At 42.2% G+C, this 72,089-nt stretch overlaps 2 protein-coding genes, 1 non-coding gene and 1 pseudogene across 4 annotated transcripts; 2 read left to right on the forward strand and 2 right to left on the reverse strand.

Moving 5' to 3' along the window:
- Positions 1 to 9,463: 9,463 nt before the first annotated feature.
- On the reverse strand, positions 9,464 to 9,535 carry TRNAE-UUC (transfer RNA glutamic acid (anticodon UUC)). The gene has a single exon. It is a non-coding gene; the product is annotated as a tRNA-Glu (tRNA).
- A 696-nt stretch (positions 9,536 to 10,231) lies between these two features.
- WBP4 (WW domain binding protein 4) lies at positions 10,232 to 32,727 on the forward strand. Of its 2 annotated transcripts, XM_052650190.1 has the most exons (10): positions 10,232 to 10,375; positions 11,304 to 11,376; positions 13,796 to 13,858; positions 13,941 to 14,064; positions 16,032 to 16,199; positions 17,424 to 17,470; positions 17,935 to 18,010; positions 19,811 to 20,016; positions 24,183 to 24,400; positions 31,622 to 32,727. In XM_052650190.1, coding segments are annotated over exons 1-10 (1,188 nt in total). In that variant the 5' UTR covers positions 10,232 to 10,373; the 3' UTR covers positions 31,833 to 32,727. The 2 variants fall into 2 exon arrangements, with proteins under 2 accessions (XP_052506150.1, XP_052506151.1); XM_052650191.1 differs by lacking the exons at positions 10,232 to 10,375; positions 11,304 to 11,376 and adding an exon at positions 11,602 to 11,635.
- Positions 32,728 to 40,641: 7,914 nt separating this feature from the next.
- Positions 40,642 to 40,916, forward strand: LOC128057476 (centromere protein S-like; annotated as a pseudogene).
- A 25,229-nt stretch (positions 40,917 to 66,145) lies between these two features.
- Positions 66,146 to 68,281, reverse strand: KBTBD6 (kelch repeat and BTB domain containing 6). The gene has a single exon (XM_052650300.1). It carries the CDS (start codon positions 68,279 to 68,281, stop codon positions 66,146 to 66,148), a length of 2,136 nt encoding a protein of 711 aa, XP_052506260.1.
- Between the last annotated feature and the right edge of the window lie 3,808 nt (positions 68,282 to 72,089).

Below are 72,089 nucleotides of genomic sequence, written 5' to 3' on the forward strand. Positions count from 1 at the left end.
TAAGTTCAGGGTCATGATTTTTAAAACGGTATGATAATGACACCAATAAAGAAAGTTACAAAACAGAAATAGGTCTCTAACTTTATTGACCCTTTGTTCCAATACTCAGAAAGGAGACAAAAAAAAAAAAGAAGTATTTTGAAAGTTACTTTCCTTAAACAAAATCTAAATAATACTGTTTTTTATATGGTACCATACCTTAGGGACCTAGATAAAAGATTTGTATTTTCATCATTAATAGTCTATTTCACTTAAAATTACACAGTATACTTCAACTAGGGCATATAAGATATAAACACAGCAAAAAACAGTTCAGAAAAGGCATTCGATTTACTTCGAAAAGGGTAAATGAAACCAAGCACTGAAAGTATATTATCGGACTTCACTGGTGGCGCGGTGGATAGGAATCTGCCTGCCAATGCAGGGGACACGGGTTAGATCCTTAGTCCAGAAGATTCCATATGCCGTGGAGCAACTAAGCCCCTGCACCACAGCCACTGAAGCCCGCTCACTTAGAGCCTGTGCTCCACAAGAGAAGCCACCACGGCAATGAGAAGCCTGTACATCGCAACAAAGAGCAGCCCCCACTCTCTGCAACTAGAGAAAGCCTGCACGCAGCAACCAAGACCTGGCTCAGCCAAAACTAAATGATTTAGAATATTTTTTAAAAAATAAGAAATTTATCTAAAAACAGAAAGTATGTTATCATACTACACTTTTGAGAAAAATAACTGAGAAATATCTGAATATTTAACATCATTAGCATTATATTTGAAAATCTAACCATGACCAACACTTAAGGTCCCTGAAGTGAGGGGGGTCAGCAGGTGCGCCATTCATTCTCTCCCTCAGTCTGGATATCACGTTCAGAAAAGATGTGTGACTGTGACTTCAGAACGAGGTGTCCGCCCACTTCTGCTTTATTGCTAACACAAATTTCCATGCCTCCAGACACCTTAGGGAAAACAAGCGTGTAAGCCCTTTACAACATTAGACTGTAAAGAACTCATCTGCCGGGAAAGTTTTATTTTGCAGAAATCTAGACAGAACCACTTTCTGAGTTGCAAAGAGCAAACAATCTTTTCACAACCACCATTTTATTTTGATTCAAGCTAGCTTACCAGTTTAATTTGTGAACACTGTCCTTCTAGATAAACAACCTAAAATAAAATCCAAGTTATTTACATAAATACAATGAAGGCAATTCATCAAAGCATGGCTAATTTCTAACAATAAAATCCAACTCTACAAAAATGAGAAGGGAAAGCCACTTTCACTTAGGGGGAAAAAAACGATGGAGTATGGGTTCACCTATTTTTCAAGAAATATCACTCTCAAGGAGATACATATAAAATAGAACAAAAAATACAATAAGAAAAAAATACCATTTTATAATAGGCATACATGGCACAACATTTTATAAAAGCACACTCTTTTAACATTAAATTTCTAGAGAAAGAAGTATGTCATCTAAAAGGCATTTTTTACTTTCTTTGCAACATTTTTAAGCTGTTGAATTCATTTCCATTCATTTAAAAGCTCCAGAAAAAGTCAAACTAATTTCAACTTTTTATTTAACAAGCCTAATTACATATACCAATGTGGAAGAATCATAATCAGTTCTATAATAGTAAACTTCAAACGAATGAAGTTTTATTATAATTTTTGAGGATTTTAGTTCTAAGTTATATTATCCACAGGGTGGCAGTCTCACAGTCTTAATTTTATCTCCAAATTTAATGTACAATTTCAGTGTTCAAAAAGACACACACACAGGTGAGCAATAACACTTTACTGTCTGATCAACAATTGCAAAAATTGTCCCTTCAAAAAAAAAAATCTACCCTTCATAATGTCCCTATTCTTTAAGGAGTACTTACTTTCTGACATCTTAAATTTTCCTTTCAATGTACCTCTTCTATCTCATCTTTTCTATTCTGCTGCTACACCCTATTGAGGGAGATACTAGAGTCAAGGCAAGCTGTTGGATTATTACTATATGCAGAAGACCTCCCCAATCCTGGTCAATGTGGACACCACAGACACAATCCTTTCATGCTCCAGTTCATCTTGCTCACTGCTGGCAAATTAATTTCATCAAAACACTCATCATATTATCCGAAATTCCTTCTTCCAGCTAAGTAACTCCCTACTCCAAAATCCAAGGGCCTTCACAATCAGAATCTTTCAAAATCTCCTATCTCAAAAATGCTCTGCAAGTCAAGGTGGAGGGAATTCCCTGGTGGCCCAGCAGCTAAGACCCTGCACTCACAATGCAGGGAGCCCAGGTTAGATCCCCGGTCAGGGAACTAGATTCCGTACGCTGCAACTAAGACCCCAGAGCAGCCAAATATAATAAATGAATAAGCAAAAATAAATATTAAAAAAGTCAAGAGGATTTATGAAATAAACTTCACTTTGAAAATACCTTGCCATTTCCTGCTTTTCCTTCATTTATTCATTTAAGTATTTTCTGAACGCTCACTGAGTGCCAGATACTGTTTCAAGTGTTGATCATACAGAGACAGGAAAAGTGCCAAAGTCCCTGCCCCAATGATACTGAGAGCTGTTAGTGGAAGAGGGAGAAGCCCCCAGCACTTCCAGGTCTCTGCTGGTAAGGGATACAGCTCTTTCCAAGAGTGACCCATGAGAAGCACACTAATGGTTGGGGGGCAGGGGCTGGGGGGTGATATAAAGACATCAGAGGAGATCTGCCACCGGTGACACTGTCTGCTACAGACCTGAGCCTATTTTTGCCGTCTTACACTATGCTATTATACTACTACCACTGCTGCTGCTGCTGCTGCTGCTGCTAAGTCGCTTCAGTTGTGTCCGACTCTGTGCAACCCTATAGATGGCAGCCCACCAGGATCCCCCGTCTCTGGGACTCTCCAGGCAAGAACGCTGGAGTGGGTTGCCATTTCCTTCTCCAATGCATGAAAGTGAAAAGTGAAAGTGAAGTCGCTCAGTCGTGTCCGACTCAGCGACCCCATGGACTGCAGCCCACCAGGCTCCTCCATCCATGGGATTTTCCAGGCAAGAGTACTGGAGTGGGGTGCCATCGCCTTCTCCAACTGCCACGGCTAGTCCATTCTTAACACAACTCATATTCAGTTCAGCCAAACTGTGCTAGCAACTATTAAAGAACCTCTGCTCCTGTTTGCTTCCTCATTGCCTTGAAAAAGGTGGAAGTCTTAGTCACTCAGTCGTGTCCAACTCTTTGTGACCCGTTCTGTCCATGGGGATTCTCCAGGCAAGAACACTGGAGAGGGAAGCCATTCCCATGTCCCGGGCCTCCTGCATTACAGGCAGATTCTTCACCATTTGAGCCACCAGGGAAGCCCCCTTATTGCCCTGCCTCCCACCAAATCACCTTTACTAGCAAAGCCTAACCAGCCTTCCAAGCCAATCTCAAATGCTGCCTCCTAGAGGCCTTTTCCCACTTCCTTCACACAAACCCAGACCTGATGTTTTAGAGACCTTCAAACCCCTGGAACCCTTGGCTTGGTCTCCTCTGGACATTTAACACACTATGCGCTGTATCATAATTATCCGTATACTTTAACCTCCTTCATCTTTTATTTACTGAGCTCTTTGCTACATTCCTGGACTATCTAGAGCTGTAGTGTTAAATCATTCCATTTTTAGATATTCAATATTCAAATGGTAAGCGTAAAATGTAGACAAAATATTCCGTATTTTTTAATTGCCTCAATCCTTTTTAAGTTTTCCTCCGATATCATTTACATAACCATGAGGTTCATCCACGCAGTAGAATTCAATCTTTTTAGTATATTTACAGATGATGCAACCATCATCACAATGTAATTTCAGGATATTTGTATCATCCTAAGAAGAAACCTTGCACCTAGAGTAACAGTCTCCATCCCTCTGTGTTCCCCTCCCTCCTTCCTTCCAGTCCTAGACAATGATAATCGATCCCCCTTCTCTATAGATTTGCCTACTCTAGGCATTTCATAGAAGTGGAACTATATCAAGTGTGGTCTTTTGAACCTGGCTTCTTTCGTTTAGCACAATGTTCCTGAGATTGATCCACGATGTGGTATATATCAGTATATATCCTTTTTTATTGCCAAATAATATGTGATTGTATGGATACATGTATTCATCAGATGATGGACATTTGGGTTGCTTCCACTTTCTGCTTATGAATAATGCTGCTGTAAACATCTGTGTACAAGTTTATGTAGAGACATGTTTTAATTTCTCTTGGGTATATACCTAGGTGTGGAGTTTCTGGGTCATACGGTAAGGTGGCGCTAGTGGTAGAGAATTCACTTGCGCCAATGCAAGAAGATGTAAGATTCAGGTTCAGTCCCTGGGTCAGGACGATCCCCAGGGGGAGAGCATGGCAACCCACTCCAGTAATCTTCCCTGGAGAATCCCATGGACAGAGGAGCCTGGCGGGCCACAGTTCATGGGTTATAGAGTTGGACATGACTGAGCGACTTAGCACAGCACATGGTAACTTTATGTTTGACATTTTGAGGGAACAGCCAGTTTCCCAAAGTCGCTGCACTATTTTACATTTCCACCAAGCAACGTATGAGGGCACCAACTTCTTCATTACTATTTGACTCTTGCAAAACAGAAGTGATCTTACTATACAGTATCCTCACCCTCATGGAATTTAGGCCTTCCATGGCGGCTCAGTGGTACAGAATCCACCTGCAATGCAAGAGACTCTGGTTCATTCCCCGGGTCAGAAAGATCCCCTGGAGAAAGAAATGGCAACCCACTCCAGTATTCTCGCCTGGAGAACCCCATGGACAGAAGAGCCTGGCAGGCTACAGTCCATGGGTTGCAAAGAGCTGGACATGACTTAGTGACTAAGCATATATGTATGGAGCTTATATTCTAAATAGAATAAGACAAGAAATAAACAGGAACAAAAATGTTTATTTTAGATAAGAAGAAAATAAAACAGCATAAGGTAACTAGACAGTAACCAGAAAAGGGAGACTCTCTGGTACCCAGGGTCTCTCTGATAAGGTAACACCGACAAGAGGGAGATGGGCAGAGCTGCCGCAGGCAGTGCAAATAGCAAGGCACAAAACCGGGAAAAGGACAAGTTTGGCACTTTCAAGAGACAAAAAGGAAGAAGCCAGTGTGGCTAAAGTACGATGAAAAGGTCAAGGTAGGAGGTGGCACTGGGGAGGCAAGCAGAGGTCAGACAATGTTGAGCTCAGAGACCACGGTAAAGGTCTTCGGGTTTTAAAATGACATCATAATTTTTTAATCCCTTATATTGCTTTAAGTGCTCATCTATGCAAACACTTACTGATCTGCCACACATTCTAACTGCACCAAACAGTAGCAAATAGTAAAGAGACTATTCGGATAATTTACATCACTTAGTATGACTTTTTAGTGTGGCCCAAGAGAAAACATGTAAAACAAGACTACCAATTGTGTTCTGGAAACAAGGCACAAGCATATGAGTGAATCCTTACAAATGTATTACCTAGTATTACCTGGTCCTGACCAATGTATTACCTAGTCTTGACCAATTTAAGGTGTATACTTCCCAGACAGTAACTAGCAGCTCTGTTTTAGAATATTAAGGTCATTTTCAATAAAGCAACTCAGTAAGAATATAATGCAGATCATTCTCATAATTTAAACCTAGAATCCCTTCTTTTAAATGTAGTTCTAGTTGACTGATTTTTCTCCATTCCATTAGTTAAAACTTAGTATCTTAACTGCTAAACATAAAACATGAGCACAAAACGTTCTACACGTTTCTATATAGTTTGACTTATAAAACAACAAAAGTTTCTCACATATTATGCTATATTTAGTTTTTTCAAAGAGACAAAAAATGTTTTAAAAACTCTACTGACATAAATTTCACTCCCTTAAAACAACTTGGGTTGCTGTTTGGTCGCTCAGTCGTGTCCAACTCTGCAACCCCATGGACTACAACACACCACGTTTCCCTGTCCTTCACTATCTCCTGGAGTTTGCTCAAACTCGAAACAACTTGTTACTCAGTCAAGTTATCCAGTTAAAACTCTCTTTTAATATCTCAACCTGATCCCAATGACGCTCCCTCTGGGTACTGTGTACTCTCACCCAACCAGGCTACTTGCCTGCCTCATACTCCCCCCCACCCACAAGCTCAGCTTTGATACACATTCCCCATCACGAGAAATTCTACCCATTCTTCAAGGTCCAGGACAAACACTCTTCTCTCCTTGTCGGGACTCTAGTCCTCTTCCCTGAGAAGAACTGATTTCTCACCCATATGCTCCTGCAGCAATTCTGTAACTCAGACACTGGCCTATCCAATTCTGCCTGGTACACAACAATATATAAATCTATGTCTTTTTTTTTTAAATTTTTGGCTGCATTAGGTCTTCATTGCTTTGCAAGAACTTTCTCCAGTTGCGGGGAGCATGGTCTACTCTACGTTGCAGCGCGAGGGCTTCTCATCACAGTGTCTTCTCCTGTTGTGGAGCACAGGCTCCAGGGCGACTGGGCTTCTGTATTTGCGTCACACAGTTCAGTTCCGTCGCTCAGTCGTGTCCGACTCTTTGTGACCCCATGAATTGCAGGACGCCAGGCCTCCCTGTCCATCACCAACTCCCAGAGTTTACTCAAACTCGTACATTGAATCGGTGATGCCATCCAGCCATCTCATCCTCTGTCGTCCCCTTCTCCTCCTGCCCCCAATCCCTCCCAGCATCAGGGTCTTTTCCAATGAGTCAACTCTTCGCATGAAGTGGCCAAAGTATTGGAGTTTCAGTTTTAGCATCAGTCCTTCCAATGAACACCCAGGACTGATATCCTTTAGGATGGACTGGTTGGACCTCCTTGCAGTCCAAGGGAACTCAGAGTCTTCTCCGACACCACAGTTCAAAAGTATCAATTCTTCGGCGCTCAGCTTTCTTCACAGTCCAACTCTCACATCCATACATGACCACTGGGAAAAACACAGCCTTGACTAGATGGACCTTTGTTGACAAAGTAATGTCTCTGCTTTTTTATATGCTGTCTAGGTTGGTCATAACTTTCCTTCCAAGGAATAAGTGTCTTTTAATTTCATGGCTGCAATCACCATCTGCAGTGATTTTGGAGCCCCGAAAAATAAAGTCTGACACTGTTTCCCCATCTATTTGCCATGAAGTGATGGGACCAGATGCTATGATCTTAGTTTTCTGAATGTTGAGCTTTAAGCCAACGTTTTCACTCTCCTCTTTCACTTTCATCAAGAGGCTCTTCAGTTCCTCTTCACTTTCTGCCATAAGGGTGGTGTCACCTGCATATCTGAGGTTATTGATATTTCTCCCTGCAATCTTGATTCCAGCTTGTGCTTCTTCCAGCCCACTGTTTCTCATCATGTACTCTGCATATAAGTTAAATAAGCAGGGTGACAATACAGCCTTGATGTACTCCTTTTTCTATTTGGAACCAGTCTGTTGTTCCATGTCCAGTTCTAACTGTTCACACAGTCTTAACTGCTCCGAGGCATGTGGAATCCTCCAAGACCAGGCATCGAACCCATGTCTCCTGTATTCGCAGGTAGATTCTTATCCACTGCGCCACCGAGGAAGCCCTATAAGTCTATGTCTTGGACATAGAGAAACGGTCATCAAACTACTCCTCTCAGCATACTCTCGAGTACATATAAAGCCATTTGCAATTATAGCTGGTACTCAGTTGAAAATCACATCCATTTTAGCACAATTTGGTACAGTATAATAGCAAGTCATTAGGAAATGCAAGATCAGGAATGAAGCACTATGCAAACAATTAAGGCAGAGAGTTCTTTTCTTTCTTCCAAATTCGAGCCTCAGTAAATGGTTTCTGAACAATGACACAATCCTCTATTTAAACAAAACTTTTCCACTCTTATTACTGACACAAGAATTGCTCAACAATTCCTGAAGCTCTAAAGTTTGTGAGTGATATGCTTTATCAAGAATTTATGGCTCTAAACCCAGAGCATAAGGAAGTGAAAGAGCTACACTAAGTTATACTGATCAAAGGAGCCAAAATATACATTTAGTATTCTCTCCACAACCTCCTCACATTAAAAAAACGTGATCATCAGTCAACTTTCAAAATATCTGAGGGTGCTCAGCGTAAACGTCCAAATATTTAAATTAATACAGACGATCTAAAACATATTTAGCTGTGGACGTTTATTTACAATGTGAAAATAATTAATCCTTAATCATGCAGATCACACTAACAGATTATTCCAAAACTCAAGGTACAGCTAAAACTATCAAAACAAGAGTTTGAGAAGGCACGTACAATTCAAGTTTCTGCTGCTCGTCACGGCAGTGTCCAGAAACCCATCCACAAGAGCCACTTCTTCCTGCTTCATTTGTTCCCAGAGGCCCAATAGGCTAAACATTATATAGCTCACCCCATTTTCTCATTTCAGCTTGCATTTAAGATAATGCTTTTGTTTCATTTACAACTCACATGCTGCTGACACAGCTGCCCCTTCTTTGTAATAAACACAGGGCTTCTATATTTAAAAATACAGTGAAACTTTGTTATAACATCCCCTCCCCAGGCTCCGGCCAATTTTCTCTCTTCCGAGCCCCACCACCACGCCAGGATTTGCTAGCCGCGGCGCTCAAAACGTTATAGACCCTTTGGAGAAGTCACATTTCTTCTTGAAAGACATCTCATCCCAGTGGTTATTTTTCTTCTGCAGAACGCGCGCGCGCGTGTGTGTGTTGGGCGCGGAGCGGGGCGCGGAGCACCGGACGGATGCCCTCGCCCTTCCCGAGCCAAAGCACTCAGGTCTGCGGCTCCCGAGTCTGGGGTGCTTTCTGTGAACGGCGGCCGGCGCCCCCCATGTCAAGCCGGGGCGCCCCCGGCGCGGGGCTCGGGCGCCCCGGGGGGACCCGCGCCGGGCGGGCGGCAGCGGCGCGGTCGGGGTCCCAGGCCCGCACCCCGCCCGGGGGCTGCTTTGTGTCGGGGGTCCGGGGGGCGGGCGGGGTGTTTCTAGTGAAGACCCCGGGCGCGATGACTCGGGGCTCCGAGCCGGGCGCGGGCGAACACGCCCCGCGTCGCTCGCGACCGTCCGAGGCGAGGGTGTGTGCCTGCCGGGGGCGCTGGGGGCCGATAAGGCGAGGCCGGGGTTAATCATCGCCTCCCGAGCTTTGAGGAGGGGACGGCCCGGGCCCGCAGCGGCGGGAGGCCGGCCCCGGGAGAAGCGAAACCCCGCGCCCCGCGCCTCTGCCCCGCCGGCCTCCCGCGCGAGCAGCGGCAGCCTGAGCGCACCCGCTCCTCCCGCCCGCCCGGCTCCGCACTCGAGGCAGCCCAGGTCTCACCGCAGGGCTCTAAGGCGCGTTCTCCCCCAAAATCACCTGGATGGGGCGGTGGCGGGGTGGGGGCCAAGAAAAAAAAAAAAGAGCCAGAGCCACTGGAAATTAAACAAGTCGGTTTCGCCTGTCAGTTTCTGAAAAGTGTTACCACGTTCCCATACCGGGAGTCGAACCCGGGCCGCCTGGGTGAAAACCAGGAATCCTAACCGCTAGACCATATGGGAAGTGCTGTGAGGAGCTCCGCGGTGACTCACCTGACAAGAGCGAACGCCGCCGCCGCCGCCCCAGCTCCACCACCCGCTGCTGCCTCGGGGCCGCCGCCGCCTGCTCCCCCTCTCCCCACGCGCTCGCGAGCCCGGGAGCGCGCCTGGCAGGAGCGCGCGGGCGTCCCAGCGGCGGGGCGGGGTCGCTCCGCCGCCTGTGGAAAAGTTCTGAGGCCAAGCCCAGCGACTCTCGGCCCCGACACCGGCTGTTTCACCTTTCTTTCTTTTTTTTTTTTAAACTCCGCCAACGGCCCCCTCCCCAGCCTACGGGTGCGGGCTGCTCCGCCGGTCAAAGTGCGTGCGGACCAGTTGGCAAAGTTGAGGGCGGCGACGTCTCTGGGAACAGCTGTTTGCGTTCGGGGCGGAGGCGGCGCGCGAGCTCCTCGGGCCCCGAGCCAGCGAGCCTAGAAGGACGTGGAGGTTCTGGATCTCGGGAGGGGAAGAGAGTGAGAGAAGGCGAGCTGACGCGGGGACGCGAGACTCGAGCGTGCCCCCAAGTCCGGTCGCGCTCTCGCCCCTCGTCGGCGACCTCAGCGCTCTTATAACGACCCCGCCTCTCGGGGAGCCGGAGGCCCGCCCCTCGAGGAGGAGCGCAGGGGAGGAGAGCGCGAACGCGGATTGGGTCGCCGGGGCACCCGTAGTTGGGAGCGGCGGAACGCGGGCCCCGGGGACGGCGGGAGGCGTCCGCGCTGCGAGGCTGCGGTGGGCCTCGTGGTGAGCCGGGGCCTGGTTCTCCCCGCGCGGAGAACGCGAGCCTCGGCCGGGGCCGGGGGCGGCCCGCGGCGCGCCTGGTCCAGTCATGTGAGTCGGGTTTCTCAGGCTCTCAAACAACGAGGTCTTGTTTCTCCGGGCGGCCCTTCTCCCGCCGGGTCTGTCCCTCCGCCACCGCCCCTCTCCCCCCGCGCGCCCTCGGCCAGGGGCGTGACGGAAGCGCCCTTAACTCGCTCGGGGCCGGCTGCGGACCGGCGCGGCCGGTTCTCCCGTCCCGGGGTGGGGACGCGCGGGCTCTGGCAGGGAGCCTGGCGGCCCCTGCAGGTAGGACGGCCGCCGTGGAGCGACAGAGGGCTACCGCCGCCTCCACCGTCGGGGGCCGCGAGCATCCTCGTTCTGGCGGCGCTTGAACCGTGGGGTGTTGTGAAACCGGAGGGTTGGACTGCGGCCACCGCTGCCGCCTCCGCCTGCTAGAAGCGGCCAGCCCTGGTTAGCTTATGACTTTAATTTTTGGTCTTGCCAGCTGAGAGATCCATTGGCTTTTCCAACTCTCTTGCCTTGAGGCTCAAGAACAAACTATTAACTGATAGTCTCGGAGGAGCCACAGTCTCCCACCAGAAGCGTCTTATGTTTAGTTCTTTGAGTGGAAATAACTTGATTTAACGTGAACTTTGTGAGTTTCTTCAAGTCTCCATTACGGTAACCTCACCTCCAAAAATGCCAGAAAGGAGTGGATGATCTTCTCCAGCATGTTCCTTATTTCTTAACACTGATGACAATAACAAATGATACATTTTTAAAAGCTATTTTGTTGAAGGGAGTTTTAAATACGGTGCAGACTTTTTTTTACTCTAGTGGCAACAATTTCAGTTGACTGCTTTCAATCGGCTAAATAATAAAGCAGGATCCTGTGTGTAACAAGATTGTGAAGCTTGCATGTCGGATTGTAAGTTGAAGATGTAAATCACGCAATAATTACCTTTTTAGGTTCTAAATAAACTTGTTTTTTCTTTTCCAGGGCAGACTACTGGAAGTCACAACCAAAGAAATTCTGTGATTACTGCAAGTGTTGGATTGCGGACAATAGGCCTGTATGATGATTCCTCTGTTAGTCTCCTGATAACTGTGTTCATGCGAGATGTTCTTTGTTGATCTCAACTGAGAGCTTACAAAGTACTTTCATATGCGTTGCTCTTGATTTTTCAAAACATCGAACAATTTCTGTTGTGTTTTCATTCCTTGTAGGAAAGTTGTGAGCCTTCTTCTTTATCATCAGCCCAAATTTGATTATCTACTAAGCCAAATTATTTCTCTCTGGCCCTTCAGTCACATTCAGGAACTGGACATTGAGTGGGTAATCACATTCATGTTTATGAAACACCTAGGTTATGACGGTGCTGTTTGTAATATTGTTGTATACAAAGAAAAGTAAAAGCAGAAAGTCCTTAACGTGTAAAAAGAAACGTTATTGTAGTTTTTCTTGTATATTTCTGCTCTATAGGTAAATATTTAATGTAGAGCTTTATATTTCTAAATGCTTAAATTTGAAAGACATCATTATCTTTGTCATGGAATATGAAAACAACAAACTTTAAGCACATTGTTAGTATATCTTTTAGTCCACATTCACCTTTTAAGACAAAAGGAAAGACACCATTGATTTTTTTTTCACCCCATCTCATGCATGTCTTTGTACTGTGTATGTAGTAGATAAATGATAGGGTATTTTTTAGATGTATGTTTGTATCCGTATTACTTGGTAGAGGTGGATGGGTAAAATAATAGTAACACCATCTGTAACAATGTTATGTTTCTTTGGTAGACGTTTATTTATTATTATCTGAAAAGAGTTTGAGTATATTTTTCAGTTTTGTCTTTTTTTTTTCTTCTTGAATAGTTGGTAAAGTTCTTGACTATCTTGTTTGATTTTGCCCATCCTTACCAAAAAAAAAAAGTCACAAGTTTTAAAAGCTACGCAAATCACCGATAGCCTCTCTTCCTTGGAAGTATGCAAGCAATTCAGTTAAGTTTTTGAGTTATCTAGAGAAAATAATTCTTTCTAGGATTGTCTTTCTTCATTTCCTTGAATGGCTAATACACATTGATTTAACCTTTAACTAGAAACAATTTATTTTTGATTGGGCCTTTAATATTCTCTGTATAGTAAAATCAACTTTAGGAAACCAAGATATGAAAAATAGAGGATGAATATTTGCTTTACGAAGTCACACTTTAAAGAGGAATTCACAGCAGTACTTTAGAGTAACTCAGCAAGTGCATTAGGTGAGAATTGATTGACAGAACTTTGCCAAGTTAACCGGAAATTTCTTATTTCATACAACACATTTGTAATTTAGAGAGCATTCTTGCTGTTAAATAGGTCGTCATATTCATTCCTCAGCTCAGCCCCCATCCATCGAGTCACCATCATTCCTCACGGGTTACCCCTCTTTTCGTATTCTTGTCTGTGCTCCCATATTTGTCTCTAAACGTTGCTGTAGACTCCAGTGTGCATAGAAGGTAGCATGCTGTTTACACTGTCGCGCGCCACAGTTGCTTTATTTTTTTTAATTGGATAGCATATCTTGATGCTCTTTTATCATCAGTGTATAAGGAGCGCCTTTGTTCTCTATTACAGCATCCTAATTTTAGCTTGCCCTGCATAGGACTTTTACATTTTATACCATTACCACATTGTATAATAGTATTTGTTTACAATTTAGAGGGCATTTTTTAATGCCTGCTTTTCTCTCAATTTAGAGAAGTTGAGAATCATTGTTTATTCTTTTTTTTTTTTTTTAGCATGATGTGGCACATAGAGCAGTACAAATTCTAGACTCATCGGTTGTGACATTTTATGTTGACGGGTGTTTTTCTTTGTTTTTTTTTAATTTAGTTTATTTATTTATTTTTGGCTTTGCTGGGTCTTTGTTGCTACACTCCGACTTTCTCTCGTTGTCACGCGTGGACTTCTCATTGCAGTGTCTTCTCTTGTTACGGAGCACAGGCTCAGTAGCTGTGGTGCACTGACTTAGGTGCTCCTCAGCATGTGGGATCTCCCCAAACCCGCATCTCCTGCATTGGCAGGCAGGCTTTTCACCACTGAGCCACCAGGGAAGCCCCAAGAGGTGTTTCTTGAAGTGTGAAGTTTTGTTTTTGTTTTTTCCACTCCTCTTTTGGCTTCGTGTCTTGCTCTAGCCCTCATTACAGTCATATTCAGTAGATTAGTCACCGAGGGTACCTTGTATACTTCTCTATTAATATGGTCATCATAGTTTATTTTAAGCACCAAAGGAAACCTTGTCAGAGGGCATAATAATAAATAATGTGGTTTAGTTCCTTAGCATCATTTGATTAAAAGGGCCAGTTTGCATGAACATGAATTTTATCTTTTCTGCCAGTTGTACTTCAATTTTGTTATGTTCCATTTCCCTATTTACTGTTACTTTGCTATGAACATTATGATGTGTAGTTTTCCTTTGTATTCTGTCTTTTTTTTTAACCTTCAAGAGCATTGAATTTCATGAAAGAGGAAAGAATCATAAAGAAAATGTGGCGAAGAGGATCAGTGAGGTAATCTAGTTTGTTTCTTTCTTTGCCAGTTTTTCTCATCAGCCCTTTATCTAGCATTCACTTTTATATGTGTCTTACACAGATTAAACAGAAAAGCCTGGATAAGGCAAAGGAAGAAGAAAAGGCATCAAAGGAGTTTGCTGCAATGGAGGCAGCTGCCCTGAAAGCATACCAGGAGGATTTGAAAAGGCTTGGCTTAGAGTCAGGTAAAAAAGCAGCCAGCATGTTTTAAAAGTAACATCACAGGTCGTGCTAAGTGAGCTCTTACTGTTTCCATAGAGAAGTTATACACTCGGTATACTCTTAGTGCTTTGCCTGTGTATCACATCCCTATTTAGACTGTGGGACTTCTGCTCATGCACTTTTCATTTTGCTTTTGAAGCTTCATCTTTCAATACCTCCGTTCACGACAGCTGTATTACGCTAGGGGTTACCTAGCCCTTGCTCTTAGGCCAGTAGTTGATTTCAGAGACACTTTTTGAGTTTTCATGGATCCTAATTTTTTGGCTAAATGGATCTATTCATTTAAAAAATAGACCTTGCCTTATAACCCCAGTTCACTTTATCTATTCCATCAAAACTATGAATCATGTTTATTTATGTAGTTGAACTATAGTGAATTAAACTTTTGTGGGCAGATAATTGACTTTACTACTAGAAAGTCGTTTTTGGTTTTTGTTTTTTTTTTACTTTTTAATTTTTTTATTGACTGTTAGACACATTATGTAAATTTAAGGTTCACAGTATGGTAGCGTGATAGATCGGAGAAGGCAGTGGCACCCCACTCCAGTACTCTTGGCTGGAAAATCCATGGACGGAGGAGCCTGGTGGGCTGCAGTCCATGGGGTCGCAGAGAGTCAGACAGCACTGAGCGACTTCACTTTCACTTTTCTCTTTCATGCATTGGAGAAGGCAGTGGCAACCCACTCCAGTGTTCTTGCCTGGAGAATCCCAAGGACGGCGGATCCTGGTGGGCTGCCGTCTGTGGGGTTGCACAGAGTTGGACATGACTGAAGCGACTTAGCAGCAGCAGCAGCATGATAGATTTATTGTAATGTGATTCCATTATAGCAGTATTTATCATGTTACATATCGATGATATTATTGTCTATATTCAAACTGTGCAGTAGATTTCTGGGTTATTTACTACTTACTGCAAATCTGTACTCTGAAACAGCGTCAGTCTTATCCCTCTACCCCCCATCCCCTGGTAACTACCCCTGTTTGCTCTGTTTTTACAAGTTTGACTTTTCTAGGTCCCACATATAAGTGATAACGGTATTTGTCTTTCTGTATCTGGCTTATTTCACTTAGCATAATGTGTTCAGGGTTCGTCCATGTTGTTGCAAATGGCAGAGTCCTTTCTGGTGGCTGAATTGTATATGTGTGTATGTGTATATATATGTGCGTATTAAAATGCCATAGTTTATGTAATTAGTCTCTTCCTGATTAACATTTAGGATTCTTAAAGTTTTTCACAGTTAGAAAGACTATTTCAGTGAGCGCCCTTATGCAGGCATGTTGTCACAATTTATATCTGTAGGCTTAATTTCAAGAAGTGAGATTGCAGATTTGCAGTGCAAATGTTTTATAAATTGATTGGTGAAATCAAGCTGTTGATTTCACAAATGTTGGGCTGATTTACACTTTTTCTAGAAATAAAATTATTTTATTAACTGATGTTAGAAATAACTATTCCTTTGGAAAAAAGCAAAGCCGTAAAAACTACCTATTTTTTACACCCATGTAAATACCTGATGGATAAGACTGACTAACAGTGGGTTTGGTTTCATTGTTGATCTAATGCAAAAACAATTGTATGTATTTGCATTTCCTTGATTATTAGTGAAGATAATGTTAATTCTCTGAGTTACCTTTGACTTTTTGCTCATTTTTGAGTTAGAAAGTTAGATTTGTAAGGGATCTTTGTTAGGAACATTAACTCTCTGTCGTATTTGTTATAAAGATTTATCGTTTTGTCTGTCTTATATATATATTTTGGGATGTTCTGGATAGTCTTGTATTCTTGCATGTTTCATTTTCCAAATAGGCTTTGTAGTAATGTATCAGGTTCCTAAAGGAACCTTGTCAAGCTTTTGATTGAAATAAAATTATTAAACCAGAAAGGAAAATTTGACATCAGCTACTTCACCCTTCCTTCATCTTTCTCTAGAGATCTCAGAGCCAAGCGTGTCACCAGTAACCAGCACCGTCCCACCCACCTCTGCATCAAATCAGCAGAAAGAAAAGAAGAAAAAGAAAAAAGACCCTTCAAAGGGCAGATGGGTAGAAGGCATAACCTCGGAGGGTCACCATTATTATTATGATCTTATCACAGGAGGTGCGTCATTTAGGCGTAACGACAGTAGAAAATGATAACTGACAGTTTATTTTGTGTTAGAACTTCAGTCATTATCAGAGCACTTCAACAGTGAGAGACTAAACTTTGCATTTTTGCCACAATAGTTAAAAAAAAACAACTGTGTGCCCTTTAAAAATGTATCCTTTTCATGGTGATTCAAGGTCATCACTAAAGACTTAATAGTAGGTTCCTTATACACTATAAATATAAATAAGTAATGTAGCTTTATATTTTCTCGCTAAAACTTTGTAAATATTTTAACTTTCAGGGGTATATGAATCACATGGAGAAAGTAGAGAACAAGAAATAGAAAGGGTGGGTACATATATTCAAGGAATGGGTAGAGGAAAAGTTAAGAATGGTTGGGAAGGTAGGAAATGAGACTAGAGAGTTAATGAGGAAAAAAACCTTGGGCTGCCAATATTGTGGGAATTATTAAGATCTCTAGTCACAGTCAATTTTTGACTACACAGAAACAGTAATAATCTCTTGAGAGTTTGCACTGAGCTGTCAGTGAAGTGCATGTTGTAGTTCAGCAGTGAACCATAAATAATTATATGCTAAATATTGTCTTTGGAGAAGGAAATGGCAATCCACTCCAGTATTCTTGCCTGGAGAATCCCATGGACGGAGAAGCCTAGTAGGTTACAGTCCACGGGGTCGCAAAGAGTCAGACAGGACTGAGCGACTTCACCTAAATATTGTCTTAAATTTACATAGTAATTACTTATTAATTACATTTTCCCCTTTCTGCAGCCTGTTCCTTGCTGCCTTTGTTCACCATCGTACTTCATATACTGTTTCTCTTAGCAATGCTTGTTTTTAATTCCTGCGTATTTCATTTCTGTCTTGAGTCATTCATTCCATCTTTCACTCTCCCCTGCCCCAAGATGTCAGAAGGCCTTCTCATGCCTTCAAAATTTATCAAACCTGAATTCTAACAAGTCTTTAAGAGGAGCCCTACCTGGCTCTAATACTTCTTGTGGAAGCACCAGTAACTTCTTATCCTTCATTCTGTCCTCCCTTCTTGGTTACATAGCATTCACATGTATGCTACACAATACTACTCGGGTGTATGTTGTTTCTTTTATTTTTGAATTATGTTTTAAACTACAGACACATAGTATTCATGTTGAATATATTATAAATATTTGCCAAATTATTTTGGAAAGATTTCACAAATACAGTACATTTTGTTTTAAGCATCTCAGTGGGAGAAACCTGAAGGATTTCAAGGAAACTTAAAAAAGGTAACTGAAGCACATTAATAGTATTTTCTTTATTCTTTAAAGTGATTGTCCTTTGGGATTTTTGTTGGGTTTAGTTAATCGGATTTACTTACAGATAAGCCTCCCAATCCCCCCAGGCACTTTGCTCCTTTCTTTCTATAATCCTTTTGTTATAAAGGGTGGATGGAAGTGGAAAAGTGTTGTCTACCCTAAGTCTATGCAGGGTGAATGTTATTAGTTGATTTGCAGTCAGTTGCCATTTACATATCCCAGTCAGTCTGCAGAGAACTGTCCAGGTGTTCAGAAGTGAGAGATTCCATTCATGAAAGGTGGCTCATGACTAACACAAACCCAAACCAGCTTCCTGGCCATGATCAGTACCAATTCCCAGGTTTCCATAGGAAAGGAAAGGTTGGCTGACTGTCTTAGTTATCTAATATATAACCACATCTTCAATTTATGTTGGGTTTTTTTCCTCCCATTAGGCAACAGGGAAGACTGTATGGATAGAAGGGCTAAGTGAAGATGGCTATACCTATTATTATAATACAGAAACGGGGGGTAAGTAGTACTTTGGATGATCTTTTAAACTGTCTAAAATTGTGCCTAATACTGCTCATTAACCTGCTGGTGAATTGTCTGAACTTGAGAATTTTAGTATGCTGCTGCTGCTGCTGCTAAGTCGCTTCAGTGGTGTCCAACTCCGTGTGACCCTATGGACAGCAGCCCACCAGGCTCCTCTGCCCACAGGGTTCTCTAGGCAAGAACACTGGAGTGGGTTGCCATTTCCTTCTCCAATGTATTATTTTTTATAATTTAAAAGCATTAATACAGTGGAAAAGCAAAGAGGTTTCTATAATATACTGAGCTGTACATTGTTATTCTCAAGTGACACTGCATTCACAAATTTCACTTCGAAACTCATTTTTACTTTTTCCACTGTGATTGGTTTTATCATGATTATTTTGGAAATACAGTCATTACTTTGGAAGATCACCTCATTCAACTTGCCCTCTCCTTTTTCAAAAAACAAAACTGAAGCTACTTTAGCAGCGGTGAAGTCTGTCTAATTTTCACTTTTACTTTAATAATTTTCAGTTACATAAATATTTAGAAAATGTGTAATTATTATTACCTAATTATTATCTAAGTTTTTCAAATTAAGATTTTATCTAATTTAATTTCATAAAACTAGTCTTCGCAGTAATTATAGTTTATTTCTTCTGCAGTTAAATTTACCAAAATAGCTATAGTATTGGTGTAACCCTGAGATGGTTTTTGTTGTTTTTTTTTGATTCCTGCTACCCAAAGATTGCTACATAGCGTTAAGTCTTTTAGGAGGAAAAGGCCCTTTTCATCTCCAAGTAGATACCCAGTCTGCCCAGTGATGACAGTGGTTCTATCTCAGTAAACCTGATACACTAAATCTGTATAGACATAAAATAACTTATAACTCAGGGGTTAGATCTGAGTGAGCTCAGCACACACCTTCTTCCCTTACCAGCTCTGTGATTGTGGGCAAGTCACTGAACCTACAGTTGCTTTTAAGTAGAGTCGATGGTATACTCTGTGAGGTCATGATAGTCATGTGTCTGTAAGGTTCCCCAAACAGTGCCTAGTACATATTAGATGCTTAACAAATTTTTCATGAAAGTTCTTTTGTTACTTGTGTGAAATAGAGGCAAGGAAAAGTAATGTTTTTCATTAGTGTTAGAAAGTTCCCTGCAGTTAATAAGAGACTGGACCAATGTGATTATTAATACAGCCCCTTTTACTCTGAAAACTTTCCCAGTTGAACAATAAATTTTGGCATCACTTTTATTAAACTGAAAATAGAGAATAACTGCAAGATAATTAGAGCTGCTGTCGTTTTACTAAAAGCCCAAGAAACCACTGGGTGGCAGTATAGTTCAACTGAGGGGTTTTTCTTTTCTTATGATAAAATGACAAATTTTATTTATTCAGATCCTTGCCGTATTATTTCACTTTGTAAAGATCCCAGGGAAATTTTCTGATAAATAAATTTCAGAAAATCTCCTGTGTGTCCATTACCACGTTTCCTGAAATTGGTGGTGGTTAAATTTTGAGTCCTCAGAATGTATTACCCAGTTTTTGGGTCTCTTTCCATTGGGGCTGTAGTTGATACATCTAGTGAACCCAGATTGCTTGAATTTAATTTCTGAAAGCTAATAGCACGATCTTTGAGAATGCTTGTTCTCTTCTTGATCAGGTGATAGTGTGAAACGGATGCAGTGTTGCCACTTAATAATATCTTGTAAGTGATAGGAAGCATTATATTGGAAATTACTTTTAAATAGAGTTGGTAACTAAATAAGATGACTGTTAAAATGTGTTGAATAGAATCCAGATGGGAAAAACCTGATGATTTCATTCCACACTCCGGTGATCTGCCTTCTAGTAAAGTCAATGAAAAGTCACTTGGCACCCTAGAAGAGTCCAAATCATCAGATTCACATGGTGAGTCTGATGGCGAACAAGAAGCAGAAAAGGAGAAAAAAAAAGAAGAGATCCCAACAGAAACACAGAAGCTAATAATAAAGTTTAAGGTAGGTTCTCGGTTCTTTACAACAGTTTGTTAGTTTATAAAAAGATTTATAGACTCTTTAGCTTTCTGGTAGAAGGTGGAAATAAAACCAAGATATGCATGACTTTTGGCACCTGGATAAATGATAGCGGCAAGATAGTAAATTGATTTTTAGACCTCCTTAGTTTGAGACGCCTCTGTAACATCCAGAGAGCTGTCTGAACATGCACGGATGAATGTCTAAGTCTAGAAATGTTAACTTGAGTATCATCAAAATACTAGTAGTAATTTAAGTCTTAGAACAGATGAAGTAACCTAGAAAAATTACTTTGGGAAACATTAAATATATAAGTGTAAGTGAGAGAGAAGCCCACAAAGCAGAATGAGGAAAGAATGATTAGAAAGGTATGCAGAGAAGCAGAAGAATCCAATATCTCAGAAGCGTGCATGCCAAGTTGCTTTAGTCGTCTCCGACTCTTTGTGACCCTATGGACTGTAGCCCGCCAGGATCCTTTGTCCATGGGATTCTCCAGGGAAGAAAACTAGAGTGGTTCAGTAGTTCAGTTTAGGTAACCCAGGGATTGGACCTGCGGCTCCTGCATTGCAGGCGGATTCCTTAGCGCTGAGCCCCTGGGGAAGCCCTGGAGTAGAGAGCATCAAGGACTAACTTGGTCTAGAAAAGAAAAAAATGGCCTTTGAATTTTGCAGACAGGGAGTCCTTGATATCCTTTTAGTGGTTAGACCAGAGTTTCAGGAGGTGAAACTCAGATTACAAGAGGATGAAAAGTGGTGCACAGTGTGTATGTGGTTGGGATATGAAATGAAAAGTAGAAATTAAATGATAGGATGGTGGCTACACACTGACTTTTAATTGTGAGAGATCTGTAGTGGTGATGTTTTCCTTAAGAGGAACTCCAAAAGAATACCAACAAGGGTAAGTGAATAGGTTACTCATTCTCTGTAGGAAGGTAGGGCTTTCATTTTCTATAAGGTTTGACTGTAGATCAGTTGCTGTCAGGAAAGAAGTCATGCCTTTTAGCCTCAGCTTACGCGTCTGTAAAGAAATCAAGATTGTTTGCTGAGAGGAACTTTGGGGAGCTTGACAACATTAACAGACTCAAATAATCCCTGAGCCAGGGTGGGAGAGGAAATGACCAAGAAAGAGGATTGACAGGTGGTGCTGCTGAGTGTCCAGCCGTGGTGGGAAAGTAAAACCGACATTTTAATAGTGTTAATAGTATTGCTGGACTTCCCCGATAGCACAGCACGTAAAGAATCCACCTGCCAATGCAGTCTCCTGCAGGAGATGCAAGAGACTTGGGTTTGATCCCTGGGTCGGGAAGATCCCTTGGAGCAGGGCATGGCTACCCACTCCAGTACTCTTGCCTGGGAAATCCCATGGACAGAGGAGCCTGGCGGGCTGCAGTCCATGGGGTCTCAGACACCACTGAGCACGCTCGCTCACAGTAGTATTGCTCGTCCTCCTGCTTTTGGGGCCTTTCTAGGAACAATCAGGAGCCTGGATGCCAAAGTGGACAAGATACGTATCATTGATCCACGGTTGAGTACTGGCCTGAGAGGTGAATGAATATCCAGGATGCTGGAGAGAGGGCACTTGCGGCCTTCCCTAGGGTCTTGTCTTTGCCTGCAACTTCTCTACCCACCCCATAAATCTTGGTGGAACTTAGGGTGAAGAATGTATCCAGTTTGTAGAAGAGCAGCAGCAACGCTTTTTGTGTAACATCTATCTCAGTGTTTATCGTTCAGTTTAGGTAACCCAGCATCCAATTTGGGACAGATATTATTAACTCCAAGCAAACAAAATATTTCAAAGTATCTGGCCACTTGCCAGAGAAATCAGTAAACACCTTGGTGTTACTGGTCTATAATATTTCTATATTCAGATTTGATCATTGCTTTAAGCAAAATATGGAGTCATACTGTAATAAGGTTTTATTATCACTTTGCAATTTAATCTGTCACAGAGAATAACATTAAGTCTTCATCCACTGAAATAAGGGGTGAATAGTATTCCATGATGTGAATATACAGTGATTAATTCAGCCCTGTGGAGCTGAAATTTTGAATAATCACTAAAGGGACCAGGAGAAGAAATAACTGGAGGCATGTTACTTAGCAGTGTTAGTCTCTGCTGAAATTGGATACCATAAATCCTGAAGGCTCATCAGTTTGTATGTTGTGTGATTCTTTTTTTGGTAACACTTGACAGACCAATGGTTGGATAGACCTGGGTTGGAGATTTTTAGATCTTTTACAATAGACAGGCATAGGGACAAAGATATTTAAGGGAGCTAGCAAAGGAATGTCTGTGAAGTGATTTTCTGTGGGCTGCGGCCTGATAATGAAGAATATGAAGTCTAGATGAGACCAGCAGACTCAGAGCACAGGAAATTAAGGTAACAGAGATAGCAGCAAGGTTGAACAGGAAGTATCGTAGAAGTAAGGGAGCCAGAAAGCCAACGGAGTGACATTGTGTTGGACTTGGAAGATTTCACAAATTATTGTTGAATTTTAAAATCAAATGTAGGAAAATCATGAATAAAGCATATTTTTGAAGGAAATGTTATTCAGCAAAAAAGCAAAAAAGATTTCACAAGTGGGGCATTTCTGAGTGATGACCTAATTCAAATTAACAGGAACATAAATGTGAGGATTTAATACTTGAATACTACCTATGCCGCAGGTGCTACATGTGAGGAAAAACCTTACTAGGTTACTAAAATATAGTGAAGGCCAAAGTCAATGGTTTTGTGCATCACAAAACTGAGGGTCGGGAATTTTTAAGCTCAAGGATGACCACGAGAGCTTGAGTAGAGAGCACACGGTGCCTTAGTTGCCAGTGTCGCCATGTCCATGGAGGAGTGGCCAGAGGTCGTTAGATCACCAAGCATGGAGGACAACCGCATAGAAGGTGGTACAGGTCTCAGAGGAGGCGTTTAGTAAAACGTTCTCAGTAAAAATGTTTCATTTTAAAAATGACATGGTCTGGAAGCAGTCATGATTGCTAGAGAAAGCTGATGCTGTGTCCTGGTTCTGTGATAGCAGCAGCATAAGAGAATGCATTAGCATCCATTCAAAGAATTGCAAACAGAACAGTCCCAGGACTGCCACCCGTGGTAGTACAGTTTGCAGAGAGGCTAAACCAAGCCACAGGGCTTTGTTATCCCAGTTGAAGGAGGTGCCGTAAAAGCACCAGCTCTCCCCCGGGGCTCTGCAGAAGCTGCTTCTCCTTCAGGGATGTGTCTTTCCCTAATTTCATGTCATTACCAGCTGTATAGGCCAGTAAATTTCTGGCAGTGTCCTCAACATGCAGATGGATTTCAGTTAACTCTGATTGGCTGAGTGTTAGTTGTTCAGTCGTGTCCGACTTTTTGCAACCCCACGGGCTGTAGCCAACCAGCCTCTTCTGACCATGGAATTCTCCAGGCACGAATACTGGAGTGAGTAGCCATTCCCTTCTCCAGGGGAATCTTCCCAACCCAGGGATCAAACCTGAGTCTCCTGCATTGCCAGCACATTCTTTACCATCTGAGCCACCAGAAGTTCTTTACATAGGTAATGGGCATAGAAGGGCCCAGTGACATGGCATTAAATTCAGAAGGGGCGCAGTATAAAGGAAGGTCACTGTTGGACATGTGAGGAAGGAGAGAAAGCAGTAAAGTGGAGAAGAAAGGATAAATAGGGCCTGTGCTTATCTCTTAAGTGTGAAGCAGGTAGAGGGGTCATGGTATATTTTAACAGCCTTGGCTGTGGTATGTTAGCATTTTAGACATAATGAAAAACCGAATCAAACATTAAAGAAGTCCTTTCATGTACATTTGTTGTGTTACGTGCAAATTTGAACTCTTGCGTTGATGTATTATTATTTATAGATCAGTAACAAGACTGTGGGGTCGCTAAGAGTCGGACACGACTGAGCGACGTCACTTTCACTTTTCACTTTCATGCATTGGAGACGGAAATGGCAACCCACTCCAGTGTTCTTGCCTGGAGAATCCCAGGGACGGGGGAGCCTGGTGGGCTGTCGTCTATGGGGTCGCACAGAGTCGGACACAACTGAAGCGACTTAGCAGCAGCAGCAGCAGCAAGACTATATTAAAGAAATTTTTGGCCCTGGCAGTTTTCTTTGAGGTTTGTTACTAATATTTCTTGACTTCGACATTCCAGGAAAAAAATAAAAGTAGTAATAAAAGAACTGAACCAGAAACACAGAAAGAAAAAAATACCCAAGGGAAGAATTCATCAGGTCCAAGTGAAGAAAAACCCAAAGAAAAAAATACCCAAGGGAAGAATTCATCAGGTTCAAATGAAGAAAAACCCAAAGCTCATAAAAAGCCAAACCCATATGGAGAATGGCAGGAAATTAAACCAGAAGTTGAGTCCCAGTAAGTACCTAAAACTTAATCCAACAATTATAAGTTAATCCTTTCCCATATTATTGTAAGTATTTTATGTCTCAGTACTTCCGTAAATTGTAGTACTTAATTTCAGGAATATGGTGCTCACTAAAAAGTGTAGCTCATTTCTTTTATTTCTAGAGTGGTTTTATTTTCTCTAATTAAATATTTTAAAATGTAAACTAATGTTTATTTTTTAAAGTAAAACTAAGCATTGCTTTCATTCTTACAAAGACAAGACGTTTCTATTGACACTAACATGCCATATACATGTGAGTATTTTCACACTCACCATGGTTATTTTATCAGAGAAGCAAATGTCTGCATATCTAGTACATGCCTCATGGAATCTATCTAAAGGCAAGAAAACAGCCCTTGTTTTGTTAATGTATTGAAAATGGCTTATGACACTTCACCCAAGGTTTTAAGTTTTTATTCATAAAGCAGAGCAGTTTTATCAACTAAACAAGGTCATGGTAGAAATGTTACCTGGTTTACATGATTAGCTTATGTGTTCATATCACTTATTGTCTTTGGATCATTTACACAATGAAAGGAAAACGTCACCCACACTTTCACACACTGGTGTTTCTTAAATGCTTAAAAAATACCTGAGTGGGAAAAAAGTATCTATATGAATTAAACAGTTTTTCTCCAAAACACTAGTGCTGTGGAATCTTTTATAGTGAAATTATTCATTGTTAAACTGTACTTTGATGGAAAAGTCATATTTTCACAAGGTGGAGGAATGCACGTTTCAGGCAGCTTTATATACGGTGCTAATGAGAAGTGATTCCTTAGTGGTAGCATACAGGATATACCTGAACTATTAAAGTGTCTTTAGCAAATATTCAAGTTTTATTTATGTTATTTAATGAAACATTAGGAAATATGTATTTAATGCTGCATAGTGCCAGGGACCAAAGTATATTGACTGTGTATATTGAAGTTGCAGAAATAATAGACTGCGTTAGTTACTTGGGCTCGTAAGTGATTTACAATAGGAGAATGGTCTTCTTGTACCAACATCACCTATACTTTAAAGTTGAGATTTCTTAAAATTTGAGTATTTTGTTTTCCCTGTGATAAGTTTACTGAGAAGCCATTCTTCTTAACGTCAACCAGTTTAACAGGTGATGGATTGTGTCTGACTTCCTAAGTAGATTTACTGGTGAGGTTGAAACTTTTTTTCATATGCCTGTATTTATTAGTGTTTTGTATTTACTCTTCTGTGAATTATCTGTTCATATGCTTTGCAAATTTTTCTGTTAAGGTATTAGTCTTTCCTTACTTGCATAAGATTTCTATGTAGTGCAGAAGCTAACCATTTATTAGTAGAAGAACTTGTAGTTTGACTTTTAACTATGCTTATAATGGTTTTAGATGTGTCGGATTTTGTAACGTTTAACTAGTCTGATTTCTTTTCTTTTCCTTTGTGATCGGTTTTATTGCTATTACCCATTTTCATCTAAAAGTCAAGTTTATACTTATATTTCCTCCTGATTTGTATGGCCTTACTTCTTTTTTGTGTAATTATTTAATCCATCTTTAATAATTTTGATACATTGTATGAGATAAGATTCTAAAATAATTTTTCACCTTCCCTGGCAAACCAGTTCTGCCAGTACCATTCTTCCCCCCGCCTTTTTTTTTTTCATTCTTCCCCATTTTTAAGTGGCCTTTTTTTAATCTGCGTTTAACTCTTAAATTTACCAATTTGCCTCTGACTACCTATTGTTCCATTAATCCATCTGTCTTTGTGACAGTACCATAAAGATTTAATTACTGTGATTTAATATATCCTTTTATATGATGCATATTGACATCTCATGGTTTATCCCTGTATTTTTTTTCCAAATTTTATTAAGTAGTCTCTTCCTGTTTTTTCCAAGTTAGTCATTTGCAAGCGTTCAACAAGTATAGAATCTATATAAATATTATGAATAAATTATGGCAACAATATTGTTTTCAGTATTTCATATTTTCATCAAAAAAATATTGTTCCCTTTTACTCTTTTTACTCATGGTGTTTTGTAGGATTTTCTATCCAGCTTTTGTCTGTAAGTCCCATGTTTGCAACCCCAGTGACGGGCACATAATAGGTGTCTGTGAGCTCAGTCACTCAGTCACGTCTGACTCTGGGGCTCCATGGACTGCAGTCCGCCAGGCTCCTCTGTCCATGGGATTTGTCTAGTGGTTCAGGGCACCAAACACAGGGGCACGTGGCAGCCCTGGATCCAGGGGGTGTGTCACCACTTTAGCTCCGGGCACTAGGATCCCACGGCTGTGTGGTCCTCAGCAGACACTGCAGGGCTTCCCCAGGGGCTGTTGGGGTCTTCAGGAGCACTTCCAGGTTCAGCAGCCAGAGGCCGGGACAGGCTGTGGCGGTGTCTGGCTCTGGCCGGGTTCAGAGACTCAGCCGCAGGGCCACCTGGGATGCTTGTGTGTGTAGTGGGCAGGCAGGCAGGCAGCAAGGGCCAGGGTCAGCTACAGGTTCACCGGCAGCTTCAGGGACCCTGGCTATTGGGGTGCTTCCTCATGGCTGCACAGTCTCCCCCTGAGTATACGCACTGTGGTGGAGGATGGCGTCCGGGGTCAGGCTGGGGGAATGCCAGTGTGCTGCCGCAGGGATTGGTTCCTGAGGAGCAGGGCTGTGCAGGCCAGTGACAGAAGACAGGACCTGATTCAGGCCCACAAGCCAGCAACTGCAGAGACCCGGACTGTTGGCATCATCTCCCGTGTGCATTGCTCCCCTCTGGGCAGTGGAGGCTGGTGATGGGTGGCAGGGCAGCAGCATGCAAGCACACCACTGGAGGAGCTCGCCTCAAGCGTGCCAGCGGCTGTGGCGTCAGCCGTGGGAGGGCAGTCCAGGCTGCCATCTTGCACAGCACCCTGAGCTGACTGCAGTGAGGAGGGCGAAGGGACGGAGGCAGCTGGCATCAGCAAGCACGAATAGCTGTGCACCAAGGTACCTGCTGAAATCTGGGGCGTCCGCAGCAGCTGTGAGGTCTCTTGGCTCTCTCTGCAGCAGCAGAAGCGGCTTGTTTGTCCATAGCACAGGCCACTGCCACTCCTTGTCTGCTCTCTGTAGTCCCGGGGTTTTTTTCCCTTTTCCTATCCATCTCTGTAGGTCCCAGCTTCGCCACTGTGGGTGGGGTGAAACCTAAGCAGGACGTGGCCCAAAAGACTGCATCAGCTGGGCTGACCCCTCTCGTCTTTTCTTGGTGAGGGGAGCTCTTTCCAGCTGGAAGGTTTCCTCTTGTCTCTGAGCATTGTCGGCCTGGGGAATGGGATGATACAAACAAAGGGAGGTTGTCTTTCTTCTCTTCTTTTGCAATTATTCTCATGGTGTTTCATCCCATTATGTTGCTTAAGTTTCCTAAGTGGACTCAAGCAGTTTTTCTTCATGGATAGCTGTCTAATAGTTGATCATTTTGTGGGGATGGAGACTAGGTTTTTTAAATGTTTTTCCTTATTGAATCAGCTCTTATTTTTAATTGTCGATTGAATTACATATCCATTTATTAATGGATTTTTCTGCTGCTTCATTTCTACCTCTAATTTTCTTCCTCTGACTCCTTTTAAGTTTCTTTGTGTTCTTTATTCAGGTGAACACTTAAGACTGTTGACACGGGGTGAGGAAGGGGTCTGTTCTTAGTTCTTACTGAAACTGATTAAAGCTATATTGTGTCTTAGTATAATTCTGTCCATATATCACATAAACTTTGAAAGATGCTTTCTTGATTTCATTGTATTTGTAATAGTTTAATATCATGTGTTTGCTTACTTTTTTGACTTGGTGGTTTTCCAAAAGGACTTATTTTTCAAACTCTTATGTAGGTTGGTTTGTTTTTTCACCTTTATTACATTGTGTTCAGATACTATAACCTTTACAATGTTTGCATTTTTAATTTGGAAATGACTGTGGTTTTGAGGAAGTGCTTATGTAATTATTTTTGAAGTTATTTGAAAGGAAGGTATATTCTCTGTAATATACTTTATTTATAGTCTCTTACCTTTCTTTCAAACATCTTTTCCTCTGATTATGTCACAAGGGTTTATTCCCTACTTCATTGACACTTCTGTTAGCTTCCACTTAGGAATTTCCTAGGACCATGATTTTAGAAACAGACTCATTCTTTCTCTCTCTCATAATCCTAGTTAGGAAGTAATACTATGATTTGATCACTTTATCAAAATACAACACAAAACACCAAGATTGTGAAATAAGTGAGTCTGTCATAGACTTTCTTGGATAGAGATTCATTTGTCCAGCCATCAAAGCCTTCATTTCTCAAATCTTTCTCTGCTTAGCTAATGGAATATTTTGGTTTCACCTGGAAGCAGAGGGGTCTAGGGGAAGGAATATAGGTTTTAGATAACACAGGCCTAGGTTTTTTGTTTGTTTGTTTTTATTTATTTATTTGGCTGTGCCAGGTCTTCATTGTGGCTTGCAAGATCTTTAGTTGTGGCATGCAAATTAATGAAGCATGTGAATTCTTAGTTGCAGCACTTGGGGTCCAGTTCCCCAACCAAGGATTGAGCCGGGGCCCCCTGCATTGGGAACACAGAGTCTTAGCCACTGGACTGCCAGGGAAGTCCCTGGCCTGGGTTTTAATCCAGGTAATATTACTGCCGTAATGGTTTGGTTGACCAAGTTATTTAACTTCTCTCTAAGGCTCAGCCTCCGCCTCTGTAAAAATACTGAAAAGCCAAGAATGAATACCCCATCAACTTCAGGGGCTGCTAACCTTGGAAAGCACCGTTGTTGGCCATCTAAGGGAAAGTAGCGAAGCAGGAAAAGCCAATAAAAGTTGCATTTGTCGTATATGTTTAATACAGTAAAGAAAAGTTTGGAAACCATCTGTGTTCAGAACAAATCAGATTGAAGACCTATTCCAGTAAAAGCACGCCTGTTTCCTGCATCCCCTCATCAGATTTTGAGGAAATGTTATATAACATCAGGATCTATTGAGATAGCTTCTTCCTCACGTTTGTATTTTTAGTTTTGCTTTTTCTAGTTTCGAACTCTGCATTACAGATTTGAAATTTTCTTTGTTCTTATATTCTTTGTATTTACATATTTTCTTTTATGTTGTTTTTTGCAGTCCTAGCAAGCTTCCTAACTATTTCCGTTTTTAAAATCATTACAGTGCTTAGAGATCTCTTTTAAGGCTGTGAGTTTATCTGTGTGTATATAGAATGGACCATGAAAAGATCTCTCAATACTGTCACCATGGACCTCTCTGCACAGTCTATGTGAAAGGGAAACAAACTTGTTAACATGTACCTTTAAGATAATTGAATGGAAGAGCATATATTAAATTTAAATTCTAAGCAAACACATAAAAATCATGTGTCTGCAGTTATCAAGAGCCACAGTTGATGAGAAATCACTGTGAAGGTCTCTGACTTTTGTCTCCGCTTTCCTCTGACTTGCCTGCCTTTCCCAGGCAGCATCTCCCCACTTGGTAGCAAAGCTTTCATCTTATCTCATACTGACAAAGATTCCAGTGATAAAGAAGTGCTGCTTTGCCAGTTACCAAAGTGGCCCTGTTCAGCCCTCATCAGATACCCAGTTCCCTTTCCTGAGCTAACCACTGTGAATTCTGACTGGACATGAGCTGAATTAAGCTCAAAACTCAGAGAAGAAGAAAGAGGTCGTTTCCAAAAGGGGGAAAAAAAGAAAATTTAAGGCGTTCTAGTACTAAAAAAGACACTAGAAAAGCCAAAACAGAGTATTTTTACTTCAGGTGCCTTGTGCATAGTCTGGTTTACAGTATACATTCAGTATGGATGCTCCTGTTAGAGTAACTACTACTCGAGGAACTTGCCTAACAGTCCAGCGGTAAGCCTCCGTGCTTCCAAGGTTGGGGATGCCAGTTCAGTTCCTGGTCAAGGAACAAAGGACCCCGCATGCCATGTGGTGTGTCCAAAAGGAAAAAGGATAACTACTACTCTAGATCTGCCGTTACCTTTCAGACTGCTCCTGGCCCCTGGGAAAGGTTTGCCTCTGTTTCCAAGGATCAAGATGAATGACTACATTACACGGGTTCTTCTGAGATTGGAGGGGTGTGATCTTTACTACTCCTCACTGTTCTTAGATGGGGAGTTCTCAATTCTTGATATCTGAGAGTTCCAACATTTAAATCATCCCTTTGCCTTTTTATTCCTTTTTCTCTCCTGTCATCACTCTTCCTTTCATGCTGACCAGGTAATCTTTTGGTTTCAAGTGAAAAATTTGAGTTACTTTAAATTTTAAGAAGAGGTTAATGGAACTTCCTGGCAGTCCAGTGGTTAAAGACTCTGAAATTCCACTGCAGGGAGCCTGAGTTCAACCCCTGGTTGGGGAACTAACATCCTCACAAGGAAAAAAGAAAGGAAGAAGGTTATTAGTTCAAAAATTCCCAGAAAGGTTCTCCCTACAAGCCACAGGAGAGGTAGGAATTGGGCTGGGCCTCACAGATAGCTGGAGCCAGGCCTGAGACATTGGCAGGATTCTCCGTCTCCCATCCTGCTTTTCTTAGCCGGCCTTATTCTCGTATCGCTACAGAACTCCTTTCTCTGAGTAGGAGAATGTATGGTCCCCAACAAGTTTTATATGCTTAGCCACTAGAGACATAAATATAATGGTCTTCCTGGTCCATGTTCAAAAAGCTCATGGCTGGAACGAATGGCTGTGGTGTGACTTAATGCTTTCGCAGACCAGTTGACTATGTCAAGGGTAGAGACTATGATAGGCTCATACTAATCGGGTACTGATCTCTGGACTAGTCATCTGATTATTTATAACAGCCAAGTAGGTAGTCCTACTACACCAGGACATTGAGAGTCCATGGTTTTCATCGTGTGCTGTGAAAGCCTTCAGAATCCTTCTCAGTCCATGGCAAAATCCCTTTTCATAGACGCTGCTCACTTATATATATTCTCATATATAAGTACAAGTGTTTCCTTCAATGATATACCCAATAGGAACAAAAGAATAGAAGGGATTTTTCCTTGTATGTCCACCTATATGGGTGCTCAGTATCTTAAGTAATATTATAAAATCAGTATTTTAAAATAATCACCTTCTCCAAAATGACCAGCTTCTAATTTCCAGTACTATCATTAGAAAGATGACCTTGAGGTTTTGGTGAACTCATATATTATGTAAAAGTTTGTTTTACACTGTCAAATAGTGGTTTTATTTTTTTCTTTCTGTTCCAGTGAGGAGGTAGATTTGGAGCTTCCAAGCACTGAAAATGAATATGTATCAACTTCGGAGGCTGATGCTGGTGGGGAACCCCAACTGGTTTTTAAAGAAAAAACAGTCACTTCTCTTGGAGTCGTGGCAGATGGAGTGGCCCCAGTCTTCAAAAAGAGAAGAATTGAAAATGGAAAGTCAAGAAATTTAAGGCAACGAGGTGATGATCAGTAATTATAAGAAAGCTTTTAATGTGTGCTTTTTGGACATAATGGAGACTGTACATCTTTAAAAGCTCCTTTGTGTTTGTTTTACATTATTTAAGTGATAAAAATTTAGACTTACTCTGAATGTATTTTATGTGAATTTAAAATAAATCTTTTTCATGTGAAATTGATTTTTGTTCCTAAAATGGAAGCCTACCACATTGCATTGTAATACAGTGTATTATCTTCAGTGTCCAAAAACTGGTAATTATGTCATAATGTAAGATGCTATGTATCTGTTATTTAAAACGTTTATCCCATTCTTCCTCTTATGAACATACTTGTACTGCACTGAAAATGAATTATCTTTGCACACTGATATTATCCAAGAAATAAGAATTATACCACAAAAGAGAAGATTCATAGTCCATGATGATTCAGTTTTGAGGATCCTGTCAGAAAGGCTGATGTAGAAAGTGTATGCATATCTTGCTTACTTTTTTCAACTTAAGGTCAAGGACCAAGAACCAGGACTGTAGCTCAGGTAGTGGTTAATAGGGAATGAAAATCGGACCAAAGGAAGATAAGTGTATCTGCCTGGTTCAGTGCAAAGCAATAGCCATTGCATCGGCATTTTCACCTTCAGCCAGGCACTGTGCTAGGAACTGGGGGTGTAACGGTTCTTCACAAATTCTCATTCAAACAGAATCTTTTTCCCCAGTCATGCACTCTGTGCACCGGCCTTATATGTACTGGAAAATATTTTTTAGGGTTTATTTAAAACTCCGTAGATGAAGTCGTGAACAAAAATAGTAAGGTCTCTGACTTCGGTGAAAAGTTTTGGTGTTTCTTCAGACAGATTGGAAATTTCCCATTTCCTGGTTAAATTTCTTGAAAAGTGGAACTTTCTTATTTAATCCATTTGAAATAGGTACCTTCCCTTTATTATTCCAAATTCTTAAGATTATATTTTTTATAAGTTGTACAGTAGTTAACATTTGGCAGTAAATATTTGTCTTTTTAAGGTTACTAGTGTACATGTAAGAAAATTATAGCTTATTAAAAACTTTTATGAAAGTCAATTAAATAGTTTTTATTTTTTCTTCTAATACTGATTAGCATTGGTGAGAGAGTATTTGGAGACTTGTATTTGTTCAGTGTACTTATTTGAGTATTTCACGAATGTATAGCATTATGGAGAAGTACATTCTGGAAGCCCATTTGTCATCTAGCTAATAAGCAGTGTGTTTTGGTCCTAGGCTTTCCTCAGTTGGAAAAGATAGTAAGACCATAAATGGAATACTGCTATGTTTTACACACATATTTGGCTTATATAAAATATGCAAATTTAAAGACATTTTCAAAACCACACCTTATTCTGTGAAGTGTTTCTCTTTGATGCATTCTTTATCTCCTTTACCTTTGCAAGACGACAATATTCCCAAGTTTAAAGGTCAGTTTGCCTTAAACAGAGACTAGTTTTAAGGATTGCTCAGGAAAGACTTGACAAACACAACAATTTTAGTAAATCAAATCATGAAAAATAATACTTTTCTATTTGCTTTGAAAGAATAAGTAGAAAATATACCAGCTTTAACTTCCTGGATTTTTGCAGAAGTTAAATATTTGATACCTTTTCTTCCATTACCTTTCTATTACCTTATTTTGCATATACTTTTCTCTATATATGCATATGCAGAAGCTCAGTCATGTCCAACCCTGTGACCCCATGGACAGTAGCCCACCAGGCTACTCTGCCCATGGGATTCTCCAGGCAAGGATACCGGACTGGGTTGGCATGCCCTTCTCCAGGAGACTGTCCTGACCCACATCTCCTGTGTCTTCTGTGCTGGCGGGTGGATTCTCTATCACTGCACCACCTGGGAAGCGCGCGCGCGCGTGTGTGTGTGTGTGTGTGTGTGTAGATTACAAAATCAATGTATTTTTATTATATATATATAGAGAGAGAGAAGTAAGTGTTTTTTTTAAAAAGCCCCAATTATATATATATATAGAGAGAGAAGTAAGTGTTTTTTTTAAAAAGCCCCAATAATCTATGACCTCTTCCCCTATTGCCACTGTGGGTGTTTTCCCCCTAAGCTTTTTAACACTGTGGGTACATGTGGATAATCCTTAGGACACCTGGATCCATCTCAGCACGCAGGCTTCTCTAGTGGTGGTGCTCGAGCTCTAGAGTGTGAGCTGAGGAGTTGCAGTATACAGGCTCTGTAGTTGTGGCACGTGGGATCTTAGTTCCCCGACGAGGGATCGAACCCAGGTCCCCTGAACTGGCAGCAGAATCTTAACCACTGCATGACCAGGGAAGGTGAAGGTGAAAGTCGCTCAGTTGTGTCCAACTCTTTGCGACCCCATGGACTTAGTCCATGAAATTTTCCAGGCCAGAAGGTCTTTCCCTTCTCCAGGGGATCTTCCCAACCCAGGGATCGAACCCAGGTCTCCCACATTGCAGGCGGATTCTTTACCAACTGAGCCACAAGGGAAGCCTGGAGGACCAGGAAAGTCCCCCAAATTTTTAAGGAGTAAAAAACTAATCAAGGTTCAGTTCAGTTGCTCAGTCATGTTCAACTCTTTGCCACCTCATGGACTGCAGCATACCAGGCCTCCCTGTCCATCAGCAACTCCCAGAGTTTACCCAAACTCATGTCCACTGAGTCGGTGATGCCATCCAACCATCTCATCCTCTTTCGTCCCCTTCTCCTTCAATCTTTCCCAGCATCAGGATCTTTTCAAATTAGTCAGCTGTTCGCATCAGGTGGCCAAAGTGTTAGAGTTTCAGCTTCAACATCAATCCTTCCAATGAATACTCAGGACTGATCTCCTTTAGGATGGACTGGTTGGATCTCCTTGCAGTCCAAGGGACTCTCAAGTCTTCTCCAACACCTCAGTTCAAAAGCATCAATTCTTCAGTGCTCAGCTTTCTTTATAGTCCAACTCTCACATCCATGCATGACCACTGGAAAAAACATAGCCTTGACTAGATGGACCTTTGTCAACAAAGTATTGTCTCTGGTTTTTGATATGCTATCTAGGTTGGTCATAACTTTCCTTCCAAGGAGTAAGCGTCTTTTAATTTCATGGCTGCAGTCACCATCTGCAGTGATTTTGGAGCCCCCCAAAATAAAATCTGCCACTGTTTCCACTGTTTCCCATGAACTGATGGGACCAGATGCCATGATCTTAGTTTTCTGAATGTTGAGCTTTAGGCCAACTTCTTCACTCTCCTCTTTCACTTTCATCAGGCTCTTTAGTTCTTCACTTCCTGCCATAAGGGTGGTGTCACCTGCATATCTAAGGTTACTGATATTTCTCCCAGCAATCTTGATTCCAGCTTGTGCTTCATTCAGCCCTGCATTTCAAAGTAGTGGTACTTACTTTCACACAGGTACATCATATTTAAACTAGAGTTCGTTTCTGGTTCTCCGTTGTTGTACCAGTACCACACAGGTGGCATTATTACGTCTTCATAGTATGTTTTAACATCTGGTAAAGCAGGTACCCCTCATACTACTTTTCTGTTTCAAAATGCTCCTATGTATTATTTCAAGTTGCCACCTCTGCATGTCCCCCAAAATACTCTTTTCCCATACCACAACCTATTGAATTGGTAATAATTGCCATCATTGTTTTTGACATTAATTCTTCTCATCTATCAACACTGTCTTTTCAGTTAGTGAGTTGTTTTTTTTTTATGTCTCTCTAAAGTCGTGTCGTTTTCACCCTAATGGGCCCTATATATACAGTTGTTGATATGTAAGCTTCCTGAGGGCAAGGGCCTTGTCTATTTTGTTCACACATCATAAGTACCTGGCCTATTGTAAGCACTTAATATTTTAGGGAATGAATGAGAAAAACAGTAGAAGAAAAGGAAGGAAAAAAGAAATATAGATGACTCAAAATTACAACTGGCTGTCATTTTTCACCAGATTACCAAACATCAGTTTGTTAGTGTTGGTGAAGTTGTGGGAAAACAGGTGATCCTGTATGCTGTTAATTAAAGCCTATGCAATAAATTTTTTTTCTGTATTTTATGATGTTCCTACATCTTAAAAAGTTTGCAACCTGGAGAGACTGCTTCTCCCAGGATTACTGCTACTGCTACTGCTAAGTCACTTCAGTCGTGTCCGACTCTGCAACCCCATAGACGGCAGCCCACCAGGCTCCCCCGTCCCTGGGATTCTCCAGGCAAGAACACTGGAGTGGGTTGCCATTTCCTTCTCCAATGCAGGAAAGTGAAAAGTCAAAGTGAAGTCGCGCAGTCGTGTCCGACCCTCAGCAACCCCCCTTAGAACAAAGGGCTTGCCCAGGAGCACATCTTTCTCACACAGCAGCTAATCCCAGGTCTCTTGCTGCAATCACCTCTTAATCGAATTCTCACTCACCAGTCCAATATTTCCTCTGCCCTAAGGCATCCCAGGGCAGGATCCCAGGCAACTAGAGACCACGTCGATAGCTCGAAGTCCACTGGAATTGTTCAGACTGAGTGAGTGACTGACTGAGTGAGTGAAAGGCGCTCAGTCGTGTCTGACTCCACAACCCCATGGACTATACAGTCCAGGGAATTCTCCAGGCCAGAATACTGGAGTGGGCTCCCTTCTCCAGGGAATCCTCCCAGCCCAGTGATCAAACGTAGATCTCCCGCATTGCAGGTGGATTCTTTACCAGCTGAACCACAAGCGAAATCCAAGAATACTGGAGTGGGTAGCCTGTCCCTTCTCCAGGGGATCTTCCTGACCCAGGAATCAAACCAGGGTCTCCTGCATTGCAGGCGGATTCTTTACCAACTGAGCTATCAGGGAAGACCTATTGTTCAGACTAGCCAATCCTAAATTGTGTATTCTCCCCTACCTTGCCTTTCCCGCACAAACCCCAATAAAGACCTTGACCTAGACCTTTCCCTTGCTCCTGTGCTCTGCCAGAATCTGGCGCTTACCCTGTAGCCCCAAGTGGCATGTGGTCACCTCCACTCTTGAGATCTGTCAGAATAATAAACTTTGTCCTCCCAAGCCTCGGTCTCATGTGACCACACCCACTTTTACTATGTCATATCCAACACGTACATTTGTAGAACAGTACAGATGGATACAACCTCCAATAGAGCAAGTTTTCAAAATACCAAGGTTTAAAAGCACATATCTGTTAATGTAATTGGAGAAGGAAATGGCAACCCACTCCAGTACTCTTGCCTGGAAAATCCTACAGACGGAGGAGCCTGGTAGGCTACAGTCCATGGGGTCGCAAAGAGTCAGACACGACGGAGCGATTTCACTTCACTTCTTCATTAATGTAATAGCGGGTCATTCCACTTCAAAAAATTTATTATCCTATAGGTGCTCTCACACATGCTAGGAATGACAGGTATAAGGTTAATCTAACATTATTCCTAAATCAGATTGGAAGCATCCTTAGTGTCTCTCAATATAAAACTGGTTAAATCAGTTGTACTTCTTTAACAATGAAACTCAGAAAGGAAAAGCAAAAAAAAAAAAAAAAAAATCCCTTTTAAAATTGCATCCAAAATATAAAAATAAATAGTAAAAATACTTAGGAGTAAGCCTGACCAAGGAGGTGAAAGGCTTATAAGCTGAGAACTATAAAGTGTTAAGAAAATTGAAGGTTTTAAAGAAATGGAAAAATATCCCATGCTCTTGGATTAGAAAAGTTAATATTGTTAAAAGGGACATACTACCCAAAGAAATCTATAGATTTAGTGTGATTCATGGTCAAATTACCCATGATGTTTTTCACAGAACTAGAACAAATAATCCTAAAATTAACTTGGAACCATAAAAGACACAGAATTGCCAAAGCAATCCTGAGGAAAAAGAACAAGGCAGGAGGCATAACCCTCCCAGACTTCAGACAATACTACAAACTTAAAGCAATCAAAATGGTGTGGGATTGGCACAAAAACAGACATATGGATCAATAGAACAGAGTCCAGAAATAAACTCATACACCTACAGTCAATTAATCTTTGACAAAGGAAGCAAGAATATACAATAGGGAAACGAGTCTCTTTAGCAACTGGTGTTGAGAAAGCTGGACAGCTGCATGTAAATCAATGAAGTTAGAACACACCCTCATACCATACACAGACTCAAAATGGCTTGAAGACGTAAAGCATTAAGACATAAACTTAAAGACATAAAGCATGACATCATAAAACTCCTAGAAGAGAATATTTTCTGACATAAATCATACCAGTGTTTTCTTAGGTCAGTCTCCCAAAGAAATAGAAATAAAAGCAAAAATAAACAAACGGGACCTAATCAAACTTATAAAGCTTTTGCACAGCAAAGAAAACTGTAAAGCTGAAAAGATCATGTGAAAAGATGCTCAACATCAGTAATTATCAGAGAAATGCAAATCAGATCTAGAGAATGCAAATAAAAGGCAAATCAAATATTAGAGAAATGCAAATCAAAACTACAATGAAGTACCATCTCACACCAGTCCGAAAAGTACCATCTCACACCAGGCCATCATTGAAAATAACAAATGCTAAAGAGGGTGTAGAGAAAAGGGAACCAACTCTCCTGCACGGCTGGTGGGAATGCAAATTGGTACAGCCACCATGGAAAACAGCATGGAGTTCCCTCAAAAAACTTAAAAAAGAATTGCCATATGACCCACAGACCATATATCCAGACAAAACTGTAATTCAAAAAGATACATGCACCCCCCATGTTCACAGAAGCACTATTCACAATAGCCCAGACATGGAGACAACCTAACTGTCCATCAACGAGTGGCTGATGTCGTGCGGCATTTTCATATATATACATGAAAGCTACCCCCCTGGAGAAGGGAATGGCCCCCCACTCCAGCAGTCTTGCCTGGAGAAAACCAAGGACAGAGGAGCCTGGCAGGCTACAGTCCTTTGAGTCACATTGAGTCAGACACAACTGAGTGACTAACACTTTTTTTTCATGAAAATTACTCAGCCATAAAAAAAGAATGAAATAATGCTATTTGCATCTACATATATAGACTTAGAGATACTCATACTAAGTGAAGTAGATCAGAAAGAGAGACAAATGCTACACTATCGCTTACATGTGGACCCTAAAAGAGGACACAGATAAAGCGAGAGTCGCTCAGTCGTGTCGGTCTCTCTGCAACTCCACGGGCTACCCGGTCCATGGAATCCTCCAGGCCAGAACACTGGAGTGCGTAGCCATTCCCGTCTCCAGGGGGTCCTCCCAGCCCGGGGATCCAACCCAGGCCTCCCACTTTGCAGGTGGGTTCTTTACCCACTGAACCACCAGGGAAGCCAAATAAACTTACCTGTTGTTATTCTTGTCACTAAGTCGTGTCCAGCTCTCTGCGACCCCATGGACTGCAGCACGCCAGGCTTCCCTGTCCTTCACCATCTCCCGGAGCTTGCTCAAATTCATGTCCATTGAGTCGGTGATGCCATCCAACCATCTCATCCTCTGTCGCCCCCTTCTCCTCCTGCCCTCAGTCTTTCCCGGCATCAGGATCTTTTCCAAATGTATCTCCTATGAAACAGAAACAGACACAGATATAGAGAACAGAATTGTGGTTGCCAAGGTGGCAGGGGGAGTGAACTGGGAGTTCGGGATTTGCAGATGCAAACTATTATATACAGAATGGATAAGCAGCAAGGTCCTATTGTATAGCACAAGGGAACTGTATTCAATATCCTGCAATAAACCAGAGTGCATAGGATATTTGCTTTGTCAAATAAATTTGTTACTATATCGGGCTCAAAAATATTTTAAAATATCTTGTAGTCCATAAAAAGTAGGCATCAAAAAAGTAAAAATATTTAAAAACCATAATGGACAAGAAAAAATATTACATATATATATATATATACACATATATATATAACTGGTTAAATTAGAAAGCGTTCTAAAATGAGCTCTCCCTGGTGGTCCAGGGGTTAAGACTCTGTGCTCACAATACAGGGGCCACAGGTTTGATTTCTGGTCTGGGAACTTAGGTCCCTCAGGCTGCAGCAGGAAAAAAAAAAAGTGGGAAAGAGCCTTTCCTGTGGTTTTGGATTGATCTGCAAGATACACTGTTAGGTAAAAAGAGCAATAAGGTTCAGAAAAGAAAGAAAGGTGTGCTGGTTAAAGACAAAAGATTTCATGCCAGACCAACTCACGGCCAAATTCTGTTTTGTACCAAATGGACCTTGGTAAGAACTCAGGGAAGTTATTTAATCCCTCTGTGCCTCCATTTTCTTAGGTAAAATGGATTTTTTTAGAAGAGTTTTTTTAAGTTCACAGCAAATTTGAAAGGAAGGTACAGGGAGTTCCTCTGTAGCCCTGTCCCTACACACGCACAGACTCCAGCGTTACCAGTATCCTTCACCGAGTGGGACACTGTTTGCAACTGATGGACCCATGGACACCTCACGATCACCCTCGGTCTGTAACTTCCATTAGCGTTCACTCTTAAATTGTACTGGTCTCCGATATTCTGTTCCAGGGTTGTGGCTGTGATTGGTTGTTTGTTTTCATTTTATTCCTCTGCATTTCACTTTGGGAAGTGAAATGGACATACCTTCAAGCTAGCTACTAACTTGACAATGTCCAGTCTACTGATGAGCCCATCAACTTCTTCATTTTACAGTGTTTTGTGTTCTCGGGTTTTTTTGTTTTGTCCATGTTTTGTGGCATGTGATATCTTAGTTCCCTGACCAGGGACTGCACTCACTCCCCCTTCATTAGAAACACAGAATCTGAGCGCGGCCCGTCGCCCGGCGCCGCGGCGGGGAAAATCCGACCAGGTCTCCCAGGCGGCGTCTTTCTGTCCTGGCGCGCCTGCCAGGATCCCCCGTGGTGATGACGGAGGAGGAGGAGTGGTCCGAGGGGCAGCAAAGCTTCTCTTACCGACAGACCTGCGAAAAGAAGCACAGTTAACACTGAAGACGTGAAGCTCTTAGCCAGAAGGAGTCATTCACTGCTAAAATACATCACAGAGAAAAATGAAGACATCGCTCAGCTTAACCTGGAAAGAAAAGCAAAGAAGAAGAAGAAGTTGGAGGATGAAAACAGAAATTCAGTGGAGTTAGCAGAGGCTGGTGTAGAAGAAAGTGAGAATTAAACCCTGTTGCTGTTTGGAGAAAGCAGCCTTCAGCAGGCAGAGAGGCTAAAAGCACATATTGCCAATCGAGGGTTCTGAAAGGATAAGTGGAGATTAAAAGACAAAAGGTTTGGGTGCTTTTTGTATTGTACTCTCCAAGTCATTGACTACAAAAGCTGGTTTAAAAGAGAAGTGGAAACTCTTAAGCAAAATAGTTCCATGTCTTAATGAAACGCGCGAAAAGGGCATGTGTTTGAATGGTATATGTTGGAAATTGTATCTATTGTATTAATAAAATTATGTTAGCAAAAAGAAAAAAAATAAACACAGAATCTTAACCACTGGATCGCCAGGGAGGTCCCCATCTTTACAGTGCTTTTATTTCTAGCATTTCCTTTGGATTTTGTGAATTTCCATCTCTGTTTACATTACTCATCTGTTCCTGCAAGTTGCCCACTTTCTCCATTAGAGCCATTAGCACATGAATCATAGTTATTTTAAGTTTCGTTCAGATAATTCCAAACCCTCTGCCCTATTTGTGTCTGTTTCTGATGTTTGCTTGATCTCTTTGGAGTGTGTTTCTATCTTTTAGCGTGCCTTTTAATTTTCCATTGAAAGCCACACAAGGTATATTGGATAAAAGAAGTAGGCAAGCAGAGCTGCAGTGTGAGACTGTATTTTATTCACTAGGAGTTAAGCAGTGTTTTAATGTTTCCTAGAGCTGTAAGTCCCCACTCGAGTCCTCTTGCCTGGGAAATCCCATGGACGGAGGAGCCTGGTAGGCTGCAGTCCACGGGGTCGCACAGAATCGGACACGACTGAAGCGACTTAGCCGCAGCAGCAGAGCTATCAGTGGCTTTCCAAGATAATACTAGTGGTAAAGAACCCGCCCGCCAGTGCAGGAGACGTGGGTCTGATCCCTGGGTCGGGAAGATCCCCTGGAGAAGGACATGGCAACCCACTCCAGGATCCTTGCCTGCGAAATCCCATGGACAGAGGAGCCTGGAAGGGTACAGTCCACGGGGTTGCAAAGTCAGACATAGCTGAAGTGACTTAGCACGCACACCCGCAAAGCTGTGTCAGTGGTTTCAATTTGCTCAAGTGCCCTTATTTTTGTTTTCCCTGTTGTCTTGGGTTTCTCTAGAAATTCCCCACCTGACTTTTTTTTTTTAAACATTGGATTGTTTTATTATTTTGTTTTACTTTATCTTATTTTATTGGCTGCACAGCATGTGGGATCTTAGTTCTTTGAACAGGGATTGAACTCATGCCAACTGCTATGGCAGGGCTGAGTCTTAACCACTGGACTGCCAGGGAGAGTCCCCTAGAAATCCTTCCTCAAATAGAATCTGAGCCTTGCTTTTCTTTCAGCTGTGATCCACTGTTACTATACAGGAACCTCATCAACACGGTGGGAACGGAAGCAGTCTATAACCTACCTGATGAGTAAGTCTCGGTCTTTCTCTGAGCCTGTTGCCCTGGGTTGTGACCTTCACAAATGCTTCTCAGTTTCCCCTCTTCCCTGCTTAGGTGACATGGGAAGACTGGAGAGTACTGGAGTTGACTGTTTCCCTCCTCCTCCATTAGCTATGGGTCTGATAAAACAATTTCCCTTGACAGCAGGCCTTAATGTGGAAAAGGGAAGCTCTCGGGGGTATTTCAAAATACTACTTTCTCCCCTTTTGCATATTTCAAAAGAGTTAATTTTCCCTGGCCAAACAAGAGGGAACTTTTCTCACTATGCTCTTCACTATGAGGCACCTTTGGTGCGTGCGTGCTCAGTTGTGTCTGACTCTCTGTGACTCTTTGGACTGTAGACTGCCAGCATCTTCTGCTCGTGGGAATTTTTTTAGGCACGAATACCATGTAGTTGCTTACCATTTCCTCCTCCAGAGCACCTTCCTGACCCAGGGGTCGAACCGAGTCTCCTGTGAATTGCGCATTGTAGGCAGATTCTTTACCCTCTGAGCCACTGGGAGTCTTCACGGTGAGAACTGATAATGTTCTCAGAGGCAGAGGTAAAATCAAAGACTGGGTTCCCAGGAGTCAGCTCTAAACGAATCCACACTCCAGCCACTTGCCAATTACATTCTGAGTGTTTCTATAAGTCCTGGCTCCAGCGCTTTTTACGATATTTCAGGTAAGCTGACTTCTGTTCTCTGTATTTATCTGTCTCTCCAGTTTAGGGAATCGTGGGTTGTCCTCAGACCTCAGTTTTCTGATTGATCTAAGTTATTGATTTTAAAGTTTGTACAACTTATTTCTCCTTGTGATGGATGGAGTGATGACTATAAGCTCTTTACATGTTAAAGCTATAAAAACTCTACCAATTTTATTTTTTACTTATATTGGCAGAGGAGGGGAGAGGATTCAGAATCTTAGTTCCCTGATCAGAGGTCAGACCCATGCAGAGGAAGCACAGAGTCTTAACCACTGGACTGCCAGGGAAGTCTCTAGCTTGACCAATTTTAAATGACATTTGTTACGAATAGAATCATGTTTCTCTAAAATGAGTATTTTGAAGCCCTAACCCCCTAGTACTTCAATATTACTGAACTTGCAAACAGGGCCTTTAAAGAGAGACTTACTCACTCACTAAGTTAAAAATGAGGCAATTAGCATGGGCTATAATCTGTATGACTACAGTTCTTATAAGAAGGAGGTTAGGATATATAGAGAGAGACCCTGGATATGCACAACCACAGTTCAGTTCAGTTGCTCAGTCATGTCCGACTCTTTGCGACCCCATGAATCGCAGCACGCCAGGCCTCCCTGTCTATCACCAACTCCCGCAGTTCACCCAGATTCACGTCCATCGAGTCAGTGATGCCATCCAGCCATCTCATCCTCTGTCGTCCCGTTCTCCTCCTGCCCACAATCCCTCCCAGCATCAGTCTTTTCCAATGAGTCAACTCTTTGCATGAGGTGGCCAAAGTACTGGAGTTTCAGCTTTAGCATCATTCCTTCCAAAGAACACCCAAGGCTGATCTTCAGAATGGACTGGTTGGATCTCCTTGTAGTCCAAGGGACTCTCAAGAGTCTTCTCCAACACCACAGTTCAAAAGCATCCATTCTTTGGCACTCAGCTTTCTTCACAGTCCAACTCTCACATCCATACATGACCATTGGAAAAACCATAGCCTTGACTAGATGGCCCTTTGTTGGCAAAGTAATGTCTCTGCTTTTCAATATGCTATCTAGGTTGGTCATAACTTTCCTTCCAAGGAGTAAGTGTCTTTTAATTTCATGGCTGCAGTCACCATCTGATTTTGGAGCCCCCCAAAATGAAGTCTAACACTGTTTCCACTGTTTCCCCATCTATTTCCCATGAAGTGATGGGACCAGATGCCATGATTTTCGTTTTCTGAATGTTGAGCTTTAAGCCAACTTTTTCACTCTCCTCTTTCACTTTCATCAAGAGGCTTTTTAGTTCATCCTCATTTTCTGCCATAAGGGTGGTGTCATCTACATATCTGAGGTTATTGATATTTCTCCCAGCAATCTTGATTCCAGCTTGTGCTTCTTCCAGCCCAGCATTTGTCATGATGTACTCTGCATATAAGTTAAATAAGCAGGGTGACAATAGACAGCCTTGACGTACTCCTTTTCCTATTTCGTACCAGTCTGTTGGTCCATGTCCAGTTCTAACTGTTGCTTCCTGACCTGCATACAGATTTCTCAAGAGGCAGGTTAGGTGGTCTGGTATTCCCATCTCTTTCAGAATTTTCCACAGTTTATTGTGATCCACACAGCCAAAGGTTTTGGCATAGTCAATAAAGCAGAAATAGATGTTTTTCTGGAACTCTCTTGCTTTTTCCATGATCCAGCAGATGTTGGCAATTTGATCTCTGGTTCCTCTGCCTTTTCTAAAACCAGGTTGCACATCTGGAAGTTCATGGTTCACGTATTGCTGAAGCCTGGCTTGGAGAATTTTGAGCATTACTTTACTAGCGTGTGAGATGAGTGCAATTGTGCAGTAGTTTGAGCATTCTTTGGCATTGCCTTGCTTTGGGATTGGAATGAAAATTGACCTTTTCCAGTCCTGTGCCCACTGCCAAGTTTTCCAAATTTGCTGGCATATTGAGTGCAGCACTTTCACAGCATCATCTTTCAGGATTTGAAATAGCTCAACTGGAATTCCATCACCTCCACTAGCTTTGTTCATAGTGATGCTTTCTAAGGCCCACTTGACTTCACATTCCAGAATGTCTGACTCTAGGTGAGTGATCACACCATCGTGATTATTGTGGATATACCCCACGTCCAAGGTAAGAGAAACCCAAGTAAGACGGTAGGTGTTGCAAGAGGGCATCAGAGGGCAGACACCCCGAAACCATAATCACAGAAAACTAGTCAATCTAATCACACTAGGACCACAGCCTTGTCTAACTCAATGAAACTAAGCATAACCACAGAGGAAAGACCAAACCAGCACATACCAAGAAGGCAGCCATCTGCAACCTGAGAGGAGCCTCAGGGGAAACCAGCTCTGCTGGCACCTTGATCTCAGAATTCTGGCCTCCAGAACTCTTAGGAAATAAATTCCTAAGAAGCCATCCAGTGTGTGGTATTTGGTAACAGTTGCCCAAGCAAATTAATGCAACACTGTAATTTAAGACATTTGAGAAGAGTTTTTAAGGTCCTAATTCTTTAATTTAAGATCTCAAAAAGTATTACACATGCTCATTGTAAAAAATGTCAACAACAATCAAGTGTATGAGGGGGAAAGCTAAAGTGTTTTCCTAAAGTCCCCTGTCCACTTTTCTATCCAGAAGTAACCAGCCACTGTTTAGGATGAGTCCTTCTGCTATTTCTTTTAGATACCTACATGCATGTGATTTTGTTTTGATTTTTTTAAAATATTTATTTATTTGGCTGAGTCGGGTCTTAGTTGCAGTACATGGGATCTTTAGTTTCGGCTTGTGGGATCAAGTTTCCCATCTAGGGGCCGAACTTGAATCCCCTGCATTGGGAGCGCAGAATCTTAGCTACTGGGCCACCAGGGAAGCCCCTGTTTCAATTTTTGTTTTCATGAAAAGAAGAATCACCAGGGATTTTCTGGAGGTTCGTGGATAGGACTCTACCGCAGTGGGCGGGGGGCGGGGGTGGGGGGCACAGGTTCTATTCCTGGTTGGGGAACTATGAGCCTACAAGCTGGATAACAACCAAAAAAAAAAAAAAAAATGAGAATCACTATAAGCATATTGGGACTTCCCTGGTAGTTCAGTTGGTAGAGAATCTGCCTGCAGTGCAGGAGACCTGGGTTTGATCCCTGGGTCAGGAAGATTCCCTGGAGAAGGAAATGGCAAACCATTCCAGTATCCTTGCCTGGAAAACCCATGGACAGAGGAGCCTGGCAGGTTGCAGCCCATGCGGTCACATGACTGAGCAACTAACACACACACACATAAGCATATTATGCCCTGACTTGATTTCGCTGTGAACAATGCAACACAGACGTCAAACCAGTCCAGATTCTTGGTTGCAAAGAACAGAAACTTCCTCTGGTAAAGAAAGAAAAAGTAAAGTAAGGAATAAAGACTGTGAAAAAAGAATTTGTTGGGAAGGCAAAGAATCAACTCAGAAAATGTGCAGGAAGACCAAAATTTCTCAAGCAGCCAGAACTAAAGGTCAAAATAAAGTCAGAGCAAAATTAGTAAGTCTAATAACACTTTGTGGGGAAATGGCACCACTACCCATTGCTGGTGAAAGCATAAATTGGTATAAATTTACTGAGGAGAAACTTTGTAAAACCTCATCAAAATTCCAAATATGCATATCCTTTGAGAAATTTATCCTACAGGTATTTTGGCAGAGGCATGGAAGATAACAAGTACAAATGTACTCACAACAGCATTATTTGTAAAAGCAATAGATTGTAGGTCAGCTAAATGTCCACCAGTACAAACTGATTGAACTATAATACATTTGTAAAGCTATGATTTTTCCAGTAATCATGTACAAATTTAAGAGTTAGACCACAAAGAAGGCTGAGTGCAAAAGAACTGATGCTTTTAAACTGTGGCGCTGGAGAAAACTCTTGAGAGTTCCTTGGACTAGCAGGGAGATCAAACCAGTCAATCTTAAAGGAAATCAACCTTCATTGGAAGGACTGATGCTGAAGCTGAAGCTCCAATACTTTGCCCATTGAGGGCAGTAGGAGAAGCGGGTGACAGAGGATGAGATGGTTGGATGGTATCACTGACTAATGGACTTGAGTTTGAGCCAACTCTGGGAAATAGGGAAGGACAGGGAAGTCTGGCATGCTGCAGTCCATGAAGTCACAATGAGTAGGACACGACAGAGCAACTAAACAACAATAAATGTAATGTCTACTCTGTAGCCATCAAAAAAGAGCAAACAGGCTCCTGACTTAGGATATAGAATGTGCTCCGAGATCAGAAGCAACTTACATAGTATGATGCCACTGTAGTTAAAAAATAATAATAATAAGGGGGGAAAGAGAAAGATACATACACTGTAATAAGTCCATAAAATATTTCTAAAGGGATACACACACAAAATTAAGAACATTGGAAAAGAAAATTAGGTGTTTAGGGGCTTCCCTGGTGGCTCAGTGGTAAAGAATCTGCCTGCCAATGCAGGGGACATGGGTTCGATCCCTGGTCTGGGAAGACCCCACATGCCGTGGAGCCACTAAGCTCATGCACCACAACTACTGAGCCTGTGCTACTGCTGAGTCCACATGCCGCTACTACGGAAGCCTGCAAGCCTATTGCCCATTGCCCATTGCCCATGCTCTGCAACGAGAGAAACCACTGCCAAGAGAGGCCCTTGCACCACTAGAGAGTAGCCCCCGCTTTCAGCAGCTAGAGAAAAGCCAAACAGCAACAGAGACCCAGCACAGCCAAAAATAAATCTAAAGGATTTTAAAAAGTGACTGCTTTAAAAAAAAAGAAGAGAGAACTAGGTGTTTAGGGAACAGGGATAAGAAGGACTGGAGGAAACAGGCAGTGTGGCGGGGGGACTTCTCCTTTGCACTCGTTGAATTCTGAACCAACTGAACATGATACCAGGTGTTTCGTTTGTTTGTTTTACTGCTTTTTTCTTTTTTTAAATTGAGGTAAAATTGGTATATAATATACTGGTTTCATGTGTGTGGAAATTGTGTTAATCGCTCAGTGGTGTCCAGCTCTTTGCAACCCTGCGGACTGCAGCCCACCGGGCTCCTCTGTCCATGGGATTCTCCAGGCAGTAATACTGGAGTGGGTTGCCTTTCCCTTCTCCAGGGTATCTTCCTGACCTAGGGACTGAACCTATGTCTCCTGCATGGCAGGCAGATTCTTTACCATAATTCAACATTTGTGTACACTGTCACCGCAATGAGTCTAGTTACCATCTGTCACCATATAAATGACCTCCTTCACCCATATCGCTCTCTCCCACAACCTCTGCCCCTCTGGTAACGAGCAATCTGTTATCTGTATTTATGTTTGGTTTTGTTCCTTTATTTTTTAAATTTCACGTGTAAGTGGTATTTGTCTTTCTCTGTCTGACATATTCACTTAGTATAATCCCAGTGTCCACCCTTGTCAGTAATGTGCAATACAAATTTTGAAAGTGAAAAGTTCCATTAAAGGATCTTGTTAACATGCTGCGACTCTCCAGCCCGAGAACATAGACGTTCTTTCCACTACTGCTGCCATGACCAGAAAGAACTCTAAATACCCTGCTTCTTTGTGTCACTTCTCGAGACTCAAAGTCCTATAAAAGACTGTACATGCTCAGGAATTTTGCCTACAAGCTCTCTCTGCCAGGAGTCTGAGAAAGTACCTGCCCTCACACTTTTTCACTTTTGTAGAAAAAACCTGGTCCCTTGGAGACTTCACAATCTCAGGTTATCGAAACAGGAAGGGGTTTCAGATGCCACACAGTCCAAACAACAAAGTCTACACCAGTTTCCACTTCAAGACACACAGACCCACCGCATTCTTTTTAATGGCTGCACAAGATTCTGTAGTAGAAATGTCTGTTTACTGAATTTGTATTTATAAGTTTAGGATCTGAATGCTTGTTGATGAACATTAATGACTTTTTAAATATAATGCTATGAAGCTACAATATTTTGGCCACCTGATGCGAAGAGCCAACTCATTGGAAAAAACTCTGATGCTGAGAAGGAGTGACGATAGGAGGAGAAGGGGGCAACAGAGGATGAGATGGTTGGATGGCATCACTGACTCAGTGGACATGAGTTTGAGCAAACTCTGGGAGATAATGAAGGACAGGGAAGCCTGGCATACTGCAGTCCATGGGGTCACAAAGAGTTGGACAGGACTTAGCATCTGAACAACAGCAATAAGGTAATTAAAAACACTGTAATAAGGATCCTTGTATATATAGGATGTATACAAGCATCTTTGTATAATATGTTTTATCATATTAGTCTGCACACATGTACAAATGTGTTGGGAGAACCTGTGAAATAAGATAGTATGGCAAAATCACACAAAATCATGTGTATAGGATGATCTATAAAATCCATGGAAAAGAACATCTTCAATAGAAGGCTGGAAGGAAGTATGCCAAAATGAAAGTAATCCAAACTAGAACATGAAAGAAACATGTGAGTGTAGATCCATAAAATCTTAATTGTTCCCATGATGAGACAAGGATGAGGTAAAGACCTTGGTTAAGCATCAAAACACATATATGAGTCAAAAAGGAAATGATCTTCAAATTCAGCAAGCAAATGACCAATCAAGAATAGACTGAAAAATGCATGAATGTTTTGCTTTGAGTGGTTAAATTTTATTGTCTTTGAATATCTCTTTAATACACATATAAAAAATTTTAATTTTGCCCAAAATTTAAGATATAACTTGTTACTCCAAAAAGAATCTGTATAATCTATTTCTTTTATTTTTTAAGTTTATTTTTATTTTTTATTGGAGTATAAGTTTCCCAAGTGGCTCAGTGATAAGAATCCACCTGCCAATGCAAAAGACTCAGGAGACTCAGGTTCAAGTCCTGGGTCGGGAAGATCCCCGGAGAAGAAAATGGCAGCCCACTCCAGTATTCTTGCCTGGAGAATCCCATGGACAGAGGAGCCAGAGGGCTGCAGTCCATGGGGTCCCAGAGAGTCAGATGTGACTTAGCACACACATACACACACACACACATAGCTGATTTACAACGTGTCAGTTTCAGATGTACAGCAAAGTGAGTCAGGTACATATACACATCTATGCACTCTTTCTTTAGATTCTATTCCCATATAGGACATTACAGAGCGTTGAATAGGGTTCTACACATAGTCGAAATCTAAAACTAGAAGACCCTCATAAGACCTCTTCATTCTCCTGGAATTGAATCCATCTTTCCTCAAGTATAGCATGAAAAAATAAATTTAAAATTATTATAATACTCTTAATTGTTCTGATTTGTTTTGATACAACAATATTTGCTTCGATGAGAAGTATGATATGTTTACTTTCCTATGGGCTCCTGTGCTTCACAGGTGATTTAATCATAACGCTAAATTATCACATGTGGCCTACCGGGATCATTATCTACTTACTCACATTATGGCTTATCATGGCTGGGTTGTTTAAAATAATGACACAGGAGGTCTCAAAATTGAAAAGCACTATCAGAAGCAATCATTTCATGAAATCTTTGCCGACCTGATTTTTCCAGTCAATGATACAGCTAATAATCTACACCGCTTTCAGCTACACCGCTTTCAGCAGATGACAGAACAGTGTTCCTCACGTAAAACAAATAATAACAAGGCGAGTGGATGGGTGGTACATCTAGTGGTATCCTAAACCCTAGACTCCATCTTCTTCCTCAACTTGGAAAATCTTGTGGGGTTTTTTCCTTTTCTTTTCTTAATCCAAGCAAGGAGACACAAATTTAGAAGAGTGAAATAATGAACTCTTGGGGAATTCCCTGGTAGCCCAGTGGTTAGGATTCCAGCTTCCACTTGCAGGGTCCCAGATTCCATGACTGGTGTGGAAATGAAGATCCCACAAAGCATCTGGTGCAGCCAAAAAAAAAAAAAAAAAAGGAGAGCCTTCTTCAAAATAATGAATATTCCCTGTCACTGGCGGTATTCAAGCAAAATATGAATCTATTAGGAATGCCATGGAAATGAAATAGACAAAACTGGTTGGTCAATTTTTAGGGTAATTTCTATCATTCTGAGTGTTTTGGCCACCTGATGTGAAGAACTGACTCACTGGAAAAGGCCCTGATGCTGGGAAAGATTGAAGGCAGGAGGAGAAGGGGCCGACAGAGGATGAGATGGTTGGCTGGCATCACCGGCTCAATGGACGTGAGTTTGAGTAAGCTCTGGGAGTTGATGATGGATGGGGCAGCCCGGCGCGGTGCAGTCCATGGGGTCGCAGAGAGTCAGACATGACTGAGCCACTGAACTGAACTGAGTGTTGCAATGTGAAAGTGTTAGTCCTTCAGTCATGTCCAACTCTTTGCAACCTCATAGGCTGTAGCCCGCCAAGCTCCCCTGTCCATGGAGTTCTCAAGGCAAGAATGCTGGAGCGGGTAGCCAATCCCTTCTCCAGGCAGTCCAGAGGTTAAGACTCTGCACTCCCAATGCAGCACGCACAGGTTCAGTCCCCAGTCGGGGACCTAAGATCCCATAGACTGCACAGTGTAGCCACACACACACAAAAGTGAAAAGATAACCAGCGGTGTACTAGTTTTCTGGGGTTGCTATAACAAAACACCACAGCCAGGATGGCCTGAATAACAAAAATAAATTTCCTCTCCGTTCAGGATGGAGGTGCCAGCAGGTTTGGTATTTTCTGGGCCTCTCTCCTTGGCTTGAAGATGTCGCCTTCTCTGTGTCTTCACCTGGTCTTTCCTTATGCGTGTGGATCCCCGATGTTTCTTCGTGTGTCCCAATCTCCTCTTATTATGAAGACACCAGTCAGATTGGATTAGGGCTCAACCTAGTGACTTCCTTTTAACTGAATTTCCTCTTTTAAGGCCCCATTTCAAATACAGTCCCATTCTGAGGTACTGGGAATTAAGCTTTCAGATATAAATTTGGGGGCTTCCCTGGTGGCTCAGACGGTAAAGACTCTGCCTACAATGCAGGAGACCGGGTTCAATCCCTGGGTCTGGAAGATCCCCTGGAGAAGGGAATGGCTATTCAATCTCGTCACATTCTGAGGTACTGGAAGTTAAGTTTTCAGATATAATTTTTAGGGGGACATTATTCAGTGAATAACCGCTTACCATCTGGACCCCCAAATTCACGTTTGTCCCACATGCAAAATATATTCACCCCCATCCCAACAATTCAGAAATCTTAACTCATTATGGCATCAGTTTCAAATCCCAAGTTTCCCTAAATATCATCTAAATCAAGTGTGAGACAGACTTGAAGTTTAATTCATTCTGAGGCAAAATGCCCTCTTTGGTGCTGAACCTGTAACAGCAAATTATCTACTTCCAAAATAAGTGGGACAATGGTGGGACAGGCATACAATGGACATTCCTGTTCCAAAAGGGCGGAATTGGACAGAAGGGCCCAGGGAACCCAAGCAAGCCCAACACTTGGTAGGAAAAAAATTCCCTGATTTTAAAGCTCAAGAATATTATTCCTGGGCTCGATCCTCCCACCTCAGGCCCACCCAGGCAGGTGCCACCCCTTCAATTCCAGGGAGCAGCCCCACCTCTGAGGCCTGGGACATTCTGGCCTGCTGAAAGGCGGAGCCCAGTGGGAATGGCTGTCCTTTCAGTTTGGGAATCACCCTCAGGGCCATTCTTCCCTTTTCTTGAAAGATAAGGTGTGTTCACAGAAATTAGCCCTGTCATCCCTTCTGAGAATCTCAGTTCAATAACCTCCCTCCACTGTGTCTCCTTCCTGGAGTCTGAGGACAGGCTGACTGAAGCCAGAACTCACGTCCACATTTCTTCATCAAGGGATTGTTCGGCTGTACCCTTGATGTTATCTCTGGAATGTTCCTCTTCATATTTTTGCAAAAAGGATAGGCTGAGAACTTTCCAGATCTTTTCACTTTCTGGTTCCTTTTTGCTTAACATTTTCTTCTTCAGTTTCTCTCCTCTCACATTTTACTACAAGCAACAAGGGAAAATTGAGTCGCACCTTGAACCCTTTGCTTAGAAATGTCCTCAGATGAACCCCCAAGTTCATCACTTTTGTTTCTACCATCCACAGAACACTCCAACACAATTCAGCTAAATTCACTGCCCTTTTATAAAAGGATTATCCTTCTTCCAATGTCCAATAACATGTTCCTTATTTCCATCTGGGGCTTCCCACGTGGCTCAGTGGGCAAAGAATCCGTCTGCAATGCAGGAGACATGGCTTTGATCCCTGGGTTGGGAAGATCCCCTGGAGAAGGGATTGGGTACCCACTCCAGTAGTCTTGCTTGGAGAATTCCATGGACAGAGGAGCCTGGCGGGCTACAATCAATGAGGTTGCAAAGAGTCAGACACCACTGAGTGACTAACACTTATTTTCCTCTGAGGTCTTGAAACCAAGTAGGACCCTCTGGAGATCCTAGGGAAGAAGCCTTTCTCTGTTCCCTGTTCCTTGTTTGTACGGAATAGACTCCAGCTGCCATGACCTTCCATCAGTCCCAAAGGGCAGGTTCAAACAGCTGCTAATCAGGGAAAGGAGGGTATGCAGAGACCCGGGAATAACAGCCAAGAACCAACAGTGCAGCCTTGGGGTAGGATCCTGGTTCCACTGCAAGGGATGCACGTAACAACATCTTTAAACCTTCTATAGAACCCCCCCCCCGCCCCGCCCCAACAAATGGATGGGCTTCCCAGGCAGTGCTAGTGGTAAAAAACAAAAACAAAAAAACCTACCTGCCAATGTAGGAGGCAAAACAGATGAGTGTGCAATCCCTGGATCAGGAAGATCCCTTGGAGGAGGAACTGGCAACCCACTCCAGTGTTCTTGCCTGGAAAATCCCATGGACAGAGGAGCCTGGCGGGCTGCGGTCCACACGACTGAAGCAACCGAAGCGACTTAGCACGCATGCCTAACGTATCAGCATTCTTCCTTCCAAAGAAGACCACCTGAGGCCAGATTAAAGGAACCAGAGAAACTCAGCGAAAAGATTACCTGAGACCAGATAAAAGGAGTACAGGCCCTGCACACATCCTAATCTTATCAGCAACCCCACCCTTGAACCTTTGCTATAAAACTTCTCACCAAATCCTCCCAGGTGGGGATACACGGTTTTCGAGGCCAGGACCCTGCTGTGTACCCCTTTGCCTGGCAAAGCAATAGAGCTATTCTTTTCTACTGCACCCAAAACTCTGACTCCAAGATTCTATTCAGCACTAGAACACTGAGTTTTCTGCATTAATCTCACCAGAAGCACCTTTAACATCCATATCTCTACTGATAGTTTTCTTGAGGCAACCTAGGCTTTCTCCAACATGAACTCAAAAGTCTTCCAACCTCTACCCACTACCCGGTTCCAAAGCTGCTTTCACATTTTTAAGTATTTGAAACAGCCGTAACTTTCAATGTCAAAATACATATTAGTCTGTAAGGCTGCCATAGTAAAATACCATAGCCAGGAGGGCCTAGACAACCAAAATGTTTTTTCTCACAATCTGGGAGGCTAGAGGCCCAAGGGCCAGCAAGTGTGGCTTCTACTGAGGTCTATCTGCTTGGCTTGCCGATGGCCACTGTTGCAGTACATGCTCACGTGACTTTCCTCTGTGCACACGCATCCCTTGTATTTTTTATGTGTGTCATAATTTCCTCTTTTTATAAAGACACCAGCCAGATTGGAGTAGGGTCCATCCTATGGGTGGCCTCATTTTTAACTTAATTACCTCCATTAACGCCCTATCCCCAAACACAGACACAAAATGAGGTCCTAGGAAATTAGGGCTGCAACATATGAATTTTGAGGAGGACACAACAGCCTATATAACGTATAGAATGCAATAAAATGTTTGCAAATCACACATCTGATAAGGCAATAGTATCCAGAATATACTAAGAACTCTTCTGTGTGCTTAGCCGCTCAGTCATGTCCGACTCTTTGCGATACCATGGACTGCAACCCTCCAGACTCTTCCTCTCATGGATTCACCAGGCAAGAATACTGGAGTGGTTTGCCATGCCCTCCTCCAAGGGATCTTCCCAACTGAGGGATCAAACCCACGTCTCTTACGTGTCCTGAATTGGCAGACAGGTTCTTTACCACTAGTGCCACCTGAGAAGCCCAGGTGGGCTTAACTCTTACAACTTAATGAAAAGAAAATCCAATTAAATAATGAACAATGGATCTGAGAAGACATTTCTCTAAATAAGATATACAATTGATCAAGAAGCACTTGGAAAAGTGCTCAGTGTCTTTAGCCATTTGATACCAGGTAAATCAAAACCACAATGAGAATGCACTTCATACATACTAGGTTGGCTATAATAAAAAAGACAGATAAATAACAGTTGTTAATGTGGAGACACCAGAACCTTCTTACATTGCTGATAGAATTGCAAAATGGTGCAGCAACTTTGAAAAAGTTTGGCAGTTTCTCAGAAAGTTAAACACATATGCCTAAGAGAACTGAAAGTATACATCCACACAAAAAATTGTACGTGAATACTCATAGCAGCATGATTCATAATAGCCAAAAAGTGGGAAAAGCCTTAATGTCCATCAAAGGAGAATGTATAATAAAATATGGTTGTTGTTATTCAGTTGCTAAGTCATGTCCGACTCTTGGTGACCCCATAGGCTGCAGCACACCAGGCTCCCCTGTCCTTTACTTCCTCCCAGAGTTTGCTCAAACCATGTCCATTAAGTCAGTGAATCCTCTGTAAGTGTGCCTATATCCTCTTCCCCCTAAGCCTCCCCCCAACTCCCCATCCCACCCTTCTAGGTCATCACCGAGTGCCCGGCTGAGTTCCCTGTGCCGTACAGCAGCTTCCCAGTCGGGCTTCCCAGCTGGCGCAGTGGTAAAGAATCCACCTGCAATGCAGGAGACAAGGGTTCAATCCCTCATCAGGAAGTCCCCTGGAGTAGTCAGTGGCAACCTGCTCCAGTACTCTTGCCTGGAGAATTCCATGGACAGAGGAGCCTGGTGGGCTACAGTCCATGACAAAGAGCAGGATGTGACCGAGCAACTGAGCACACACACACAGAGTGTATGTGTATCAATTCCAAACTCCCAATTCATCACCACCCTCATCCCCCCAACTACTGGGACCACATATCTATTCTCTGTGTCTGTGTCTCTATTTCATACGGATTTAGAAAGTAGACTAGTGGTTGTGTAGGTCTTGGAGAAGTGGGGGAAGTTGAGGGAAAATGGGAAATGACTGCTAATGGATACAGGGTTTCTATTTTAGAGCGAAGGGAAAAAATTAAAATTACATTTTAATTGTAATGATGGTTGCACAACACTAAATAAACAAAAACTATTAAATTATATGCTATAAGTAAGGGAATTATATGGTATATGAATTATATCTCAATAAAACTATTAAAATATATAAGATCACATATAAAATCAATTAATTTAAAAGTTATTAATTAAAATATAACTAAGATGGCAACCCACTCCAGTACTCTTGCCTGGAAAATCCCATGGACGGAGGAGCCTGGTAGGCTACAGTCTATGGGACTGCAAAGAGTCAGACACGACTGAGTGACTTCACTTTCACACTTTCAAGATAAGATAGTATCTCATGTTTTCTGTCTCTTTGATGAAAGTCATGCATTCTTTATTCATTCATTTTTCTCCTGACCTTGTGAGCATGTTTGTGACCAGTATTTTGAGCATTTTATCATGTAAATCATTTATCTTCATTTCATTAAGGTCTTTTCCTGGGTTTTATCTTCTTTTGTTTGGAACATATTCCTTTATTTCTTAGTTTTCTTTGACTCTCTGCACTGGTTTCTCTTCATCAAATTAAGCAATCATCTCTCCCAGTCTTTTGCTTTTGCTACTTAGCCTGTAGGATCCTAATTCCCCAACCAGGGATCGAACCTGGGCCCCCAGCAGAGGAACGGCAAAGCCCTGAACACTAGCCCACCAGGGGATTCCCCTTCCCCAGTAGCGAAGGAGTGGCCATGTGTTCAAGATAAATCTTGTCAGTCAGCATGACTTGAGCACCTGGTCGCCTCTCCAACTTTTGCGGTTATCTAAGTCAGTGTTTGTTCTTGGTGGCTTCTAGATCAGGATGTGCCAAGATGAGATATTCCACCAAAGGCATGGAAAATACCCACATACATGTTCAGGCTCCCAGAGGACTGTATCAAATGTTTGTCCCTCTGAGTCCCCAGTGCAGGCTAATTGGAAGCCTGACTTTCAGGCAGCAACTGGGAAGGTCAGGATGTTAGGTATACAGTGTTTGTAGCCCTGATCAAAGGGAGACCAAGAGCTGGGTATTTCAGCCTGCTCGCTCTGTGCTCAGCCAGAGGGAATCCCTGCCAGAAACACCTGTGCACCCATAGAAAATTCTGTTCTCTGTCGTCCCAGGGGACTAACCGCTGAACCCCATCAGCTCCCAGAGCTAGGAGACTTAGCAGCCAGTCCCTCAGCTTGCAGCCATAGAAGATGGCATGCTAGACATGTTGAGAAGCGCATCCGGAGACTTGGCTTCATGGCTGGGGTGAGCTATAGGGAGAAGACATAAGAAGTCCCCACAAGCCCTTTCAGTCCCTCAGACGGTGACTAACTACATGTCCATCAGCTCCCAGAAATGGGCTAATCTGAAGCCCAGTCCTTGGGCACAAGCTGAAAAAGTATGCGAACACCTTCTAGGAAGAAAGTGAGAGCCTCGCAGTTTTGTCAGTTTCCTCTGTGTTGAGCCGGCTGACATTTTTGGGTCAAATTGCCCCTTAGTTTCATGTGGCCCAGGGTAGTTGTGAAAGCTGGGTGCTGTTGGCTTCCAGAGCAAGCTGACGATGTGGGAGCTAGGCCCTCAGCTGGCACAAAGACAGTTCGGGTGCTGCATGTGTAGACAAGCTCCTTCCACAGAGAAGTTGGAGACTTGGTTTTTATCACTGGAGCAAGCTTTAGAGAACACGCAGGAGGAGTGCTTGGGGGCTCCTGGGAGAATCCCAGATGGCATCCACACAAAGGCCGATTAGAAGCTGGACCTTCAGGCAGTAGCTGGGAAAGTATGCGGTAAACCACCTTTCAAGGAGAAACTAGAGGAGGGGTGTTTTTGCCTGTTTCCCCAGTGCTGACCTTGGGAGGTGACTAGCCATGGAAGTGCTGGAATGCCCATTTGAAATTGCTCCTCTGTTTAACGTGGTCCTGGAGGACTTGCAGATGACAAGGCTGGCTGGCTGGCTCCCCAAGTGTCCCCATGTGATTTGGGATGCAGGCTCTTGGGTGGCATCCTTCAAACCTGGGGTACTCGATACTTGATCCAAACTCTTCACTTGCAAGGGAGGAATTGGGCCGTGGGGCTCCCGCCTAAAGGCAAAAGCTCCATTTTCTAACTGCAAGTTAGTGTATCCATGACTTTTATATACTTTTTATATATATATATATTTTTATATATTAATTATATATGTGTATATATATATCAATGACTTTTATATATTTGCTTCTTGACAGTCTGGTTAATCTGATTCAGGACCCAAATCCAATCAAATCAAGGTGCAGCAATTACTGAATATCCTAACTTCTAGCGAAGAGAATGAGACTTGGGAAAAAGTGATTTCATCAAAAATTGTTGCAAGATCTGTGTGGCTGGACATCTGATCCTCCCCTGATAAAACCTTCCCTTCTACTGGGCCATTTTCAATTTTTACAATAGGCATATATCTGGGCTCATCCGTCTCAAAGTTTTGACATATGAGATCATGTTTGGCAGGATTCAAAGCTTCCTGAAAATAATAACAATGCCTGGAAATTTCTAGAAGACTAAAATAAAGTTCTCTAAAATATGTAAATCAAAATACCCTGGCTGTTCAGGTACCAAAACCTGCAATCTTGACATCACACTTGATACCATATCCCACATTTTTCTCTTTATCCTCCTGACAGTATCTCCATTATATACTATTTGTTAAAGATGGCTGAATTTACTAAAGTCTTACATTTTTATAAAGTCAAAGCCTAATAGGTAAGTTAAACGCAATATCACTTCTTTTACGTAAAGTTATGGGAATGTTTATTGGTGAGTATTACAGCTGTGTTATGAGAAAAACATTAAACTTGCCCAGAGGAACGAGGCATTAGATCTGCACAGAGGAAGTGAAGTATTTATTATAGGATCTACCTGGAACTACGTGGTGCCTGACTCTCCCTACAACATGTGACCAGAACCTACAGAGAAAACAGAGAGTAACATACATGTACAATCCCCTTAAGGCATCCACCATTAGAAAACAACTCTGCTGGGAATTCCCTGGCAGTCTAGTGGTTTAGACTCTGAGTTCTCATTACTAAGGATCCAGGTTTAATCCCTGGTTAGGGAACTAAGATCCCACAAGTTGAGCAGCCAACAAAAGAAGAAAATAGATTATTTCACTTAGAAACTACATTCATTAAAAAAAAAAAAGAAACCACATTCATGGTTCACTGAATGGGAGGGAGATATCCTGTTTTATTGAGTTTTTCTATGATGACTAACCCAGTTTAATAAAACTTTTCTTAGTTCTTGCCACTAAAATGTGGAAAGAAGAACAGGGTTGGGGAAAAGCCTGATTTTGAAACATTTCAGAGCAAATATCAACTTTTGCAAGCCTATTATTCGCTAATTTAACATGACAGTTAAGTAACAAGCAAGGACTGGGAATTTCCTGGAGGTCCAGTGGTTAGGACTCAGTGCTTCCACTGCACGCATCACAGGTTTGATTCCTGGTGGGAACTAAGATCCAGCAAGGCTCAGCATAGGCAAAGAAAGACAAACAAGCAAGGAGGAGAAAATGAGAAAGTATTTAAGCTGCAACAGAGCTTTTTTAGAGTCTGTCTTGTAGCAATTAACTTTCCAAACTTCCTTAACAACTTGGTTAGAAAACCCAAATGAATTCACAAGTGCTTATGGAAAGGTGGAGAACTTAGAGGAAATATGAAAGGGTTGAGAGAAGAGATATGAGTCATACTGCTTTATTTCCCCTAGCCTTTGTTGATCTCAACAGATTTGTTTCCGTTCTAATTCTCTGCCATCTTCATAAAAGACAGAGAAATATATAGTGTCAGAAATGTGATTTATAATAGCATCATTATTCCATAATTGAAAACACTGCGTATTTGGTTGTCTAGGAGAATATGCCCATCAGAAATAACCTGTAGCTCTGGAGGCCAGTGGGTTGCTATGGCAACCAGACAAAAGAGTTTAATAATAGCTCTCCTTCATAGCTGGAAAATTGACAAAAAGATGAAAGCTCTGAATGCGAGTGTTTCTTATATAAATGCAAACAAGCACAAAATACATTTATTTCTTTGTTCAACAAACAGTCACTGAATGCTGACGATGTACCTGGCGATAGGTTAGGAGCCGTGGAAAAATTTGATGTGGTTTCTCTAAGAAGAGTGCACATTTTAGTGCATGAGACATATAATAAAGAGCAAACAAATCAATACACGGAATAATGACAACATGTAAGATGGCCACACGAGAAAGTAATGAACCTGGGATACAAAACAAGCAGAGTCGTTGTTCTTCAGTTGCTCAGTCGTGTCCAACTCTTTACCACCCCATGCACTGCAGCAGGCCAGGCTTCCCTGTCCTTCACCAAGCAGTAGCTAGCACAAAATACGGAGAAGAGCCCAGTCACAGCACACATCACAAATCTTGTGTTTAGACAAGAAATTAAATAGAGAATGGGGTCTTATAGTCTTCATTAATGTACTAATGTAATCACTCTAATGGCAGAAAGCAAAAAGGAACTGAAGTTTAATGAGAGTGAAAGAGGAGATGCAAAGGCTGGCTTAAAACTTAAAATTAGAGAAACTAAGATCATAACGCCGACTCTGGAAAATATTCTGATGCTGGGAAAGATTGAAGGCAAAAGGAGCAGAGGGTGGCAGAGGACGAGATGGTTGGATGGCATCACTGGTTCAACGGACATGAACTTGGGCAAACTCCAGGAGATGGTGAGGGACAGGGAGGCCTGGTGTGCCATGGGGTCACAAAGAGTCAGACATAACTTAGCTACTGAACAACAACAACAATGCACTAATGAAATACAACTACTAACAGAAGTATTACTTACTCTTCTTGCTGGCAGGGATTAGGGTTACATGTGAAAATAGGGCTGTTTGAGGGTGTTTTAAAAATAAGTATGGATATTTGTAATGAAAATTATGATGATCAGTTACATACTTGACGGATACAATTATTCAAAATGTTCTCTGGCAGTTGTTTTGAAGTTTTCACAAACACAAAACATAACACTGTATGTGTATATTACATGAACTATGATTCACCTGAGGTCAGTTAAAAAGTTCAGCAAGACACTAGGTTTTGAATAGACTATTGTGGCTAACTGGTCTGAGCTTCAACAGAGGGGGAGAAGCACAGCACAGAAAATGCCAGAATGTTGATAAATAGCTCATTTTGTTCTAAGAAATATTCCCTTTTCATCATTACTGTATAATTGATATTCCACATTTTATTTTTTAAATTTTTATGTTTTTATTTTGGGGTGCACTGGGTCTTCATTGCTGTGCGGGGGCTTTCTCTAGCTGCGGCGAGTGAGGGCTTCTCATTGCAGTGGCTTCTCCTGTTAGAGAGCACAGGCTCAGCAGTTACGGCACACAAGTTTAATTGCCCCGAGGCACGTGGAATCTTCCGGGACCAGAGATTGAACGCATGTCCCCAGCACTGGTACGTGGATTCTTAACCACTGAACCACCACAGAAGTCTGATACCTCACATTTTAAATAGAAGCAATACTGCCATTGATTATTCAGAGCCATTGTCTCGGTATTCTTTTCTTTCCATTTAGGAAGCTGGAACATTTGCTGATACAATGACTACTAGACTTTGGCTCATGATCTCGGGTACCAGTACACACGGAGTCTAGGAGGCTTTTCTTAATTAGGCCAAGATGAGGCACCCTTGCCTTTTCTGTAGAGTAGCAGCAAGAGCCCAGGGAGCTCTCTGAGTGTTTCTGGAGTGGGAGGCCTAGCCCACGTTGTTTTGATGGCAGTAACTCCTGGGATGGTGTGATCACCCTGGCTGCCATGTGACAGAATCTGGCCTGACAGGTGGTGTAATACTGTTGTTTAATCTAACAGCCTTTCCCCCCATTCCCTAGGAAGGAACCTTTGAAATTTAACTAGATACATGCTGACCCAAAAAAAGACTACCTCTCCAAGGCCCTCCTGCAGCTCTGTATGTCTCTGAGTTAGGATCTGGCCCATGTCATGTGACTGAAGCAGTGTTCATAACCTCCCTCACACGGAAGGGTCATGCCCTCCCCTCCCCTTTCCTCTCCTTTTAATGGCTGGAATGTAGACACAAGGGTGAACCAGCTTGGGCCATGTGGGTTAGAACAACACCCTAAGGGTAGCAGAACAAAAAAACAGAAAAGCCTGGGTCTCAGTCAACTTTCTAGATAAAATAACAGATTGGACTTTCATAGGAGAAACTTCATATTTATACAATTATGGGTATCTATTACCAATATATTCTAAGCAATGTAGAAAGCAAGGGAAAACATTACCCCGTGATATATTCTCTGTATAAAGAAAACCCTGAAGATATTGAGACTCTGGAGCAAGCTGTACCTGAAGTAAGTGCCATGGCTGAATTTTTCAGCCACAATATACAAAAAAAAAAAAAAAAATTCTATTTTCTTAACATGATCTAAATTAAGGTGATGCTGTATACAATTGAAGAGTTCTGGCTCTTCTCTTTCTTCAAGGCACAAACATACCTGTTTTGGAAGAAGTACTTTGCCTGACAATTAAAGTCCTTTTAAACCGTTCCCCCACAATTAATGGCCTGCCCAAAAGAATATTCTTGATACGGAGATTCTATGCATCAATTTTAGATTTAGAAGTGACAATGAAAAACGGTGACGCCATTAGAGACAGGCGACTCCCCACAGATGAGGCTGCTTCAGGATGCATGTCTCAGATACGGATGAAATGTTACACAACAGTATCTGTCACTTCCCCTCTCCTTTGCCTTGCACCATATTGAGTTCCCAAAGTTGAAAATGTCTGATGGAATGGAAGCTTGATGAAATGGGTGAGTGACAATGGCTCAGAGTAAAAGAGAGGGGGCCTTGCTCCTATTTTGCACAAACCTACTGCCTCCATGGTATTCTCCATGGTATTCCCGAGGTTTGGCAACTTCTGTGAAGAGTGTCTTTTGTTTTTTATTATTTTAAAAAACCCAAACAATTGGCTTGTATATATTGAACCCTCTAGTTAGTTGTAAAAATGACATTGATGCTTTCAAGTTTCTACTGATGGTCACATTTTCTATAACCAAAGCTGACTCCTAACACTTCCTGGCTTTATCATATTATTTGTAATAATAAATGTTCCTTTAAATTCAGATAAAATGATGAAAAGGGTTAGAGCTTTTATGCAAGTATGGGGAGGAGAGACTGTCATGAGTGCTCTTATCTTAGGTCTGATGAGCTTCAGAAGTCGTCATACTTGTATGATTTCAGGGATGTTGTGACATCGGCCTTTTTCTTAGAAGTAGATCAAAAGTGTTCCCCAGATTCTCAACAAGATCAGTACAAATACTTCTGCTTTATCCTTTTGGAAATCCAAATGCCACTTATCTTTTGAACTTAAAAGAACTTGAAAAAATTTGGGTCCTTTGACAAAGCTTTTCAGCCTACAGGGATAGATACAAAAGATAATTAAGGCCATTCTGAAGCTTACAAAGAGCAGGCCTATAAACATATTTACTAAAAGATGTGCTGATTAATTGGAAAACAGGGACAAGGGTACTTTCCTGTTAAGAATAGATTTAAACACTGCTAGTTGCCATTCACTGTACAAGCAAGGGTTTTATATTTTATACACTTAGCAGAACACAATGAATTGAAAAGTCAGAAAACCCTGGATTCTAGCATGTTTTATTGTAACTAATCACATACAAATCACTTATCCATAAAATAATGATTAACAACTATTCTCTAGTTCACAAATATAGCACAAAACCAAAGTTCTTCCCAGGAAAACCTCTTTGTAAACCAAGATATCACCACTATTTAGCTTAGGCTTTAAATCAAAGGTTGAAAATGACAAGTGGAAAACATGTTTTTTATCAATCAGTTGCATACCTTAATTCTGCAGAATTAAGACCCGGTTGAGATCATCACTGTTTTATTCCAACTTGATAAAAGGAAAAGCTATCAACAAGAAGTAACTGGCAAAGAAAAAGTTGGCCAAAAAATAATCCTATGGATAAACAGCTTTGTGTTAAGGACAGTGTCCAGAAAAACCCTGACGTCAAATGAAACAAAATTTAGCCTTAAGCAACTCAAAGCAGTTTGCCCTTCTGAAGAAACACATACTGGTTGGACAAAGTGAGCATCTTTACTAAAAATGTTGAACAGGAATGTCTTGTAGAATCTTCAAACAGCCCATTAAAATGTCTAAGAACAACTTGTAAAAAACAAAAACACCTTTTATGTCTTCCTCTTTCTGGTTTCATCCTATGGTATTTCGATAAAAATTTCCATTCCCTATCAGAAAGATTGCATTCCTCTGTACTCTCTGCCAGGGTGTAAGAAATGTTAGCACTCTGTCACTGGAGAAAAAACAGAAGGGGAATTAGCATGTCACTGAATGAAGATTCAGAGAGAAAATTCTGACTGCGTGTAGAGAAAGTTATACATCATAAGCGTTTGATGACTTATCATGTGTATGTATCATGACAATTATATCCAATAAAAACCTCCAGAGGAAAGCACTTACATTTTCTTGTATTTAACAATGTAAGTTTTGTGTCATTTCTTCTCTGTTTCTGGACTTTCTTTCCCTTACATATGTTGACAGAAACAAAGACTGAAGCAGGGTTCATAGAGAAACACAGGACAGGTACAAATACCATAATAAAATAGCCTCGCACACCACTGCATAGAGAAATATTTTAGACGAAATATACTTTCACTACTGGCCCCAAATGCTATCATCCACTTATGTTATTTAACTGTAAACTTTTAATAGAAAAATACCTTTAAGCTGATAATAACATTTAGCGACTTACAAAACTGACAGAATTTTTCAGTGCTACACAAAACAATTCTATACACGACTTAAAGTTTGAAAATTCTTTGCTGGCACTTGATTTTGAGAGTTGATAGACACAATAACTACTGATTTCAATAAAATACTGTTCTTAACCTGTATATACTTTCAAAACCAATATTACTCACAAAACAGTAAAGAATAATCACACCTTGTTGACAAATCTAAGATAAACACCAAAACTATACAGCCAAAACATTTTAAGAATCACATAAACTTTTAAAGACAACGGATAAAAATTTTCACAATCATGTCCAGTGAAAAATTATTCCTCTGATTCAATGAAGCATTTGTCAAGTATAGATTTAAAATATGAACCTACAAAGCAAGTTAGTTTTTTAAGATTTTTAGATAATTGGTGACACTATTAGAATGGAATTTTTTTAGATGGAAAATTGCTCACTATTTGCAAATACATGTTATGTTACAGATTTAAACTGAAATTTCTGTTCAAACAGAATCATGTTTTTTTCGTTTTTACTTTCAGCAAGTTTATGATTTCTATACATTGTCACAAGTGAAATCACCATTTAGTCACATTAAACATATATATAATTTTTTTTCCACAAAAGAGGAGAAAACAGAAATAAAACTTAGCAGACTATATTTGTTAGAACACTTTTTGTAAAAACCCACTACTTTAAAGTTTTGGAAATCTACTACACTGCTCTGAAGGAAAATATATGCTTTCCCACCCCCATAATTCCTATCCAATCAGTTTTTTAGTGTAGAAATTAAAATTCAAGTTGAAACACTTGTGGCACAAGACAATGTAAGATTTAATCATAGAAGACTACTGATTACAATTAACTTATATTGTCAAACATAAACATACCAAACAAATCCACACTGGACTTTTAGAACAGTAAATTATTAAACAGGCTGATTTCTTTTAAAGATGTTTAAATTCTGTGATATTATATTAGTATTTCAAACAATACACTTTCTAAGCCAAACTTGAAATTCATCAACTCTTTTTTTTTTTTCTTCCAGCAAAGAGAAAGGGTATCTCTTTCAGATACTTTCCAAAGCAGTAAAAATACCTTAGTGTTTCAATTTATCTGTAACACACTCTGCTGTGCATTTCACTGAGGGGCTACCTGAACCCACAAATCATCATCAGATAAAGAGCTTGAGCTCCCTGATTCAGAATCCAGCTCACTGAACCCACCTAAATCCCACTCAGTGCTGGATTCACTAGGTACTTCTTCCTCCTCAGTGAGAAAACTCTGACCAGGTTCAAGACAGGAAGGATAAACGCGAGCTGAGAGGCAAAAAAAGTTAGAATCGAACTGGAACAGGCCTAATGTGGTACCTATATTAATCCACTGGTCACCCCTAACATCGTATTCATACACGGTCACCCGGTTCTTCTTCCACTGCGGGGTGCGGGAGGTGATCAGCAACAGTTTTTGGCCATGATTGATAATCCGGTAGTTGTTAGTCTCCGACACCAAGGGGATGTTATTAATCTGCCTCCACTCTCCTCTGACTGGATTGTACACCTTCATGACAGGGATGTCGCAGATGCAATAGATCTCATCGTTGAAGACACAGGCTTCCTGAAAATCATTGCGCTTCAGAGAAACGCACTTCAGCCACATATTGTGGCTGGGATCAAAGCAGAACATGCGCTTACTGTTGAGAGCGTACAGATAGTTCTGAATGACCATCAGGTCAAAGGAAATAAAGGAATGGGGCAGCGGAGCCACCAGCGCCCACTGGTTCCTCTGGACACTGTAGCACTCCACCTCCTTCAGTTTAATGCCGGTAATGGGGTCCCGCCCACCCAGGATGTAGATGTAGCCATTGAGGTATGCCACGTCCATGCCCTCCCGGCAGAGCAGGCGGTCAGCAAGCTGCTGCCAACTATTCTGGGCTGGTTTATACACCCAGAGATCCTTCCTGGGCTGGGCGGCCAGATAGATGTCATGGTCTGGAGAGACACAGACAGCTAAGGTGGTCACAGTCCTAGTGTGAGCAAGGCAGGTCAGAGGTGATGGCACTTTGTAAATATCCCCCGAGTATGGGTCACAGCACAGAAAGGGATCTCTGGGATGGCCAAAGAAGATCACCATCTTCTTGGCATACACACCTAGCCTCTGAGGTGGATGATCAGCCATGGGCACAACGGAGCTGCTGCTTCCACTGCCAAGAACAACGTTAAGGACACTGCTGCTGCCACCGCCACCACCACCACCACCACCACCACCACCACCACCACCACAAGCAACGCAGCTAACAACGCCACTGCCACTGCTGCCACCGCTGCTCTCTGGCTTGGGCACCAGAGACTTGCACAATGTGTCACCATACCGCATCTGCCGGGCCCCTTCAACGAGGTCCAGACAGTACTTCTCCACCACGGTGTTGGTCAGCAGCTCTTCCAGGTAGCCCCGATCTTCGTCAGAGAAGTGGGTCCAGCGGACACACTTGAAGACTTCTGCGGCGCTGGGACCCCGCTCCTTGGGAGCCGCCTCCAACCACTGCACCGCCACATGACACACGGTCTGCTCGTGCTCGATGTTGAGGCTGTCCAGGCGCAGGACGGTCAGCAGCTGGGCCAGGGTCAGATCTGCCAGGGACTCTTCGCGAATTGGACTCATCTGGCTGAGCTGCTTGAAGTTGTGGGCTATAAAGGACTGGGCCTGTGATCGCAGCTTGCGATGGCCGAAGGCATCAGCAAACTTGAAGATGGCCGTGCAGTTGGCCAGGTCAAGGCGGCGGGCTAGGAAGGAGGCACAGGCTTCCCGCACGTACTCCAGCTGCAGCATGTCGGAGGCTGCATAAAGGCGCTCCACGTTCGATTCACTCAGGGACACGCGACCGGTGTAGCAGTAATCGACCAGCACCTCGAAGGACTCGGCGTCCACGTCGTGCATGGTCACGTTCGTCTGATGGCTCTCGTACATGCCGCCGGTGAACATGCTCTTGAAGTAGGGACACGCGGCCGCCAGCACGTTACGGTTGCAGGGGAAGAGGCGGCCCGTGCCGGGCCCGCTGCCGGGGGTGACCACCTCGATGGTCACATCGCAGAGAAGCCGCGCATCGTAGAAGGACTTGAGCTGGGCCAGCAGAGCTGCAGAATGGCCCGTGTCCTTCAGCTCCTCCGGGCCCGTGAAAAAAGCCGAAACCGTGGGTTTGTGAACCCTTTTGGGGCGCTTCCCGCCGCGGGGACTGGCGAGGCGGCGAGAGCGCGAAGCTTCTTCCCGGGACTGCATGATGGAGAGAGCGGCGGAGAGCGAAAGATGAGAACGGGAGCAAGGACCAGGTTCTGGCGCCTCCTCACCCTCTTCTCGCTGACGCTAAGACCGCGGTGTCTCCGGAGAGACTGCAGCACTGGTCCATTTATTTAAGTCAGCCCTCTGCCGCGGTGCCGCCTCCCTCGATCGCGTAGACCGCGTCCAACTCACCGGGTTCCAGTTCCACGCCCTTTCTCCGCCTCAGCTCGCCCTCAGAGGACCTACTGGCTGGAAGCTAGCGATCCGCCACCGCCGCGCCGGCACCACCACTAGGCATCCAGGAGAACTACGGCTCCCAGATTGCCTTTCGCGCCTCGAGGCATGCCGGGACCCCGCGGACTCTGCGGCACAGGCTGCGGCACCTGCTGCGGCACAGGTTGCGGCACGGAAACCGCTTTGCATATCGGGAGTAGTAGTAGCTTCCATAGCATCGCGAGATTTGTCGCCCGTTCATTGTTTCGGACGACGAAGTTCGAAATGGTTAATTCTATTCCGTTCGGTTTTATGGTTTCGAACTTTGGGATTGGAATTCAGACTAAATGCCCGTTGTTGTATTTATCAGTTGTCTGGCTTCTGTCAGAGCTGCCGCTTGTTTTTTAAAAACGTTAATGGCACTGGTACTTCATAGCATTGTATGACGATCGAACTAAATTGCGTAGATGATACACGCATAAATCGCGTAGGTGATATACGCATTAAATCGCGTAGGTTGGCTCTCCTTGCTTTAAATAAATATTTGTTGATTAGCAGAGTAATGTACTTATACGCAGTACCCATGATATAAAGGCTTAATGAGTTTTAGCTTTTCTTCTAGCGTTCATGAAGAATGAAGCACCCTCTCATTTGAGACCATGAGCCTGTGGGGAAATTTGAAAAACCCTACAGGTTTCTGCAGAGATACCTTTTAAGTTTTTTTGTTTTTGCTTTTAACAAATAGATTTTTAAGACCAGTCTTAGGTTTACTAGAAAATCCAATAGAAAGCTACAGGAAGCTCTCATATACTCCGCCCCCTCTCAGTTTCACCTGTTTACAACATCTTGCATTAGTGTATGCCCTTGTTAAAAGTTATGAACTTACAGTGATCTATCATTAATTAAAACATGTAGTTTATATTAGGATTTACTCTGTTGTACAGGCATGTCATGTATGTCATGTATCTATATAACATGTGTCATGTACATGTATGTATGATGTACATGTATGTCATAAATATGTCATGTACCTATCATGACAATAATACACAGAACAGTTTCACAATCTTAAAAAATCCTCTGTTCAACCTATTTATGCCTCCCTCTCCTTGCCTCCCAGCCCTTCAGAACCATTAATTTTCTTATTGTCTGGTTCTATCTTTTCCAGAATACCATGCAGTTGGAATATATATTCTTTCACTTGGCAATATTCAATTCAGATTAATAAAGCTTTCTGTTGAATTTTCTAATAAACCTTAAAATCTTATTTTAAAATCTATTTATTAAAAAAAAAAAACAACCCAAAGCTTAAACCTGCAGGGTTTTTCAAATGTCTTTTCATGGCTTGATAGTTATTTCTTTTCATTGAATAATATTTCATTGTATACCAGTTTACTTATCCATTCACCTACTAAATGGCATTTTGTTTGCTTTGAATTTTTGCAGTTGTGAATAAAACTGCTATAAACACTCGTGCTGGTTTCTGCATGGACATAAGTTTTCAGCTCATCTTGGTATACACCAAGGAGTGTGACTGCTGGGTCACACGCTAACACTATGTTTAACTTTGTAAGTAAGTGTGAAAATGTTTTCGAAGGTGGTGGCTCTACTGTTTTGGATTCCCACCAGCAATTAATAAGCATTCTGGCAACCCACTCCAGTACTCTTGCCTGGAAAATCCCATGGACGGAGGAGCCCGGTAGGCTGCAGTCCATGGGGTCGCTAAGAGTCGGGCATGACTGAACGACTTCACTTTCATTCACTGGAGAAGGAAATGGCAACCCACTTTAGTATTCTTGCCTGGAGAATCCCAGGGACAGAGGAGCCTAGTGTGCTGCCATCTGTGGGGTTGCACAGAGTCGGACACGACTGAAGTGACTTAGCAGCCGCAGCAGCCTCTTGTTCCACATCTTCCCTAGCATTTGGTATTGTCAGTGTTTTGGATTTTATAGTGTGCAGTCTTTAAATTTGCCTCTCTGGAAAAAAATTCTGAAAGATCTGATCATATTTTAAACATCTAGCAATATCTACAAGGTTGTTCAATTGTGGTGCCAGAGAGCAGTAGGTATGAATTCTCCCAAATATGCAAATCAAGAATATTAATAGATGCTTTGGTGGTCTCATAGGGTCTGTTTCCTGTTCTGGAAGTATTGCTAAAGTATTTTCATTAATTCTCTTCATAGAAATGCTCATAGCTAGTCCAATACGGCTCCTTTCACTACCATCCCCAAATTAAAGATTCTGGAATTCTAGTTATTACGGAGAATTTTAAATAAAAATACTTAACAAAGAGACTTTGTACTGAGCCAGCTCCTAAGAGCTCAGCATCATACATGCCCAAACATCCTTTGAATTAGTCTGGTCTAACATATGCTTTACAAAAGTGTTTTTATATTTGTATTTGTCAACACTGCCTCACTATGTTGTTGTTTAGTTGCTAAATTGTGTCCAACTCTTTGCAACCCCCACGGAATGTGGCCCACCAGGCTCTTCAGACCATGGGATTCCCCAGGCAAGAATACTGGAGTGGGTTGCCATTTCCTTCTCCATGCCTCATTATTGTTGTTGTTACTCAGTAGCTCAGTCACGTCTGACTCTTTGTGACCCCATGACTGCAGCATGCCAGGCTTCCCAGTCCTTCACTATCTCCCGGAGTTCCTCACTGTAAAATCCTCAAATTGTGCTCAGTCATCCAGTTTTAACTTTTTCATATATGCCTTTAACAGCGTTATTTGCTTTTGATTGCTTTTCACAAAAAGCAAAATATTTATTAGACACTGTGCTATATGGCCTATAGCAATATTGTTCAATAAAATTTTCTGTGATGATAAAAATGTTCTGTTTCTGTGTTATCCATTCTGGTAGCCATGAGCCACATGTGGCTCTTAAACACTTGAAGTGTGGTTAATGCAACGGAGGAACTGAAGTTTTAATTTTAGAAACACAGCATTGGCAGCAACAAATTCAATGAGGAAAGGAAAGTCTTCGCAACAGGGCTTCCTGGTGGCTCAGACGGTGACAAAGCTGCCTGCAATGAGGGAGATCTGGGTTCGATCCCTGGGTTGGGAAGATCCCCTGGAGGAGGGCATGGCAGTCCACTCCAGTATTAAAGAAGGAAATGGCAACCCAGTCCAGTATTCTTGCCTGGAAAATCCAGCAGCATTGGCAGCAACAAATTCAATGGGGAAAGGACAATCTTTTCAACAAATACTACCAAAACAACTAGATCATAATGAAAAAAAATTCACCTTGAAACTGACAGTGTTGAAGGTTATACCTAATCCCTGTGCCACAGAAAAACATTGATAATTAAGAAATATCTTCAACTTCTCCCACCCCCTGGAAATCATCCTGCCATTTTGTGATTGGAAATAGGTAACCACAGCAAGAGCCGACTCATTGGAAGAGACCCTGGTGCTGGGAAAGATTGAGGGCAGGAGGAGAATAGGGTGACAGAAGATGAGATGGTTGGATGGCATCACTGACTCAGTGGACATGAATTTGAGCAAACTCTGGAAGACAGCGAAGGACAGGGAAGCCTGGCATGCTGCAGTCTATGGGGTCACAAAGAGTCGGACACGACTTGGTGATTGAA

Source organism: Budorcas taxicolor, chromosome 12 (assembly GCF_023091745.1).
Source record: "Budorcas taxicolor isolate Tak-1 chromosome 12, Takin1.1, whole genome shotgun sequence".
Lineage (NCBI taxonomy): Eukaryota > Metazoa > Chordata > Mammalia > Artiodactyla > Bovidae > Budorcas > Budorcas taxicolor.

What these genes read in the sequence shown, in the direction of transcription:
- KBTBD6 (XM_052650300.1), bottom strand. Translation starts at nt 68,281, where the DNA reads ATGCAGTCCCGGGAAGAAGCTTCGCGCTCTCGCCGCCTCGCCAGTCCC.
- WBP4 (XM_052650190.1), top strand. An exon ending in AAGGCTTGGCTTAGAGTCAG is followed by an intron (nt 14,065 to 16,031) that starts GTAAAAAAGCAG and finishes ATCTTTCTCTAG; the next exon opens with AGATCTCAGAGCCAAGCGTG. An exon ending in AGCTAATAATAAAGTTTAAG is followed by an intron (nt 20,017 to 24,182) that starts GTAGGTTCTCGG and finishes TCGACATTCCAG; the next exon opens with GAAAAAAATAAAAGTAGTAA.